At 42.0% G+C, this 72,089-nt stretch overlaps 1 pseudogene; it reads left to right on the top strand.

The window, feature by feature from the left end:
• Positions 1–32,984: 32,984 nt before the first annotated feature.
• LOC147455244 (uncharacterized) lies at positions 32,985–34,103 on the top strand (annotated as a pseudogene).
• Positions 34,104–72,089: the final 37,986 nt, after the last annotated feature.

Genomic DNA, 72,089 nt, shown 5'->3' with positions numbered 1-72,089 from the left:
TTTGAGTGGCTTTGTTAACTTCTTTCTTCAACTGTGTTGTTTGTTCTGTGGGTCCAGTAGTAGAGGAGGCCGCCAGTGGTAAGCAAACCCTGCCTGAAGTTCTTGTGAAAGCCGAAGTCAAGGTCGAGCTTGTCTTGTCTCCCGTGTCCCCTCTTGTGCCTACTCAACCTCAAACAAAACTTCAAGCAATCCAAATGTAGCTCAAACAAGAGAAAGGTCGGTATGAGCACAAAAACAAAATACCAATCCACTTTTGACATGCCTCTAAGTTCAATTAAGTGGAGTGACACAAAATCAGAGAGGAATTGATGATAATATTCTAGACGACCCTAGCATATGGCAGCTGCTACTCTCCTAGACAATTTACTCAACCAAATTGAAAGGGCATGATGTCATGTTTAGTGGGTGTTCATGGAATCTACACAAGCAACAAAGTATTCATGACCATCATTCACTACCCACCATCCACACAAGCTATGCAAACAACCCGGCAAGAAAATCGACGAACAACACCCAAACAGAGACCTGAACACACACGTGGAGGTTAGAGACTAATTGATTCAGGTCCACATACTCCACAAATCAAACCATTAGACATTAACCACACTTATATAATGTCCAGTGCCAACATGGAAACCACAACATGTATATGCCACCTAGCAAATGCAAACACAACATGTATATGCCACCTAGCAAATGCAAACACAACCACTCCACACATCCTCAGTAGCAGACATCTTGGTCACTCAATTGATGAAGCCCAATGTGTTCTTGATAATGGCACCGCCATCAATGCATTGAACGCCACACCATTTTCCATCAAGTTTTCCACTCACTTGTGGAGCTCCCAACGCCGGGAATGAGGCTCACTATAGCAACAAGATGTCAGGTTTCAAAAATTGCAAGTGGCATTTGAGAACAAGAAAACATTCCATGAATGGTAATGGTCTCCAATGATTCAAGTATCTACAACATTATAGGCAATAGATATCTACAGCATTACAGGCAACAGACACTTTCCTCAAGAACGAAGCAGTGAGCAATGGGAATGAGACCTATGTCGCAAACAGCAGAGACACTTCCGTTTCTATGTCTCGGAAGGTGGACACAATAGGGAAGCCCATTATCCAAATTGGGGTAGCAATCGCAGCGTAAGATCAAACAAACTCTCAAATATATTGTCAGTTGTTGACAACACTATTATCTATTTGAAAAATGAATGTGATGAAAAGCAAGTAAGCTGCATTCAATCAGTGTCAGAATATTCGATGGTACAAATGGAAACAGAGCACATAGAGGAGAGACATCACATGATTGAAGTTAGAATTATGGACTCCTTGCCGACAGTGACACTTCCTTTCAATGCAAAAGACACCACATAGAGCTCAAGCTAGCAATCAGGTGAGCAGCCACATGAAGGGAAGAGAAATGGGGAGCCCAAGCTCGCCTGGGAATAAGGGCATAGGGAGTTCTATGCCAGTATAGACTTCCTTTCATCATGCTAAAGTTCCATGGGAGGGCTTACCCATGCACTATTGGGTTCAAGATTGTAAGGGTTCTCATCATGATAAAGTTCCATGGGAGGGCTTACCCATGCAGTATTGGGTTCAAGATCATAAGGGTTCTCATCATGGAGACAGAGGGTGATATCTCAGCATGGAATACACAGAAAAGCAGCAAATTGTCAGGCAACTTGAACCACGCATACAAATGCTCATACATACACAAAGCTAGAAACATTAATAAATAAACATGGTGTCTTTCAACCACATCAGTACAGTGATGCGTCAATCATACTCCAAACTCTGGGAGGTTGCAAGCTCGACATAGCATAGGTGGTGAGCAAGTTACCGAATGACATAATCAGGTCTAGATAAAGTAGCAACACAACAAATCAACAAAGCTAAACAGTTGTAGGTATTCACAACAGCAATAAAAAGAATGCATAAAACCACTTCTATCCCTCACTCTCCCTTTGAACGAAAGCAGCACCATTCACCTCAACTAACCTCCATGAGGTCGAATCACAAGTTCACTTGCAACTAGCAAGACGTTAAAAAACCAATGCTGAAAGACACAATCAGCCAAAATATAGAGTGGCGGTATCTACAGCATCAAGGCAACTCAACAAAATTAGAATATTTTGGCATTCATAGAGAGAAGGAACTAGATGCTTGACCATGCTTCTCACTAGGCACAATGTCACTCCTCTTGTCAGCAAATGACCTCCCAGCACCTCCCTTGTTTTGTGTAGCCCTCTTGCAAACTTTTGGAGCTGGGGTGAGGCTACTGCATGGCATCCATCCACAATTCAATGCAGTATAGCTCCCTGCGCTCCAACCCTCAACAACTTTCTTCAATGCTATGAAAACCAACTAGCAGGCCGTAAATAATAGATCAAAGTAACAAATGCAACCATCAAAAGCTTCAAATAATGTAACAATCATAATATGTGAAACCTTGCTCGAAGTCCATCTCATCGCTCGTACTCATGGCATCAAGGCTCACTCACTCATCAACATTGAAACTCTCTACGAACTTAAGAGTTTGATGCCATACTCAGCAACACTATTGTTCCTTAACAACTGCTCTATAACAAGCACTCCAAATTGAACATGCAATACAAAACGACATCACCACTTTATATACACACAGTGAGCTCCCTCTCAACACAATCGACCTTAGGTAAGGGGAGTAGCCATTCTCCCTAGTGGGTATGAACAACTCTGCTAGGCTAAGCCTTTGAGACCAATCGACATCCACTTAACCATTGGCCTGCTACAGTGCCACCATTGTCGTACATGCCCTGTAGCAACATCCAATCTGTCCTCTTCAAAACCTACAAAACAAAGCCCGTGCACAAACCATGTCCACCTCATTGAAAGAGCGCTAACTTCCTTGTGCTAACAGCACTGAAAACGTGCAGGCATTCACGTCCTCCTCCATGCGTTGCACGCAGAGCATGATGTGGAGCTTCACATGCCAGGTATCAAAACAAGGAAAGGAATTTTGTATGTTTGGAAAAATGATTTTTTCCGAATACTGGCCCTCTCACATATATGAGGCAGTCTCATTGTCTCCGTACCATGCTCTCTCTCTCTCTCTCTCTCTCTCTCTCTCTCTCTCTCTCTCTCTCTCTCTCTCTCTCTCTCTCTCTCTCTCTCTCTCTCTCTCTCTCTCTCTCTCTCTCTCTCTCTCTCTCTCTCGCTCACACACACACACACACACACATGCAATCAAAAATTTGAGGGTCTGCCATCGTCTGCAGGAGGACGGTAACATACACAACATTCTCATGAAGTGGAGAACTCGTAGGATGGCATTGGGTAGGAGCCTTAACATTGACGAGCATCTTGTGGAGCGCCGTGTAGCTATAGCCAAGTACTGTGCGGATGGTACGTGTAGAGAGAGAGACTATCGATCCTGAGTTGGACTGCAAAAATGCAAGTCGTCAAGTACAACATCAGCAGTAGACTTGCACATGACTCTAAGGCTCTATTATCCAAGGAGAATTTCGCACACAGCTTGGAGCAAAACTTTCCACGCGCACATCTTCACATCCTCCTGGCTCTTGTAGCCCGCGCTGTGCAAAACTACTAGTCGTCCACATGGACGCCATCAGTAAAAGTATGCCCAAGGAAGGCCAACACTAAGGCATTTCCTTAGCAAGCCAAAAAGTCAATGACACAAAAAAAGGAAAAGAAAAAAGGCTCCACAGCTATGGAGCTATTGTGGAAAGAGAGAAAGAAGTCAAGGGAAAGAGAGAGGTTCTTTTTTTTTGGCTTGTGGAAGGCCATAGGGTTCATTGTGCAAGGTTGTTGCAACATTGAGGCCGTTGGATTCTTTGGTTGGATGAGCGCCACATAGCAAAGGTCTTTGTAAAATAACTTTGTTGTCCCTTTTGTTTCCTCACATCACCTTCTTTGAGAGACAAGTCTACCTAAGGGGTTCAAAAGTCTGTGAATAGAAAGCTGTTGGGGTATAGGCGTATGTGCCTTGCCCGGCCGCCCAGAGTCTGGGCGCCCACTGACTTGTATACCTTATACATAGCATAAGTGTATAGGGGGCTGCTCACTCTTTGAGTCTCCCCACCCATATCTGTGTTGTGTGTCTCCTTCTCTCTCTCTCACTCTCCGTCTGTGGTGCTCCCCGATCCCCTTCAATTGGTATCAGAGCTATGGTGACCGCGGAGAGCACGACGGCTTTGAGAGCTTCGAGGCGATAGCTCGCTCGCTCTCGACCGTGGAGTTCGATCGCGGAGTTTCACGGAGAGCGATTTTAGCTTGAGGAGCATTGTGTTTGGAGCTTAGGAGCTTGGTGTGGTCAAGCTTGGTCGAGGAGGCGGATGCGGCTTCCTTGGTGAGAGGAGCTTTTGAGCTCAGTGGAGCTCGTTAGAGAAGTGCTCGGCGGAGGAGAGCTTGACATTCGAGTGCTTGGATGCTGTTGTGGCAGAGCTCTTGTGTGGGAGCTTGCATTGAGAGGACATTGCATCACGCAGAGTGGAGCAGGAGCAGGTTCAAGACTGTGTGCAGCTCGTTTTTGCCATTTTCGGGCTCTAAAACGCAGTTTTTTGCGTAGCTCCGTCATACAGAGTCAGATCTACATGATCCAAGAGTTTAGGTTAGGGTTTTGGCACGCTCCGGACGTGATGGTGATGTCTATTTGCTGAAATTATGCTTTGAATTACAGCAGGTACAGCAGCAAGTTTATTTGTGCACTTTCGGGTCCCAAAAACACTGTTTTTGGCATAGCTTTCACACCCGGACTCGGATACATATGATCCAGGAGTCTACCTTGGGGTTTTGACATGCTCCGGACGCGCTCGTCATATCAGAATTTTAAAATTCTGAACGCTGAATTTTCCGCAGCAGCAGTTGTTTATTGTGTGTCGAGGATTCCACGCATGGTTTGCTCTCAGATGTGAGAGTGATATTTGCTGCACGTTTCCTCACAGGTGGGAGGATACGATGTATGCCTTATGTGGTTTGATGCTCAGGGAGACTAATGTGATTGCATTTTGAGCTCGGCAATGTATGCCTCGAGCATGTTTTTTGGTAGTCACAGGTAGAGCAGATATTTGTGTACTAGATTTGCAGGTGTTTGCAATGATGTATGCAAAATGTGGAGATTGGTGCATGCATTTGGAGTGTGATTTGACGCGCTTTGGTTGCTCATGGTTTTGAGCGTGCAGTCAGTTTGGTTACTGGTTTTGTGGCCGTTTTACTGACGAAACTCTGGCGAAATTTTCCCAGGAGTTTTATGCGCATCATTTATGCGATCTAGGTAGAGATTGCGGGTTGCACTCAGCATTTGCGTGCGGTGTTCTCTGCAGGTGGTAGATTTGTGCGTGTGTATGCATCGATACCGCACAGTGTGGGCTTGGTGATTAGCTCACATATTGCAGTGTGATACTAGAGCAGGCGAGGCTTGTATTGACATTGCGGGAGCTCTATTTTGGAGTGTGTCTCACAGGTTTTACATTGTGTTTCTGGCCATATTGGTAGACAGTGTCCAGGTGTTGTTGGTGAGTTGGTTTTGCTTTCTAGTTTGCTACATTGTGCTCATGACAGAGACAGGTGATCGATCAGATTGTGACCTCTCACAGATGTGCATGTTTGATGGGTCAGACTTTGCGGCATGGAGAGAGTGTATGCTTGATGCATTGACACAGCGAGGGCTGCATCGACCATTGCGTGGTGATGCAGGTAGACCTTCAAACATGTCTGACGATCAGTGGCAGGAGCTAGAGGAGATGGCACTATCTACGCTCTCTTTGCACCTTGCGGAATCTGTATATGCTCTTGTTATGTATGAGACTACTTCGAGAGCACTTTAGCGCAGATTACATGATATGTATGATAGATCTGAGTCATCACGGACTCGTGTGAGACATGTACATTCACGAGCACGCCGACAGGTAACATGTTGGTATTGTGGTCATTCTGGACACGTTAGACGGCGCTGTTTTCGTCGTATGCGACATCGTAGGAGACATGGCAATCTCAGAGATGTATGTAGTGATGCCATGGACTCAGTTGCTTTGACAGTTAAGGCACATGTAGTGTCGGAGTATACTAGTGACGGAGATGTCACTTTTACCTCGAGCTATGCACGAGATGCTATACATGTGGATAGTGCACTCTGTTCATAGTGGTTGCTAGACGCAGATGCTATGTTTCATGTCACGCCGCATCGTGCATGGTTTTGTAGCTATTCTAGCGGGATGCTTGGCAGTGTACGTTTGACCGATGGATCGGTGCATGCGATAGCAGGTGCAGGAGATGTGAGGCTGTCATTACCGAGTGGTGCATCTTACTTGTTACGACATGTGCGCTATGTACCAGATTTGACAGTGAGTCTGATCTCGATTCGTCAGCTTAGAGATTGTGGATGTCAGATTTCGCTACGAGAGCGAGATTTTGTGATGCATTTGGGTTCACTAGTGATTGCGAGAGGTGCCAGGAGTGGTACAGGTTACCCATTGCATGTGGATCACGTGAGAGACGGTGTTGTCTCTGTGATCATGCAGCCAGGTAGACAGCGAGAGAGCAGACGAGTCTCTTTTGCTTGTGGGTTGCAGGATGCTTTGCATGGAGTGCAGAGTAGTGAGCTTGTTGTGCACACAGTTGGGGCACGACTTGAGCAGTCACACAGAGAGGTGACAGAGTCAGACATGCATGCTTTGCTAGTGACTGAGCAAAGCAGAGACTGAGTTGTGCTCGATACTTCTATGCAGGATAGACAGGTAGAGCGGTCTTGCTCTAGTGAGTCACGACAGGAGGACGTTGTGCAAGAGTCTATGCATACGGAGTTAGAGCATGAGAGCTCTAGTAAGTCACAACAGATTGAGTGTTCATGTTTGCAGTGGATGATTGCAGAGGAGGCTGAGATGTCAGCGATTATGCAGTCATTCCTTTCTATGCTCGACAGTGAGCATGGGGATATAGTTGTGCAGGATATGTCTTCCAGCAGACACCTAGAGCAGCTGGTTTGCTCTGAGGTTGCACGACAGGTTGATGCGTCTTTTGCGGACAGTCAGGAGATGCATGTGGCTGACACGCCTTGTCAGTCAGAGATGCCTATTGCCAGGGATATATATGTTGATGCATGCTCCGTAGAGCTAGCAGGGCCCGCTAGCATTGCATCGGCATTCGGTGGTCTCATGTATGAGATGCTGATCTTGAGACCGGATATCGCAGCTGCAGTGGGAGCATATGTAGTTGGGATTGTCAGTCGTTTGTTGACTGATGATGGCATAGTGCACGAGGGAGATATGCAGGTATTGCGTACATACTTGCAGTACGTGTGCGGTACGTCTGGTGGTGTATAGACTTACACGGGAGCAGGACAGCCGGATGCACACGATCACAGCCAGCCAGTGGGCATCGGTTGAGAGCGGTTTTCTCTCACCTTTTGTAGTCTTTAGACTAGGTTCCCTTGCTTAAAGGCACAGTCGCCTTTAAGTGGGAGGTTGTTGGGGTATAGGCGTCTGTGCCTTGCCCGGCCGCCCAGAGTCTGGGCGCCCACTGACTTGTATACCTTATACATAGCATAAGTGTATAGGGGGCTGCTCACTCTTTGAGTCTCCCCACCCATATCTGTGTTGTGTGTCTCCTTCTCTCTCTCTCACTCTCCGTCTGTGGTGCTCCCCGATCCCCTTCAAAAGCTATTTTCCAAGGCAGCATTTACTTTGTCTGCGTGCTTGAAAATGACTTTAGAGATCAAAACATTAAACAAAATTTTCATGTGAGTTTGATCTTATGATGCAGTCTTCGAGAAAGTCTTTTTGTCTAAGCAGCAAGCTTCCTCCTTATACAAATACAAAATGGAAATACTAGTAGAAAATTTCAAATTTGCAAAATATTCGAACTATTTTATAGTATATTTTATCAAGTTTTTTCTCCTTTGCCATCCTTTGCAATCGGCTAATCTCGATTTTCAATCGGCTTAAGCCTAAGCTCAGACACACCTTTCTCAAACACTGAGGTATTGATAAACGATTCTCTCATTTGAGGATTTAAAAAAGAAAATCACTTCACTAAATTGTTTAATTATTCTCTATGCTTATTTGAAAACATTAAAATATTCTTTTGTTTTGATTTTTAATGTGTCTTTTTATTTTACTTCCTTTTTGTTTTATTTTGTTTCAAAATAGTGATGTACAATGTGCACCATTTACCTTATTATTGGGGCCCCTTCATAATATATAAGCCATTTGCGAGTAGCGGGTACCGACTAAAAGAAAATTAAAAAATGATCCGATTGAGACTTACCTTAAATGTTATTTAAATTTTATAATATTGAATGGATCTTTTTATTTCACCTGTATATAGACAATACGATTTTATATTAAAATAATACAACTGCAACACTGATTAAGACCTACTTTCAATAAATATTTACTCCCCCCTTACCTTCAACAGGCCAACATGAGTCCTCACCTTGTTTTTTTTGTCTTCTTGTAGCTTAATGAATTGTGTGTGTAGGGGTGCGTTACGTATGTGTGTGTGGTGGTTGAGTGTTTTCACACCACGAAGAGAGAGAGAGAGAGAGAGAGAGAGAGAGAGAGAGAGAGAGAGAGAGAGAGAGCATACTATGGTGGCCTGGTGCTTGCAAACGCCAAGGGAGGGAGTTGGCACGTGCTACTAGGCTAATTACATCGAGAGAAGGAAACAGGGATTCTCACCTGTACACACCTCGGGAGTCCATTTTTTACATCGGAGCCTGAAATTTTATTGCAGAGTCTGCCCGATCGCCAAAAGCATGCCAAAATGTGCGCTCACGCTCGTGATGAGCTGGGTGGCTCTCGTCAAAACAAACTTTTTTAATTTTTATTTTCTTCATGCCCAAAAAAGTCAAATTTTAGTCCAAAAATTAGCCGAAAGTGTTAAAAATCATCCGAAAATCCAAAAACTTGTCAAAGAAATCCAATTTTTAAACAAAATCTCCATAAATCATTGGCAATCACAATTGAACACTTTCGACACGCATAAGTACACCAAAAATAGTAGTTTTTGTCGAAAATGTCAATTACGACAAAATCAACAACCCGGTCCTCGTAAACAGTGAAACGCTCAAAACTCGACCAAGGAGGACACAAATGTGCAAAAAATGGAGCCATAAATACACACAAAACAGCTCGTCAAGATTGCAAGATATCAAATTTTTACAGAATTAAGAGAAAACCAATGTAAATATTAGCAAAAAATTATAAACATTATTCAAAAAGTACTCGAATTTTTTAAAAAAAATCTCCACACTTAGGGTATTAGTGCAGCCAAATCAAATCACAATAATCACATCGATTCAATTGCCAAATAATTTTATCAATAAAAATCACAAGTAGGCAACTAAACCGGTAAACGAGGTCAAAAAATTGACGCATTTGGAGTGTGTAAATCCCTGTTTTGAGCTCAAAAATGCAGCAATTAATCATTACACACATCAAATATGCAATCAAACATTGAATTAATCATGCACATTAAGCACACGCACTAATAATTGACAGTTTTTACCAATTTTTAGGTGTGCACATAAAAGGATTAATCTTGTCGAATTTGCAATTTGATTCCACAAATCTCTAGTTGGGCATGACCACAACACAAATCAATCATCACAATTGAAAAATCATTAAGCACACATTGATTTTTAGGTGCACAAACAAGGGCAAAATAGTGCACACACACCTAAAAAAGGCATACACACAAATTAGAATGCACACACACTTGATCTTAGTGCACACGCACTTGCAATTGACCATTCAAGCATGCAATTAGATCAATTAGACACACAATTAACAAGGTACATTTTCCAATTAGCAATCAAACTTGTCAATTCCATACGCATCCAAATCTGCAAAAGGTCGGCATTACGACGGCATGAAAATGAACATTTCAAAAAAATTCATAGCATAACATACCATTGACATGGTGCTGATTAGCATAGCATATCATAGCATAGAGATGGTGTTAATTAGCATAGCATAACATAGCATCATCATGGCATCTCTACACATGTTTAGATTCTAGGGAGTTGAGAATACCACCTTGTTTACCTTTCCAATGAAGATCGGTTGAGCGGTTGAAAGCTCCAATCCTTAGTAGAAAATTAGTGTGTAAGTTAGCAAAAATTAGTGAAATTAACAAGGGATTAGTTTGAAATTAGAGTGGCACGATATAATGATAAATTAGGCCCTCTTAACCCTTTCATGAAGGAGGGTTGAACCCACCCCATGAGGGTAAGAGGCCACCACTTTACGGTCAAACTATTGAGCCTTGTTGTGTATAACAAGGAAAGATAGCATACTTGTGTTGACAAGAAGGCTAGAAGGAAAGTGAAAGCTTCAAACTTCAAGGAAGTAGTTTCACCCTTCCTTTTCACTTATTGGAGGAAGGAAATTTTTCCTCCAAAAATTCTTTTTTCCTCAAGGAGGTAGCTTCAAAGTGAACAAAAGATTTCACAAAAACGACGAGTCGTCGTTTTTGTGAAAAATCTACGAAGGTGTTCTTACGACAAACGACACGTGAAGCGCTACAATTTCCGCAATGCAAGGTTCACATGCGAGCAAATTGCCAAGCATAAAAAACACAAAGACTTCAAGCTTTACAAGGTACAAGTTGACGGTTTTTTTCTCTCTTCACATTAGTGTGTGTTTACCATGGCTAGTGAGGATATCCCACCTACGCGCACACTTTTGATTTTGAGCACGTAGATCAAAATCAGGGCACCAAGGGTGCTGCTGACACTAATATGCATGACGATGATGATCTAGGAGATCATGGCTGTAGCATTTGATGGTCTAGTAATTTGTGTGTAGCGGAAAATAGCATGAACATAGTGAGAAATTCATTAGAATAGATTCCTAATGAGAATAACAAGAGTGCTTGGGTGGAGAGAGCAACAAAAAGTATAACACCTAGCTAGATAGCATGAACAATACTTCAAAAGAGAGAGAAATTAAGCTATTGACAACAGTTGAAGACCGGATTTACATGGAGCGGGTCCCCCCTCCAAAAGGCTTTGTATTATGCTTTCTCCCATCAAGAGAGACATTTTACAATACAATTCTTTGTGTTCCTTCAATACTAGCTAGTGCCATGAATATGGGAACTTCAAGCACTAAGAAAAACACTTATCAAACACAATATCAATTCCCTCACGGTCTCAGACCCAACACCTCACACACCTTCAAAGATGGTGAGAGCTACCGGGGTATGAGAGTAGATTGAGAGGAAGAAGGAGTATTCTTACGAGAAAGATATACGTCTCCTCCCATAATCACTCATAGTAGCATAGCTGAGCTTAGTAATTAGCATGGTAGAGGAGATGATCATGCATTGAAGCTTGGCTCTTGGTTGGATTTGCATCACAAAGCCAAGAGTTGTTGATGTAGGCCTCCCTTCTCACAAGCTTGGAGTAGGTGGTAAGCTTTCCATTAAAGCTTGAGAAGGAGAGAGAGAGTCTTCTTGCTTCACACATTGATTGTGTGTGTGTGTGTGTAAGTGAATAATTCCTTTAGAAAATCAGCCCCATCTCTCTCTTGGTCGACCCCCCTTGCTAATTGCTCATGCTACAGTCCTATTGGACCTTCCCAGGCCTAGCCAATGGAAATTAAGCAGCATAAGTGATAGCCTTTTGACATGTGTCCCCCTTTCCCTTTTGTGAGAGCTTTTGCTAATTAATTAATCCAACTAAAATCTCATTGGACCCCTTTGTCTCCTAGGCAATAAGAATCAGGCAAGCCATTGGGTTGTTGAATGCTCATTGGACCCCTTGGGAGACTGTCCAATAGTCTTCTAGAGAGCTTATTTCTTATTAGTTCTTTTATTATGTGTTTTTAAATTAATTAAACTAGACTTACTCTAGTCTAATTCTCATTGGTCCACCTCCAAGGCCATCCAATAGGATTTGAGTACACCTTGTGGGCATCTGGGCTAGGGAGTTGGCATGTGTCCCTCTTTCCCCTTGTGTACAAAGGAAGCTTGTGTGTGTGTGTGTGTGTGTGTGTGTGTGTGTGTGTGTGTGTGTGTGTGTGTGTGTGTGTGTGTGTGTGTGTGAGTTTCTCTCTCATCCCCTACGTCTTGGGCTCGCCTCCTCCTTTGTAGGGCTTGAGAAATACTTTTGGGACACAGACAAAGCATCCAATTTTGCCTAGGCTTTTGACCTTTGGACAACCCCTTTGAATTTTGGAACCTTAGCATCTTGGAAGTCTTAATGGTCTGAACCCTAAGGTCTTTGGAGCCCATTATTGCACATAGCTCTTTTGCAGATGCCCCCCCCCTTTGGATCCCTATTTTCCCTCCTTTGGATCCAAACTGTGACCGGTCTATAACCAATATTCTAGCGTTTTCTCCCCTGGCACTTCCCCATATTAAATGATTAGTTTAACATGAGAAAATGATTTAGGAGAATTAGATATTAGTTATTATGACAATGGCCTTGTAGATATGGCATCTTTCAAGACTTTGGAAAATCGCCAAAGCGTACTTGAACGCAACGTCTCTGCACTCAATGAAAATGTTACAAATCTTATTGAGCTACTTGTGAAATTTATGAGTTCACAGACGGCTCAAGGAGCAACAAGTGGTACGGTTCAAGGAAACCAAGCTCGCACAACTCAAGGAGTCCAAGAGAGAAGTGCTTTAGAAGATGCAGAAGGTAGCAATGCATTGCTTAAGAATATCACCATTCCTAAGTTTCACGGGGAAGAGAATACGTTCTTACACAAATGGAGTGATATTCACGGATTGAGACACACCCTGGATATAAAGACGGTTGTGGAAACAAGTCTATCTCTTAAGGCCTATAAGTGGTGGATGACATTTCCAATAGATGCTTGTCCTCCATCTTGGGCTACGTTTCAAGCTTCTTTCTCCAAAGAGATTTGGGATTCCAATGAAGAAGATAAGAATTGGTTAGCATGGGATGCATGCCACATGTCTGGTCTCTCTCTCACACGGCACCTTTCAAAGTATCACGAAATCATATTAAAACGAGAAGGTCTAGATGAATTCTAGAAGATACAGGATTTTAATAGAGTCTTGACAAAGATTATCATCTTCATGTCAAGACCCAACATCCAAAACCTTTGGAAGAAGCCATCAGTCATGCCCAAAGATATGATGATGACCAAGAGAGGAAGGGAAATGCTCCCTACTCTAAGAGTAATTTTGCTAAGATCAATGTGGCTAAGAGCCAATGGCGACGTAGATCTCCCACATGTTTCAAGAGGAATAAGAGACCATGTACCTCTCCATCCCCACAAGAGGGTAAGAAGCCTAAGCAATCACAAGATACTCCACGTGGGTCTCTCAACACTGCTGATTTTGAGCATGCAAAGAAACATGATTTGTGTTTCAAATGTCTTTTGGACCAACATAACAAGAAGGATTTTCCTCTTTTGCAAGGCAAAGAAAAGGCCATGCACACGGTGCAATGCCTCACATTAGATTCATCTCCTAAATATTGTGTTGTGTAGAGGTTCTTCATATGGAAGAAAAGCACAAGTGTTGTGTGCCTGCTTCAATGTGGCAACCCACCTTTGGTACCCATGATTTGATTCACATGCATGGCACTATTAATAGACAACGTGTTCGTATTTTAGTGGATGATGGTGAAACTCATAACTTCCTAAACTATAAGCTAGTCAAGAAATTGAAGCTTACACAGACTCCATGCTCTCACAAGTATGTGGTCAAACAAATGTCTGGCAATGATAAAGAAGTATGGGACACGGTAGTTCAAGGGGTTGAGCTTATTGTTCAAGATCATACAATGACCCTTGACTTTCAAGTTATGAACATGGACCGTGCTAATGTAGTTTTAGGACGGAAGTGGATGCATGGTTTAAGAAACACATTGCACACTAGTTATGAACACAACTCCTTATCCTTTATGGCCAATGGTAAACGCGTGCTTTTGCTTGGTGAGAAAAATATACCATATGCACCTCTTATATGTACAGCCAATCTTTCTATTTTGCAAAAGGCAGATTTAATAGATGAAGTCTTTTTGTGTCACTGTTTGTCTCCAAGTCTTGTCTATTCTCAAGAGCAAAGTGCTGTAAATTCTAGTAATGGTATGCAAAGTGCAATGAATTTTAATGATAAGCAAAGTGTTAACAAATCTAACGAGCAAAGTGCTCTCAATTTTAATTCTATTGAGCAACGTACAATTGTTGTAAAATAAACATTACAGAAATTACAAGATTCTCCATCCCAGCATAACTCTAGTTTACTTTCTCCTTTTGCACGGCAAAATTTGACTCACTTACCCATGGAGTATAGTGTTGTATTTTCAAGTGATTTACCACCAGGTTTACCCCCTACACATGATGTGCAGCATGGCGTAGATGTCTTGCCAAGCACTAAACCGGTGAGTAAACCATCTTATCATTGAGTGCTAAATAATCCAAGGAGGTTGAGAGTCAATTGGTTCACTACCTCGCATGTGGTTTCATTAGACCTAGCATTTTGTCTTGGGCATCACCAATTCTATTGGTAAGAAAGAAAGATGGTACTATGTGCATGTGTGTAGATTATCATGGATTAAACACCAGCAAGTATCCTCTGCCTCGAGTGGATGAGTTGTTTGATCAACTCCATGGGGCAAGATACTATACAAAGATAGATCTTCATTCAGGATGCTACCTGGTGCGCATCCTTTTACAAGATATCTCCAAAACTGCCTTTAGAACACAGTTCGGGCATTGTGAATTTTTGGGTACACCTTTTGGATTAACCAATGCTTCAGCTACATTTATGACACTCATGGATAGAGTCTTACGTCCCTACCTTGGAAAATTTTTTGTGGTTTTCCTTGATGACATTCTCATTTACAGTAAGACTGAAGATGAACACATAGAACACTTATGATTAATGTTTGAATAGCTACAAGCTCACACTCTATATGCTAAGCAAAGCAAGTGCAATTTCTTTAAAATAGAGATACATTACTTCGCTCATGTGATCTCTTATTCTGGCATCAAGATGGACAGTGACAAGATTGTTGTCATTCTTCAATGGGGCCACATGCCAATACGGTTGAGGAGCTTCAAATATTCTTAGGCATGGATGGATTTTATCACGACAGTATATCCGTGATTATGCCAAAATCGTTGTTCTTATGACGGATCAACTTAAAGAAAAAGGTAAAACCTTTTTTTGGAAAGAAGCCCAAAAATGCAGTTTTGAACAGCTCAAGGTAGCTATAGCCATTGCTCCCATCCTAGGAATAGCTGACCCCCACTTAAGCCGTTTGTGGTAGAGACTGATGCTAGTGATAAAGAAATTGGTGTGGTACTCCTCCAGGAGGGAAGACCTATAGCCTTTGAAAGTAAAAAACTTTGATAGAGCTCAACAAAATTACTATGTCTATGAGAGAGAGCTCTATGCTATAATTCATGCTTTAGGAAAGTGGAGACACTATTTATATGGTGTCGAGTTTGAAGTAGTTTTTGACCATGAGAGTATCAAATGGTTTACTGCTCAAATGGAATTGAGGGGCCGTAAATCTAGATGGGCAGAAATCCTTCAAGATTATGATTGTAAGACACAATATCACAAGTGGCGATATAATGTAGTAGCGGATGCATTAAGTTGGATGCCTCAGATTAATTCACTTGTGCTGCTTTCACGGAAATAAAGAGTGGATTTTTGGAGTCATTACGTGGCAAGTGTGCACAAGATCAATCATATGCTAAAGTATGGAGCAGTTCTAAATAGGGATCCCTCACACTCACATGTCTCTGTACAACCAAATCAACATGTCTCTGCACGCACAAATAAAAACTCCAACACAGAGAGCTCCACCCCTACTCAGGAAGAGATTAAGAAATGGAAGTCCATTGATGATGGCTACTTACTCCACAAGTGTAGAGTATGTGTGTCAAAGGACTCAGACACTAGGCACCAAATCTTATTTGAGTGTCACGATAGTCCAAGTGCTAGTTATCCAGGTATTCGTAAGACATATGCCTTAGTTCGACGGCAATTTTATTGGCCAGGCTTACATCATGATGTTCAAGAGTATGTACTAAACTGTCAACAGTGCCAAGATAATAAGGCAGAGCGTCTCAAGGCAGGTGGCCTTTTACATCCTTTAGAGATTCCACAAGGTAAGTGGGAGAGTATCTCTATGGATTTTGTTGTAGGACTACCTACTACAAATCATGGACATGATGCCATATGGGTAATTGTAGACCGTCTCACATGTTAGGTAAAGGCGGTGTGCCTCACCGTGCTTTGTCGTGTCCGTCGGCCAGTGTTTGGGTGCTCCACCCCACATCCCGTGTCGTCTTGCTCTCTGTCCCTCTCTCTCTCCTTCGCACTCTCTGTGAACACACACCGCATTCGTGCACTCACAATTGGTATCAGAGCCATGGTGACCACGGAGAGCACAACGGCTTTGAGAGCTTCGAGATGATGGCTCGCTTGCTCTCGACGGTGGAGAGATTAAGAAAGCTTAGAATCTTTGTGAGAATGGAATGGGAGCTTGTGAGCTCAGTTGAGAGTGATGTGTGCTCTTGTGGAAGCTCATAGAGGAGTGTGGAAGATTGTGTGTAAGTGAAGGTGCTGCCCTAAAAACTGTGTGCGCAGCATCACTCTTTTCAGATTCGTTTTTCTCCTTGTAGAATGCAGATCCGAGAATACTGTTCCTTTAATCCATCCGTTTTGACGTGTTCTACAACTTTGGAGAAGAAATGTTTTGCAAATTCCTTACCGTTTTGCTGATATTCAACTCAGACTGACTGTATACAAAAATTGAAGGTTTTTTGTTTTCACATAGTGTACGAGTTTGATGCACTTTTAAAAGCACGGCAAGTGCTCGAAGTTAGGTGCATCTATTCTAATCTGAAGATGCAATTTGAGCTTGTGCAGAGCTTGTGGTTTGAGGGTTTTTTGGTATATTTGGGCAACGAAGTACGAAGGCGTTTACACACCATCGAAGCGGTCTCTTGAGAGACACAATTTTTGGAGCACACAGGTGGAGCTTCTCTCACTTGTTTTCACAGTATACTTTGGCAGTGATTTTGTGCTTGGATTCATGGTCTTTGCGGATGGTTTGCATATGGTTATGCTGCATGGTTGATGCCCATTATACATGCATTTTCGTGAGCACTTTCAAGTGCCGGTGAGCTCTCTTAAGAGCATTGTTTTTGCATTGATTAAGTTTCCGGATTGCAACTCTTTTGGCGCTTGCTCATGCGCAGTCACTCCGTTGATGTACGTTGAGTACAGATTTCCATTGTATGTGAAAATGTGGAGCCATTTTGGTATTTCTACTCATTGGTATTGAGTAGTGTTATGGTTTATGGTAGAGATTGTACTTGAGTTTTTGCTCAGTTTTCAGCGGAAACTTTGCCGGATTTTTCCCAGATTCTCGCCATAGTTTGTGATTGAGTGTTTACTCTCACTTTGACAGGTTTTGTCAGTTTGGACACAGTTTTGTGTTTTTGTATCCATTCTCGCAAGAGTGAGGAGTTGTGTATCCTTCTTTGCTTGAGACAGTGGTTTGCTCTCGGGTTGGAGAGTCTTGTGATCTCGAGCATTGTTTGCCATAGTTTTGGCATGGAGATGCTTCAGGTTAGAGGCGGTTCTTGTTCACGATTGCGACTGACATGTTGGCACTGCGGCCATGATGGGCATATTAGGCATCATTGCTACAGGTGTATGAGGCAACGGAAGAGGAAAATGCATGGTGCTACTATGAGGACACATGCTAGAGTGTGTGCATATGACAGACATGTCACTTTTGAGTCTAGCTTGACTTCAGACTACTTCGTGTCTTGGGATAGCACATTGTCTACACGTTTTCTACTAGACGAGCATGCAGTTTTTCACATGACGCCACGTCGTAATTTGTTTTGCTCTTTCTCTAGTGGGAGACTTGGTTGTGTGCAGTTTGTTGATGGTTCAGCATATGACATAGAGGGTGCTGGAGATGTATGCATGTCCTTACCTAGCAATGCATTGCTTACTCTATGAGATGTACGTTATGTACCAAGACTCAGTCAGAGTCTCATTTCAGTGCGTCAGTTGCAGAGTAGTGGACATTGTGTACTGCTTAGAGAGAGGTCATTTCAAATGCATAGGAGATCACTGGTGATAGCCAGAGGTGCTAGGAGTGGTCTGGTATACCCTGTGCATATTTCTGACACGCTAGGCGGTGTAGTCTCTGTGTATTTGCAGCCATGTTTGGAGCAAAAAACGAGGTGTGTCTCTTTCGTGGATGTGCTGCATGGAGAGGAGGTTGTGCATTTGTCTTGTGGTGATGTTCATGCAGACAGTGGTATCTCTGGGGATGCACAGCTTTGTCATTCATTAGTTGAGGTGACATCAATTGAGCCAGAGATCGATGCATTGTTCTATGATGCGTCTGATACGTTTGAGGGAGACGTTGTCCTTCAAACAGCTGTGTGTGATTGCAGTGGTAATGATTTTTTGGTTTTGCAGTCATTCTCAGTAGATATTCCTTTGCCAGATGATGCTGACATAGTGATGCATAGTCAGGTGGTTCCTTATGAGGATGCATATGGCATTGAGGTTGCTGACAAGGATAGGTTGGCACACATAGTGCATGTTTCGTCGGGTTCCGGGTCTCTCATGTCTGACCTTTTGGTCTCGAGACCTGATCTTGCTTATGCGGTTGGTGCATTTGCAGTGGGAGTTGTCAGTCGTACGATGACTGACACTGGCATTGTGCATTGTGGAGCCATGCAGGTTGTCACTTGATACTTGCATCAAGAGTGTCATCGTAGCTCTAGTGGTAGTGGTATACATGTTGCATCTACACTAGAGCAGTTACAGAGTGAGCCAGTGGGCATAGGTTTGACAGTCGTCTTCTCTCACCTCTTGTATATACTAGTTGTAGGCTAGTCTTCTCGCCACTTATCGGCACAAGCCTTTAGTGGAATAATGTTAGGTAAAGGCGGTGTGCCTCACCGTGATTTGTCGTGTCCGTCGGCCAGTGGCCGGCTGCCCACATTTATCTCCTTATTCTTTATACATACAAAGAATAAGGAGCTCTCACTCACATTCTCACATGGTGCTCACATAGTGAGATTTGGGAGCTCCACCCCACATCCTGTGTCGCTCTCTCTCTCTCTCCCTTCTCCCTCTCTCCCCTTCATACTCTCAGCGCACGCACACCGCATTCGCGCACTCACATCACAAAGATGGTTCAATTCATTTTCACTAAGGCTACGATTAAGATATCAGAATTAGCTCGTCTATTTATAGAGCATATATATAGACTCTACTGTCTTCCAGCTAGTATCATTAGTGATAGAGATCGAAAGTTTGATAATCACTTTTGAAGAGCTGTGTTTTGAAAGTTGGAAAAACTAAACTTAATGTAAGGACGGCTGATCATCCAAAAACAGATGGTCAAACCAAAAGAGTTAATCAAGTGCTAGAGGATATGCTATGAGCGTACGTTAGCAAGAAGCAAACCATTTGGGAAGACTACTTACCTATATTGGAATTTTCTTATAATAGTTCAAAGCATGTGACTATAGGGTTTAGTCCATTTATTCTTTTATATGGATTTCAACCTAGATCACCCATTACGGTGGGTTGGCTAAGGAGAAGATACAAAAAACCAAGGATTTTTTCCAAGACCAATTTGGCATGCTTCGAGTTGCTAGACAAAATGTTAAGCAAGCTCAAGATCGATATAAGAAGTACGCAGATGAGCATCATCGTCTTGCTACTTTTGAAGAAAGAGACAAGGTTTTCCTCAAGGTCTCGGAGCATTCAAAAAGTCTAAAGACGAAAAAGTTGTTAAACTTTAACCACACTATTGTGGACCATTTACCATTCTCAAACGTATAGAGCAAGTGGCCTATAAGTTAGCTCTTCCAGAGCACTCAGGAGTTCATCCTGTTTTTCATGTTAGATGTTTACAAAAATAGCTAGGACAGAATGATAATGTCATTGACACGGGTGTGTTAGTTGACCTTATTGAACTGAGCATCCCTCATAAGCCCAAAAAGATTTTGGATTCTCATGAGCTTCATACCATACATCATGTCAGACAATACATGTTGGTAAAATGGTTAGATAGACCTGAAGAAGGTTCTACATGGGAGAATTTCTTCGCACTTAAGAAACGTTTTCCTACTTACGTTTTTTAGGACAACGATTCTCCAAGGGGGTAATGTAAGGACATGGGTCCTATGGGCAGGGCCACTGGCATGGCCAGACAGTGTGTATGCTAGGGGGAGGCTATAGGATACCAAGATTGGGTGGAGACTAGCACACACATTACCATCCCCTTTCAGAGTGCTAATGCGGTTCTCAAAAGCAAAACTCACTATTTTTTCTTCACCTCCTCTATTGGCACTCATTGATAGAATGCTTTGGTTGAGAGAAGTGATGACATTCCGTAGTCCTTCCTCTTAATTCTCTTAATATTCAATTAGCACAAGCAATGAGATATGGGGAGCTTACCTCTTGGATATCGATGATGCTACAACCTGGCAATAGCACTCCGATGAAGGTCTTGTGTGCTTCTATAGTCTCCTCTTCTTCAATCCTCCAATTTGAGAACTCCTATAGCCATTTGTCCATGATTAAGGGCATGCATCACTACTCTTTGTTGACTGAAGGTCTTTGCAAATCCCTCCTCAGTGGGGACACCAAATGAGAGACGGATGTGCAAAATAGACCTGGTGGCCTCTACATCAAGACTATGCACTATAGCCTCATAATGGGAGGTCACAATAGGGGCACCACCTAGCTTGTAATGTGGCTAGGACGCATGGTAAAGGGTCGGCACATAACGCAAGGAAGATGTGTGTGTGTGTGTGTGTGTGTGTGTGTGTGTGTGTGTGTGTGTGTGTGTGTGTGTGTGTGTGTGTGTGTGTGTGTGTGAGAGAGAGAGAGAGAGAGAGAGAGAGAGAGATCATTAGAGCCTCATTAATATAGGCTTCATAATCACCATACAAAATTCATGAGGGGAATTTCACATAATCAACATCTCACAAACTCATGTGTGCATGGTAACTCAAACCTATTGGCCATTACAAAACCAAAACAAATAACCATAGCCAATATTATGCCATAGTATAACTATGTGTGAGTAGAGGTGCATCCACAAGGATGTACATACGTAATGTACCCAACATCTTTCAAGAAAAGTATTTCATTTACTTTGCAAATATTTAAGGTTTGTATTTTATTAAAACAAAGAGCATTCTAATGGAACGATCCGATTGGAAAGCGGACTCTAGAACTACTAATTTTGACCTTTATTCACTTGAAACAAGAGGTTGATGGGAAACTTAAGCCTCAAGACTATATCTAAAGATAAGAGTTGACCTTTTAGAAAAGGAGGAGTAGTTTTAGGAAAGAAAGATAAGGGAGTCAAATTTAGAGTTCTTGTTTTGGAAGCCAAGCTTCTTCTAAAATTGGAGAACCGAAATCGCATATCGGAATGCTTCATGACAACAACAACAAAAACTAAAGTTAAAAAAATTTTATAGACCCGTAAATGTGCGTGAACTTATCTTTCCTATTCTTAGCTTATGCTTTTGGCTCTTGAGAGCCTATATAAAGGACCCTCTTCCCTCACGTTCAAGACACACAAACATACACTCTCAAAAGCGAAAGCTCTCTTGCGTTGACGTGAGAGTTACCTTCTCTCCCTCAACGTCTCTCCCTCAAGCTCTTACCTTCAAGCCATCTCTTTCTCCAAATCTTTATCTACCATTGTCGTGTTGCCCTTCGGATTCTTGCATTCTCTTTCTCTCTTTCCCTCTTCTCTACTTCAATACGATGGACTCGAAATGAGAGACTCGAAGATCAAAGCACGGTCATGTCGCTCCACCTCCAAGAAAGGTGCAAAGTAAGGCTTCAACTATAGCTCAAGCGGAGGTACCGATTGTGGAAGAAGTGTAAGCCGATCGATCTTAATTACGGGAAGTAACCAATCATGTCGCTAATCTGGTAAGACAAATTTATAATTTTTCATTGATTATTCATGTTGACCTGGGAAGTCAAGCATAGGGAACCCCTTAAACGGTCCAAGAAACTTGATTCTATCACAAGAAACAAGCATATCTTTTCATAGATTAGTGAAAGAACTGTTTCATAATTATCACTATTTGTTAAATTGTTATTGCTTGATAAATTGTTATTTGTTTTGATAAGTTGATATTGGTTGATATGCAGATCTGGTTGATCATGTTTGAAGATTCAATTAAAGAGAAGAATTACTGAAAGAATATCTTTTGTGCCTCGTGGTTAGCGAGATGATTTTGCAGTAGCAAATATTAAGCTGAGGTTATTGAATCTCTTTTGTTCCTCACGATTTAGCGAGATGTCTCGCGGGTAGCGGGGTGCCTGGCAGTTAGCGGGATGCCTCGCGGTTAGCAAGATGGAAAGGTTACGCAATTCGCGGTTAGCAAATAAATCCTTTGCAAAAGCTCTATTGGTTAGACAGAGAAAGTCCACAGGTAGCGGCAACTCATGAGAAATTGGAAATGTTATTTTTGTTGAATTATAGGGTTGTCTTCATTAGGCCTTGCTTGAATTTTTTTGGTATTGTTTGAAGCGTTGTATAAAAGAATCTATGTCTGTAATTAATTAAGGAACATTGTTTGTATATGTAAAGCAGTGTGGTAGTAATAAGAAAACAAGATAAAAAGTGTGAGTGTGGGGTGGAAAGTGGGGACTGGCTCAGGTTGCCAGTCAAGAATGGGTGGTCTCGATTAGTTGAGAAACTCTCCACTCCCTCTTATTAAGAGAAGCAAAATTAGAGACTCATTGTGCCAAGGGTCAAGAAGTCCTAAATATGTGCCCCTGAAAGCTATGGTCTCTATTAGTCGGGTACTTTAGTTAGTTTAGACTAAGTCTCATATCATATTTATGTTTATGGATGTCATCCGTGCCTCTTAAACGTGGGGAAAAAGATGTTATTTATGGATTCTAAATATGTCAGTGGGATTTCATATTTATGTTAGGAAGTAGTTTTCATTAGAATCCTTGACTTATCAACCTGGCTTGTGGTGTATGACCCTTATAACCACGAAAACGATGGATAGAGGACTTCCTCTCTTCTGTTGCTCATATCTCTACTTTGTGGAAACGAAGTAGGGTGTCATCAATGGAAAGGTAGAATAAAGGAAGGATATCTATCAAGTCGCCCCAATTGTCTCGAGGTTGGGGACTTCAGAACATATGAGAGCATGAGTGTTAGAGCTTGATTGTGTATCTGTTTACAAAAGAGAAGGCCTCCTTCTATGGGCCAAGAGAATGATTAGGAAAGAGATTATGAGAAGAAGGATTTATTACAAAGTAACTTCAATTAGAGGCATTTCCCCAATGAGAGAGCTCCATGTGCCCTGATTATTGACCAACTTCCTCCTGATCACCTTCATCATGGCGAGCTTTGTCTCCATGCCACCTTCCATAGATTCAATCCAAGAGCTTCCTTATAATATTTGAGAGAATCTTGATAAAATAGGAGAAAATCCAACAAAAATGGAGAGAAACCTATAAGAAATTGTGTATGTGGAGCTGGATAATCATGACTTCTTTTCCATGTGGACAGATAGACTTCACCATTTTGGCCATATCTCCCAAACCGTAGCTCCAAAAATTATAACCAAAATAGGGGCAAAAATATCAGCTCAACATCCACAACTTTTTTGTTGAAAACTTTTTCCAATTCAGAATGAAAAAAATAGAGAAAAATCCCACAAGAAATATGTGTTCGTAATTTCCTCCAAAAGTCTTCCAGGTGGTCCCCTCTTACCTCCATGTGAAAGCCTTGTGTCCACAAGTGAATTATGATTGAATTTGGTAATATTTTGTTGACTCCAACTCCATAATACATAAGATTCTCTTCCCTTTCACTATTGACTCGTATTCTTCACCTATAGTGACCGTCAGGTAGAATCAGCATCCATTGAATTTTTTTTGCTTTCATAGCGTTTCTTCCTACCTCTCCTTATTTTTGAGATCCAAATGTGTTAAAACCATAGCTATATACATAATATAGACAGGTGTCTTCCAATTGATGGTGCGCTTAGTTGAGAACATCCACTTACACCCTACTTTTATGTTTCCCTTCATAGCACCAGCAAGAATGACCAAAACGCTTTGAACCACGGTCCCATTGTCATAGATAATAGGGTTGTGTAGGATTCCATAGACATCGGTTTTCTTCTTATTGATACCCTTGACTAAGATGGTACTCTTGGATACACGTGGTTTCACTACCTGACACTGCATTCCATAGGATAACAAATTATCTTGATCTCATGTGTCCAATTATGCATTATATAGTACTTTTCCTTAGGAGCTATTTAACTCAAATGGGCATCGTAGAGACATATTGAAGTATAGAATTGTCATTTTTTCAACTTGGAATGCATGTGTAGCCCCAAGATTAGCCTCTTGTAAGCACTTAATATGTTGTTATCATTCTTGAGCCTCAATTTGGGCTTGTATCCTTTTCTAACTCTACTTGGACATTGGATATCTCATTTTGATGGATGGCACATACTTCTTCTTGGCTTAGGGGGTCCTAGTATCTCTTGAATTTACTATCATTCAGGAATCTAGTGGTTTCAAATCCATTTAGAGCCTCCACACAGATGGTATCTTTGTTGGAGTAAAGGCGATGTACCTCACCACGGGCTGGGTGCCCAGTGCCCGGTTGCCCACTGATACTGACCACTCACACTAACCCTCATCTTATTCCTATGTACATATAGAGAATAAGGGGCTAGAGGGTATTGCCTCTGAGAGCTCCACCACATATTGTCTCCCTTGCACCCCACCCTCTCATGCTTGCACTCACCTCTCTCGCACGCACACTTTGTGCACCGCTTGCTCACTCTACAACTGGTATCAAAGCATAGGCACGGAGAGGGAGAGCACACATATGCAGTAGCAGAAGCTTTGCAGGAGCTTGTTGACCATGGCGGCTAAGTCATAAATCGGAGCACAAATCGAAGAGCTTGCGACTCAGTTTGCAGAGGCTTAAAAGAGGAGTGTATTTTTATCTCCTTGTGTCCACAAATCAGCCCATACACACCACATCGTAGATAGGTTTGCAGAAACGAATTCGCGCAGGTGTATTTTTGGGCTTGAAAATCACTTTTTTGGGCATAGATCCTTCATACGGACTCAGATCTGCACAACCCATGACTCTTTTCTAGGGTTTTGGCACGTTTCAAACACAATGGTGATGCTTGTTTGACCTAATTATGATCAAAAATTTCTGAAGCATCTGTGTGTATCTCGGATTTTTCACAGGTACGTGTTTCGAAGTTTAAATCAGAGCTTCAGATCAGGGTGATGGGAAGGTTTGAAGAGCTGAATATTCAGCCCATTTAGAGTGAATGAATGCATATGTGAAAGTGTGGGGCTGATTTGGTGAGACTCGAACCGTGTCACCAAGGTAGAGTGCAGGTGGTTTACTCTTCAGGTGATTTCCTGGTAGCCAGGTGCTCTATGCTTTGAGCACGTTGTGGATCTATTTTTCTCACACGTTTTGCCCCATCATGCAGATTATGTGGGCACAATTATTGTGCACATGAATGATTCTGCGGTCAAAGATTCAGAGAGGATTTGCTATGTACAACATGTGTGGATACAGTTTGAGCTAGTTAGAGCTCACAGGTGACAGATTCACGTGCATACAGGTGTTGGGAACTTTGTCCAAAGAGCTATTCATGCAGGAATGAGCTCAATTGCCATATATTTGTTAGGTGATGTATGCATGATGTGGATTGTATTTTATGGATGAGTTTTGATGTGATTTTGATCTCTTGTGAGGAAACTCTAGTGATGAGCGCGTGGCGGTGTGTGCAAGTGATAGAGTATGCGAAGATGTGCAGGCCTTGAGGCTTGAGCGGAGGCACTGTGCTGCTGAAGGGAAGCGCTAGCAGAACAAAGAGGGGGAGAGAGAGAGAGAGCTCATGTTTTTGGGGAAAACTCAATAAGTGAGTTTTGGGTTTTCCCACTTTTATTATAAGTGACCTTTAAAAAATGTGTCCAAGCTCAATATGAACCTGGACAAAGTATAAAAATTTACAAAAAGGGATTATTTAGGCCTTTAACCCAACAACCTCCCACTTAAAGGCATAAATGACATCTTTAAGTTAACCAAATTCCACCAACTTTATGCAATGCTCATATTGAGCCTTAGCAAGACTCTTGGTGAGAACATCTGCAGGGTTATCCTGTGTATGGATCTTAGTCAAGCTGACTACCATCCTCCAATACCTATTGTATGAAGTGGTACCGCACATCTATGTGTTTGGTACGTGCATGAAACATGGCATTTTTGGCTAAATAGACAGCACTCTGGCTATCACAACCCAGCACGGGTGTATGAGCAGGCTTGCCAAGTTTTTGCAAGTCTGCCCAACCAAATGACCTCTTTTGAAGCCTCTGTGGCTGAAATATATTCAGCCTCAGTAGTACTCAATGCCACAATTTTTTGTAACCTAGAACACCAAGAGACTGCACCACCAGCAATGGCAAATACATATCCACTGGTAGATTTCCTAGTATCCATGTCAACTACCATGTCTGCATCACAATATCCCTGCAACTTTAAGTCACTTTTTCCATAACAGATATACTTTGATTGTGTACCTTCCAAATATCTCAGAATGCATTTGACAGCTTCCCAATGCGGTTTTCCAGGATTCAACATGTATCGACTAACAACTCCCACTGCATAAGCAATGCCGGGACGAGTGGCAACCATAGCATACATAAGAGAACCACAAGCTGATGCATAAGGGATTCCCTTCATTGCTTTCAATGTCACCTCATCCTTTGGGCAATCTGCTTTGCTAAGCTTAGTGTATGGAGGTAAAGGTACTCCAAGAGTCTTAGCATCAGCCATATTAAACATGTCAAGTACTTTTGCAATGTACCTTTCTTGAGATAAAAACAGGAATTTCAGCTTTCTATCTCCTTTAATACGCATGCCCAAAATATGCTCTGCATCACCCAAATCCTTTATAGCAAATGTTGAATTTAGCTTATGTTTCAGAGCATCAAGACTAGTCTTATGTTTCCCGGCAAGCAGCATGTCATCAACATAGAGAACAAGTATGATGGGACTACCATCTTCATCCCTTTTCGTATACAAACAATGATCTACATGGCTGCATTTAAAGCCTTGAGACAACATAAAAATGTCAAACTTCTTATACCACTGTCGTGATGATTGTCTCAAACCATACAGAGCCCTTTTCAGTTTGCACACAAGATCCTCACGTGTAGGAACTACAAAACCTTCAGGTTGTTTCATGTATATGTCCTCTTCAATGTCACCATGCAAAAACGTTGTCTTTACATCCATTTGATTCAATTCCAAATCAAGCACCGCAACAAGAGCAAAAAGGACACGTAAAGTTGTAAGCTTTACAACGGAAGAAAAGACTTCTTGAAAATCAGTTACTTCTTTCTGTGCATATCCTTTTGCAACCAATCTTGCCTTGTACTTGGGTTTTTTATCCACAATCTTAATCTTGTATACCCATTTGTTAGGAAGAGCCTTTCTCCCTTTAGGCAATGGCATAAGATTCCAAGTATCATTTTCATACAAGGATTTCATTTCCTCTTGCATTGCAAGCTCCCACTTACTGCTTGACTCACATGTCTTTGCCTCTTTATACGTAAGAAGCCCTCCCTCATCTGTCAACATAATGTAATGCAAAGAGGGATCATATCTACTCACAGTCCGTCTTGGATGAGTAGACCGCCTCACCCAATGATCCACATTATCCGGTAATGGGTCTACATCAGATGGCATAATAAAATCATCAACAATGGGTTGTTGTACATCATTTTCAGCATTGTTTCGTGGCTGCAAATGCCCTTCAGGAGCCTCAATTTGCTGTCCAACATCATCTAGCTCAAACACCACTAGATCATCTACATTTTCAGCCATATGTGGTGCATCCTGAGGGCCAAAAATAGGCCTAATAGGTGGCTGGTCATGCTGAAATTTGACCCTTTTATGGTCAAGCTTTGAGGAACAATTGTTTTGAAGATGAAAGTGATGATGTTGGTTGATGAGAATCCCTCAGTTTGCAGAGATTAAGCATGGTTTTACATGCTGAATTTTATGTATACAGAGAAGAGGTAAAAGGAATTGTAATCTAGAGGTAATAGAGAGAGGCATAGAATAATATATGTACATGTAGAGTTGATATGAAATCTATAGAGGTGAGAGGGGAAGTTAATGGTGAAGAGGGTGAGAGAAACCATGGAAGGTGCAAGTTTGATAGAGAGAATTGTGTGTGTGTGTGTGTGTGTGTGTGTGTGTGTGTGTGTGTGTGTGTGTGTGGAAGTGGAAGTGTGAAAGAAGTCAAAGAAGACTTGGGTGACTTGTGAGAAAAAGTAAGTAGATTGGGGTCCACCCAAAAAAAGCATATCTCACCGATAGAAGCTCCAAAAATTATGAAACATTTTCAGGTGATTATTTAGCTTGTTATCTAGATATTTTATTTTGATTACTTTCTTAAATTCAGAGTGGAGGTGGATGCCAAAATTCCCACCAAAATTCTTGTGTTTCCTCCTACAAAAGTCTTCAGTGGTCCCCCCTTTTTGTTGAATTTGCATAATCCTCCAAGAGTGAGCCCCTTCTTGCATGAGAGAATGACCTAATAAATTCTTGAGGGTTTAAAAATAGACTTGAATTAGGATTATTCACAAATATGATATAGAAATATGATGGGAAAAAAGAGGTTAGTATATAAACAATTCATGAAATTTGGAATAGTGTCAGCAGTATATAAATATAAAATGAAAAAAATAAAATATAGGGAGTCAAATTAGGAGGCCCTCATTTGTTTTATTGATTTAGGACTATTTACAAGGAGTAAGGCAAAATGCATGTAGACAAATGGTAATTTAGTAAAAGGGTATGACTGGGTGAAATGTATTTTGTGATTTTTTCTCGAAGTGGGTTCACACCAAGATTTACCAAGGCTTACATGAAAATATTTAATTATATAATAAAGAGTATACAAAATGATAAGAAACATTGTGGTGATGGTGAGTCAATGTACATAGCATACTCTCGGGGGGGGGTCACTTAATAATTAGGTAACTATCACGTGAGTGCAATAGAAGGGATTATTAACTTTTACTTTTTTTTTCTCATTTTCACGTATACAAGGCTTCTGTTATATGGAATTGGAAACAAATTTACAAATTGAATAGAAAAAGGGTATATTTTTTTGTCAAAAATTCACAAGTAAGGAGTTTTAAAAATAGTCCTTGAACGCACATGATATACATAGTTTATACATAGTGAACCCTCCAAGAGCATACTTAGGCAAATAACACACACCTATGTAAAAATATTTAAAAATAATAAAAAACCATATATTTATGTCCTATATACAATGAAATACTTACACACAAATGGACCATGACATATTTTTCTTTTCCTTTTTTATTTATTTATTTGGCTCAACTAGCCCAATGACTAGCTAGATGAGGGTTTTAAGGAGATATGGAAACAAGCCTATGTACAATTAAAGTGTGAGGATAGCTGCAGTGTTTGAGTGATTTTGATAGGGTGAGGTAGCTCAGTATGGCAATTTTGGACAGCCAAATCCATTATCATTAGCCCTCCCCCAAGATGATGGTACATTCGTGTACCATCAAAGGCATCTTGTGGTTCTTGGTCCTTTGTGATCGTTGGTATCTTGACAAGATTTTCATCGTGTGTCTCCTTGTCACATTGGCTTGATATACTCTCATGCATCATGTAACAAAAACTAGATGAGATAGTCACTCTTTGACAGCTCTTTGTTGGTAGAAAGCGACTCAAATAGGGCTTTAGCCAATACCCGTTTACCTTCCTAGAGTTCTCTTTACCATTCAAGTCCATGAGCTTGTAATAACTTGAATTGAAAGACATTTTGACAATGTATGGTCCCTGCCATCTAGTCTCAAACTTGGCATCAAAACGATTATCAAGTCGATTGTCATTCCTTAGCACAAGATCTCCTTCCTTGATGCCTTTGTCTTTCACTTTCTTGTTGAGCTTTTCTTTTGCTTGTATAACTTTCCTCTCATAGCACTCATAAGCCACTTCTATCTTCCACTCAAGTTTGACCAAGGTAAGAAATTGATATTTCCATGTTTCTTGGTCATCTTGTGCCCCTTTTTGGTGAAGCCGCATTGTTGGAATGTTGAGCTTGATAGGCTGCAAAGCCTCCTGACCATACACCAAGTGAAATGGTGTGAACTTTGTGGGTTCCCTATATGTGGCTTGATATTCCCACAAGGCACCATCCAAGAAGTCATACCAAAACTTTGTCTTGTTTTTCACCATCTTTCTAATGATGCATGCAATGATACCTTTAGCCTTTTTCACCAAACCATTTGACTGTGGGTAGTAGAATGTGAATCTCCTCACAAAATTCCTTGAGTAAACCCTTCCTGAACCTTGGACCATTATCAAAAAAAATCTCCAAAGGTGTGCCAAATTAGAAACAAATATTAGTGTATACAAGTCTGCTCATTGCTTTCCCATTTACCCTTGCCACACTTTGAGTCTCTACCCACCTAGTCATGTAATCTATAGCCACTAGAATATAGACTTTACCATTTCTACGCAGAGGAACCATAGCATCAATGCCCCACTTTTCAAAGGGTCCCTTTGCAAGCACGACTTGCCTTGGACCATGCACCAATATTCTATTTCCATTTACTTGACAATTTTGACGACTTCTACACCAATGTTGAACATAAACATGCATGCTTGGTCAAACATACCCCGCAAGCAAAATCTTCTTCACAATTAGCTCTTAGGCAAAATGACCACCACATGCTTTCTCATGTAAATCTTCTAGAATGGATGTAATTTCCTTGACGTTGGTACTCTTTGGCACACTTGATCCTTTTGTCTTTGATAGAGGGATCCCTCTAGGAATAGATAGGAACTTGCCTTGCTCATGAGTCTCCTCTTATGCGCTTTTGTGAAGCCTTGCCGAAAAATCTCCCTCTAGAATGTAGCCAATAATGGGAGCCAATGACTCCATTCCCTAGTACCTTGGTTGCTTGATAGATGTTTCCACCTTGATGACTTTAACTTCTTTCTCAACACATGTAACTACTTGTTGCTGAAGTAAATTAGCATCTTCATTTTGTTTCCTAGGAATACTTCTTCAAACCAATTAAACAACCTACAGATGGCATGAACTTTTGTCCTTAGGCTTTCATTCTTGCATGCCCAAATGCCTAAAATATGCTTCACAATGAGAAGTTCATCCCCCTTTACCAAAAGAGGTTGTTTACCTTCGCTAATGAACATCTATAACCCATGAAGTAGTATGTCGTATTTTGCTTCATTGTTTCTAGTTGAACTTGGTAGATTGAACTTCTCGTTCATGACCACCTCTACACTTGGGTTGACCAACACTAGCCCTCCCCCTACTTTACATGTGACTCGTCAAAAAGCTCCATCAAAGAACAAGGTAAAAGAATTAGGAATATTAGGTGGTGGCAATGGTAGGGTCTTTATTTTAGGTACCTTAATCTCCTTTTCATGCACCCTATAAGTGAGAATCCCTACCAACAATTGTTCACGCACACTAGCTTCTACCTTGAAAGAGTATTAGAACTCTTATAATTCCATTATCCACTTTGAAATCCTAGTACTAAGGTTCATTTGAGATGGCACCCAAGGAAACAATTTTTTTATATGAGAATTACAAATGGTTTTGGTAACATGTAGGATCTAAATTTTCTCACCACAAACATGAGAAAAAGAATCATAAGTTTTTCTTCCATGTAGCCTTTCTCCAATGCATTCATGCTACTAGCAAATAGATGGTCGTGTCAAGGGTGCTGCATGATCGTAGGGGCCTCGCCAATTGTAAGTGCAGCTCCTACAAGAGCTTGGAGAGGCTTTGACCGAGCTTAGGAAAAGAACCAAGAAGCACTGCGAGCAGCAGATGGTGCACCATTTTATTTGAAGGTTTGGTTGAAGGGTTGAGGGTTGAAGTCTACCAAACCCTGTAATCGATTATGTGTTGTTGGCCGAATTGGAAGCGAAAAAAGAGGCAAGCAGCCGAGAATGTGTCTCTCAAAGATTGTGTATTGAGATTGTTTTGAAGCAGGAATAGCCATCATTGCCAGATTGTTTTTTGTGTCGTTTATGTCCACTTATTCCTTCTCATCTTGTCTCGTCTCCAATGTGAGTGGTGTCGGTGTGCGTTGGCAGTGTGCCCCCTGAACCGTGTGTGTGAGAGAGAGAGGGGATTTGGGTTGTGGAAGCGTGTGACGTGGGTAGGAATCTGGGAAGGTGGTATCAATTTCTTGTGTACCAGATGTGTGAGCCGAATTGTGTGCAAAAGGTGTCTGGCCTGTGCTAGTGTGTTTTCTGGATTGTGATTTTGTGTGGTTAGGGGTGCGGGTTAATCCTAGGGCTATAGAGACGCAAGCTTGTAATGTGTTGGGTTTATTCCCCATTTCCATCAGTGGTGCCCCCACGGAGGATCTACTGATTGCTCCTCGGTGAAGTTTTAAAGCCTGAAGATGATGCATGATATTGACTTGGTGCTTGCTGGAGAAGAAGGGGCTGTGGATTGGTTTTCTGATCTGGAGCTATACCTATTATAGTTGAGAATTTTTGGAGATGAAGCCAAATTGAAGGCACTACCATTGGTTCTACAACGACGAACCAAAGCCTGGTTTGAAGGATTGAAGGTTGCAGATCATCAGTCGCTGAGCGAGATTCATAAGCGGTTTGTTGAAACTTTTCAGAAGCGGGTTTCTCCATCGGACTTGGTTGAACAATTGAGCAAGCTGAAGCAAGATGGAAGTGAATATTTTGCTTTGTTTTTGGAGAAATTTGAGTCAATTTGGGAGGGACTAGTTATTGTTACATGTATGCGAAATGGAGATCATTTCAAGCGAGAGCAGTTTCTGGCCTACTTGCACCCGCAAATCAAGGAGAAGGTCGAGTGTGGTAATGCAGAGGACTATGCACAAATGGTTTGCTTGGCGAAGGTAAAGAGCAGGAAAGCAAAGAAGAATCTGGAGATGGGTTTATTGAAGCCGACAGACTATGGGTGTAGCTCGACAACGAAGCTTCATCATGTGCCAAATAAAAGTTCAAGCGTCAAAGAGGTAGCTGCTTTGCCATTGGTAAGCCATTTTGGTCATTTGTTTCAATTTGTGCCTCCAATTTGGTATGCTGCTGTACAAGAGTCTGTTAGCCCGGTTAGTAAGGATGTCGTCCTAGCCAAAGTGTGTATGCATGAAGAAGCAAATGAAAATGTGAAAAGCTCATAGGACAATTGAAGATGTTGGCAAAGCGATGGTCAAAGCTGTGCAGGAAGAGGCTAGCCAGGGGGTTGGGCAACCTTGCCCTACCGATTGTGTTGAAGAGCGGCAGTGCATTCTAGAAGGTGTGGACAATGTCAACATACTAGAGAACACGGTAATAGATCATGGATTTCTTTCTTGCTTAGCAGATGATATGGTCATAAAAGAAGTCCTTGAAGAGCAGGCAAAGGTGATTGAGCAATCTGGTTTGCTCTCGCATGGAGTGGTTGAAGATAAAGCATCAAAGGCTATGGTGGATGAAGATTGGCACGGTGAGTCAGGTATGGAGTGTATGCCATTTGAAGTACCTACAACAGAGGGTGTGCTTGAGAAGCAGGTAGGCTTGGTTCTCTAAGAAGAAGCACCATTGGAAGACAGGTTGCCAAAGGTTTGTGCCATGTTGTTGATGGGCATGTTGCTGAAGCTGGTTACTTTGCATGCAACTGTGTACCGATTGCAAAGTTTTTTGGGAGAAGATTATGCTATGGAGAGCTCTCTAGAAGGTGAGAGAATCATCATGTATGGTGCAAATGCTTTGGAGGTTGGTGAACCCATTTTGTGTACCAGGAAAGCATGTGGATCCACGTTGTTCAAGGTTTATGGTGCGGACAGCTACATGCATGGTTCGCTTACAAATTTACAGGTGCAAAGCGGAGATGGTTGATATATGTTTTACAGATGGGTGGTAATGCTCAAAACCATCAGTTTGACCCAGGAGGGGCCTACATTGTGCTTGGGAAATCTGAAGGCTTTCTATTTGATCTGGGGGGCTTATGCAGCTGATAATATCTCCCCCTCTATCTATCTATACAGTTGTACATATTACATATAGCTTCTTATTATGCGATCATGTTCTCACTTCTTATGCAGTTTTCTGATACCTAAATAACGCTATGGTTGAGCATGAATGCTCAACGAGGTGGTAGGCAATGATGGTGCACCCAATTTGTGTCGATACAGGGAGAAGCCAGCAGCAAGTGCACGACATTAGGCTGGATGATGATATCGGACTTTGGCACTACTTTTATGCATATTGGAGCAAGTACGGTGGAGATATGTATGTCAAATGTGGCAATTTACAGGTTGTTGATGGTTTTTTGGAGCTCTACTAGCCGAAAGCTTAACGGCGTGTGTGCTAATTTGGTGGACAAGTTCACCAGGATCAAAACTTGTGATGGTCGTGACGGTTGTCCCTTTAATCAAGGGAGATCTCGGCACCCGAAGTCGTCTATGTGTAGCCGCTTATGCTGTTTTGCAGCCATGATGGCCTTGGCACAAGAACAGGAGTTCTTGTATTAAGGTATGCGGAGCTATGCGCAAATGATCGGCCGCGGGTTGCCTCTCGTGGGAAGGGGGTTCAAGTAGAGGATAATATTTAAAAAAAGAATTTTTTAATGGAACTAAAGGCATGCAATGACGAGCAAAGCAGGGAAACACCTGTGCCACTGGTTGTGCTCCCATGGAAAGGACTGCCAAGCCTTGCATGAGAAAGGCCAGGTCCAGGTGGGTGGCGGTTTCTAAAGTGGACTGCAGTTGGCATGGCAGTGGTGGCGCCATCCAAAGGGTGGAGATAGCGGGCTGCCATCTACCAGGCATGCTGGAGGCAAAGCACCATCTGGTGCGAGGGCTGCAATGCATGAGAGCAGGGCTTGATGGTACAGAACACAGGGCCGGAGCGACTTCAAGAGAAGGCAGAAGCGCCATATTGTAAGGGTATTCAAGGGCTGTCAATAGCGTAACAGGGAGGAGTTGTAGTGGGCCGAGGGTGATCCGGACAGAGGAAGGCCGCCACGGGCCAAGAGCCAGAAAGGGGATCTTAACAATATCCACGGAGGGACTCCATACCCGATGGATGACGAGCCTGTGGAGGAGGTTGGGAAGCAGGAAAGGGATCAGTCGAGAGCTGCAGGTTGAGCAGGGCTATGAACACTAGATAGTCGACCGAGGGCAACTAGAAGAGGAGCACTGTAGGGAGATTGGCTTCAGCAGGCCGTGCGGCCACCTACACACAGAGGAAGGCATAGTCCGTGAACAGAGGAGGAGAGGCCGAAGGTCAAGGGTGCTTCATGATCGTAGGGGCCAATTGTAAGTGCGGCTCTTGCAAGAGCTTGGAGAGGCTTTGGCCGAGCTTAGGAAAAGAACCGAGAAGGGCTGCGAGGAGCAGATGGTGAAGGTTTGTTCGAAGGGTTGAGGGTCGAAGTCTACCAAATCGAGTAATCGATTATGTGTTGTCGGCCAAATTGGAAGCGGCAAAAGAGGCAAGCAGTACAGTAGCAAATGCTAAAAGGAGGGTGTATGTCAAAGAGAAGCCAACAAGGGATTCACCTCATGTTTTGAAAGTCTTTCGGTTCATGAATCAATAAAGAGGATCAGTGGATGCTCAGCAAGTCCAAGAATGTGTCTCTCAAAGATTGTGTATTGAGATTGTTTTGAAGCAGGAATAGCCATCATTGCCAAATTGTTTTTTTGCCGTTTATGTCCACTTATTCCTTCTCGGCTTGTCTTGTCTCCAATATGAGTGGTGTCAATTTGCGTTGGCAATGTGTCCCCCGGACCGTGAGTGTGTGAGAGAGAGGGGATTTGGGTTGTGGAAGCATGTGACGTGAGTAGGAATCTGGGAAGGTGGTATCTATTTCTTGTGTACCAGATGTGTGAGCCGAATTGTGTGCAAAAGGTGTCTGGCCTGTGGTAGTGTGTTGTCTGGATTGTGATTCTGTGTGGTTAAGGGTGCGGGTTAATCCCTGGGCTATAGAGAGGCAAGCTTGGAGTGTGTTGGGTTTATTCTCCCTTCCCCCTTTCCAACGGTTTCAAAGTGACCGTTTCTTTTTTCTTTTTTAAAAATATTTACACTATAATTTTTGTAAATTGCAATCTATTCTACAACAAAATAAAAATATGCACGTCAAATGATCTATGATAGACAAGAATTTCTCCTAGTCTTTGAGCACCAAACATGAACACCATATGCTGCTAAAAATGGATCTTTTTACTATTTGAAACGTTTATTCTAATGTGTGAAGTGAAATGGAAGGGAAAAACCTCGATTGATGGGACATTATCCATGCTCTATGCATGACCTAATGCTTAGAACAAAACAAAAATATAGACGTTCAGACTAAGGTCATATCTAATGAGAGGCAAAATAAAAGGATTTACTGAAGCATTTATCTCGACTAACCTAAGAGGGCCCAAAAGTTTACAAATTACTTGTTGAAATTGTAATTTAGTGCTAACAATGATATGCACCTTTTGCCTTCCAATGGAAACCACTACAAGAGGTTGTGCTCTTGTGACGCTGTTAGCGACGGAAATACACTGGGTTTTTATAACCCCCGGCGTTGCTAAAACCGTCGCTACGAGCGTCGCTATATGCGTCGTTATAAGCGTCGCTATGAGCGTCTCTATATAGCGACGGTTATAGCGACGTTTACATAGAAGACTATAGCGACGCTACAGAGCCATAAATAGCGACGGTTATAGCGACGCCCGAGAGAATTTTTTTTTGGTGACAAGGCATTGAATGCCCTGCCACCCATCAACCATATTGTACTTGATTCACTTTTTTTAAAAAGTGCAAGGGTAGATAATAGACCCAAAATAGTCACCCACAAGACGCATTGTTTGCAAAATTGACAATTGTACACATCATAGGCAAAATGAATTGATTGGCAAATGTAATAATGACAATTGTACAACATCATAGGCATAAAGAATTGATTGGCAAAAGGAACTGCGCTGACAAATGTAATAATATACATGGTTCAAAAAGACGTATAAAATCCGTCTCATGATATATAATCTATGAGAAACCCTAAACTAATGCTATCTAGCTACGGCTAAACTGACGTCGTCTAGTCAGACGTCTCATCGCGTCCAAGCGGCGTATCTGTCGGATTCTGCAAAAAAAGACAATAAGACAGCTTTCAGTAAGTATAAACATATAACGACATTTATAAAACAATACAAAAAATAGAAAAGACTAAACCCTAATACTAACCATGCCGCCGCGAGAACTGAGAATGTCCATCAGGGCGTTTAAGCCCTTCCTACCTGCGTACTCGCGCTCGTACGATGTGGGATCACGTCTTGTCATCGACCACTGTCAAAACATACAAAGATTTCATTATGTTAGAATTAAAAAACTTATAAACCCTAAACTATCAAACATAAAGAGCAATGCGAAAACACTTACAAAAGCGGCCTCAAATGATGCCCATCCACCGCTCCCCAAGTGGTGCAATCTCCCTGCCTCTACTCGCGCTCTGGCTGCATCCTTTTGTTGCTTCCACTTGTCGGGATTCTCGCGCGCTGCTTTCTTCGCATTCTTCCAATCTTCTTTGGCCAGCCAATCTGGCATGTTCCACCCATTCTTGATTGCTTTTTGCACTTCGGAACGCTTGTGTTTGCAGTATTCACGCATTTGAATCTTCATCAGGTCTTCATTGAAGCACTGATCCCGTGTTGGAACGAGAAACTCATCATGAAGTATGCTGATGACTTTGTTTTTTAAATCACTTGGTACTTCACTCCATTTGTTTAGTATGTAGTGTCTAAACAGCTGAGAGCAAAGACCACGCATGCGCGAGATCACCTTCTTGCCGTCATCATCCATGATGATGCCGCCGCTGAAGTCGACGGAGTAAGACAAGCCCTCTGGTCGGTGACGCGTGAACCTGGGTGTCCCGGCAGGGGTCTCTAGCGGCGTGTCGATGGGGGTACGGACGTCAGGTGTCTCCACCGGCGTTTGGGCCCCGAAGCGAGGAGTCTCGAGTGGGGTGGCTCCTGGCGGAGTAGGTAGAGGTGTGTAGCTGCTAGGAACAGTCAGCCGTGAAAAACCTGGCGTAGATGGCGATGTTGTGGCTGGTGTGGGGGCAGGCAAAGAAGGGGAGGGTAAAGAGCCTCGTCGAACACGAGGCGGTGTGGAGGCATCGGTGGCGGAATCCCCACAACAACCGCCACCGCCACCACTAGAGCGCCGGTGTCTAGACGAGTGTGAAGCTCGTCTCGTCGACGCCGAAGCTTCAGAGCGCGCCGAATGCTCCGAAAGAGAAGGAGATGCGGATGGAGTAGGAACGCGCGATGATGCGCCAGAGCGATGACGCTCCACGTACCACTGTCTCTGCTGCGGTGACAAAGAAGAAAGAAACTCCTCATCATCCATACGTGCATTAAACACACGAATATTTAAACTTAATATTGAATGAATAGAGTAGACAATGACGCAAAGACCATTAAATACAATGACGTAATGACGCATATAAATACAATGACGCAATGAATTGAGTGATAGAAGAGGCAAGTCGAAAACTCAAAATTTTCAATCAAAAGATGTGAGCGCAAGTAGAAAAGAGCGTTATACACCATGGAAGGTACTTAGAGAGCCAGAGCTTTTACAACACGGAGCAAAATTGTTCAAATACAATATTTGTGGCTTTAAGAGATCTCTCTCTCATCCTCGCATAACTCAGCATAACTTCCTATATCTATATAGAGCTCTCCGTTTAAACACATATCCTCTGTTTCATTTTGTAGCTCCTCTGCATGCACCCCATATAGAGTAGTAGCATCTTGTCTGGCACCACCGCAGCGGCTTCTGATTGAGCATCTTCTCTGATCTCCTCCATTGATGCCGTTGTGATTGGCACATGGTAGCCTTCATACGTCCTTGCACTACGAGGGGCTACCTCTATGACGTACCACCAGTTTGATGTAGACTTTGTAGGATGAAATATTACCTGCCATAGCCACATAACTTACATGAGAGCTTTCAAGCACATAACTTGTAAAAGAGGGATGTTAACTATTTACATACTTACTTGTTCACAATGCTCGGGTAGTACGAAAGTGTCTCTTAGGTCAGTCCATTTCTTAGTAGAATCCACCTCAAGAAAACCAGACTCTCCTCTACGCACAGTAGCGTTGCGACCCTCCATGATTATCTTGAACCATTGCACGTCGAACAAGTCGACAAAAAATCCTCTGTAATCGATCCTCAAAATCTCTTGCAGCGTGCCGAAGTAAGTGAGTTCCGCCACCACAGGATCTGCATCAGAGGAACGTCGTCGACTAGACTGTTCAAATTTTGACATGATTCCACAATCTTGAGTAAAACGCTTTTTGTCGATTCGTTCCACCCTAAAATGTCGACCTTTACACCATGCTGCTGTGTATGACTTATACTACAACGAACAAAGATTATGAGTGGCCGTTCAAACGTTTATAAATAAAGTCACTTGCTAGTCGTACATTGCAAACTTACCTTGGTCACGCAACCCCGAGAGTACTCCCACTCTTCTTCAGTCACTTCGTCATCGCATTGTTGTGCGCTTTTCAATTGGTTGTGCAACCATCTTAAGCTCATGAAGGTTGGTAGGCTCTCCAAAACCGTCGGATAGTGCATCGGTGGTCGTCTTCCCCGTCTTCACTCGATTCGTGCCCTTTGTCGCTCTTGTTTTGCATCCTCATATTGTGAAATCCACTTTTGCATCACTGGATTGTGAAGCATGCAAAATCGGTTGATTTTAGCCTCTATTCCGTCATCTTCTTCTCAACACCAAGATTGCACATGACAATCCCAGATATGCGCTCATCATCTATGGTTCGCCATAGCGTGTCCCGGGCTTTATCAAATCCGTCTAGCCACTCTCTAATGTACACAAGGGACTCTAATACCAACCAACCTTCTGCCATGCTACCCTCCGGACGTGCCTTTTGACGCACATATCCCTTAAGCGTTTTCATGAAACGTTCTAACAAGAACATCCATCTGGAATGAACTGTGCCAGCTATTTCCACCTCATCAACTATGTGAACAAGAAGATGCACCTGAATGGTTAGCATGGTAGTAGGAAAATGTTTCTCAAACATGCACACAAGCTCCGCAGCATTTAGTTTGGCGAATGGTATGGAGTCTACGTTGATCTCCTTTTGTGAGATCCATTGCACCAGCTTTGCAAGTTTGTAGATTGTGTTACGGATGTCGAGAGACAAACATCCCTCAATGGCAACCGGTAAAATAAACTGTAAAGTATGTGCAGCAATGATATTAAAGTCCACATTTTATGCAATGATATTAAAGTCCACTATGAACGTACCTGACACATTTTATGCCAATCGTGTGACTTCAAACCGGTAAGCTTTCCTTCTTTAGTAAAACACGTTCGGAGCGAGTGCATTACGCCAGTGGGGGTCCGCAAAGATCGAATGGTCTCTTTTACTTTGCGTTCTTGGGCTCCTATGAAAATCCATGGTGCTTTAGGGAGTTTTATCGATCCATCAAACGTTGTTTGCGGCCAATATTGCTCCATACGATCCACATTTCTAAGGTCAACTCTGGCTCCCAAAGTATCTTTCTTGCCGGTCAGATGGTCCCATAGTAGATTACCCACATTCTTGAATATGTGCATTGGATCGAGCAAGTGATTGATCATGAGTCGGGGCCAGTATGGTAACTCGTACCATAGAGATAGTCTCTTCATCCCTGGAGGCAATCCGTCATCGCACATCTCCTTCTGCTCTAACCATGCTTGTGCAGACATCCTTGGTGGCTCTCTTCCCAAAAAGCCGTCGCGTAACACATGATTCTCCGGAAGATACGCTTGATGACCTTCGTAGATTTGCTTCTTCAGTGAGGGCGCCCTACGTGCATTCAGTCTAGGTCCACATGTGACACATGCTCTGTATCCGCTTGTTTGAAGCCTGCATGTATACACATGATAATAGATCAACTATGGGAAAAAACAAGATTTACAGTGTCTGAGTGAGGAGTGTCAATAGATCACCTGAGCATTCTGTTAGCCCGGGATAGTCATGCATGGTCCACATTAGAATGCCTCTGATCAAAGCATTCCGTCGTCCTGTGTGTCGGCTCATATCCACCACCTCTATGCCAATCCACAATTGTTGTAGCTCTTCCAATAGTGGACGAAGATACACATCCATATTCTCCACTTTATATCGCCCTGGCACAATCAAGCTTAGCCATAGGTGCCCCTTCTTCGTAGTCAACCACAGGGGAATGTTGTAGTTGACGATGACAACGGGCCATACACTGTAAGATGTTGATCTTTGACCAAATGGATTTACGCCATCCATAGCCAGGCCTAAGCGCAAACTTTGAGCTTCCCTGGCAAAATCCAACCATGTTCCATCTATATGTTTCCAGGATGCGCAATCTGCAGGAATTCGTAGCACACCATCCGAAGATTTATTCTCCTCATGCCATGATGCTAGGGCGGCCATGGACTTACATTCGAAGAAATGCTTGATGCGAGGAAGCAGAGGAAAATGTCGCAAAACCTTTTGTGGAATTTTTGTCCCGTGGAGATCTACTCGATATCTTTCGGAATCACATTTCGGACACTTCTCCATGTCTATGTATTCCCCTCTAAAAAGAATGCAGTCATTAGGACAAGCGTGGATAGAATTATAATCCATCCCCAAGTTTCACAAAATCTTTCTTGCTTCATCTCGGGAATCTGGCATCACATTGTCAGCTGGTAGTATGTGCTCTTTAAGCAATCTACACAACATAAAAATACGATACAGTCGTGTAAAAATCTATCAGATCATTATACATTTAGAGTTTTATTAAAGTAAACTAATTGTAATAGATCACCTGAAAAGCGCTGTGACGCTAGTGTCACTCCATCCAAACTTTGCCTGCATGTTGAGAAGAACCAGGAGTGCTTTCAATCTAGACATACGTGCTCCATTATACAATGGTGTATCGGCTTCACTTTTCATATCATCATAGATAAGCCTTTCTGAATCCATGATCGTCTCGATCATTTCATCAATCTCGGGCTCAAACATTGCCTCGTTGGGAATGTGCTCTGCATGATCATCCCCCAAGCTGTCAGAGGCTACATCTTGTGGCCTCACATATGCTGCTTGACCAAAGCGCCCGCGAACACGTCTATTGGGTTGCAAGATTGCTGCTTGTTGGCCAGCGTCAGAGTCCGACGAGTTATAATTGGCAACAACTCGATCTATAATAGATGGATCGAACTCGCCAAATTCGCGAACGTGCTGCAAAGAAACACGTCTTGTTCGTCGCACAGCATGCTTGCATTGATTACAAGGACATAAGACCCTCGTTGAGAGATAGGTGTTTCGGTTGGACGGTCCCACATCCTCGTCACTACTCATAATGAGGATAAAAATCTTATAACCTGGACAACAAATTTAATATTCTATTGGCATTCTTAGTCTTATCTCTCTCTCTCTCTCTCTCTCTCTCTCTCTCTCTCTCTCTCTCTCTCTCTCTCTCTCTCTCTCTCTCTCTTTACCTCACATTCTCTAGTCATGTCCAATCCCCGCACACCTCGGTCTAGAGGTGCACGGAGATCAGAACCACCGGGTTATAATCTCGTCTTTATTGGTCAATACCTATATTTGTGGGTACAAGAAATGTACAGACCCACGTCTACATGATACTGCATGTAGTGGACCAAACCCCTTTGCCTCTTCTCTAGCTGTAGCACTTCACAACATCTTGACATCTTTTCACAGTAGATCTTTTCACTGTTCGTCTAACTCTAAACCCTAAACCGTAAGTAATTCTTGCGTGGACTCGATCTAACATAAATAAGCGTAAATCTAAATAAACGTAAATCTAACTAAAAATAAACCTAAATCTAATTTAACGTAAGTCTACATATAACCTAATCTTTAACGTCTTTTGGGATAGTTTCCTACGACGTTAAAACTCTCTTCTTCTTGTGTGTGTGTGTGTGTGTGTGTGTGTGTGGGTAAACCTAAATAAACCTAAGTCTAATCTAATATAACATAAATCTAAATCTAACGTAAATTATGTTATATTAAAAACAAAGAACTAAACTAACAGGGATTATAAGAACCTTAAAACTGATTTAACACATAATTTTTCACATAACTCGGCAAGAGTTGGCATTCTCATCACTAAAGATGTGAGAGTTAACTTCCGGCGGTGACGCTGCCTCATCTCCATCCACATCTGGCGACAGCAATTGGCCCTTTAGACCGTTCTTGCTCTTGTTACTAACTTTGAAGTTGCTGTTGAATGACTAGAGGTTGTCTAGATGGTCATTGTGTCGGGGATGTAGTGACTCTTGCCGCCCTGAAGATCCACCTGCTTCCCTATCTTCTGAAGACATTTCACCAGTACTTTTGGATCGACGGAGCCCACCATGAGTGAAGGCAGCAATACCCTATATTCCATTGAGGGCTTTCTTCACCCGCTTCATGCAGGCATCGCAATCTATGGAGACCTAAATCTAATCTAATATAACGTAAATCTAAATCTAGCGTAAATAAACGTAAATCTAATTAAAAATAAACCTAAATCTAATCTAATTTAACTTAAATAAACCTAAATCTAATTTAACGTAAGTCTACATCTAACCTAATCTTTAACGTCTTTTAGGATAGTTTCCTACGACGTTATAACTCTCTTCTTCTTGTGTGTGTGCGCGTGTGTGGATGTGTGTGCCAATAAAAAGAGATAAATGGTATAACCTTTCTATCACCCATGCCAAGTATGATAGATTGATTATGCCATTTCCCTCTTGAATAATAGGTCTTGAGTTCAACTCCTCGTCGGCTAGATCTTTAGGTCTTTTAATTTTAATTAGTTTCCTACGACGTTAAATTAGTTTCTCTCTCTTTCTCTCTCAATGTGTGTGCGTTTTTTTGGATCGTATGCATGTTTTCTCTCTCTTTTCCTCTCTCAATGTGTGCGTTTTTTGTTTATGCATGTTCTCTCTCTCTTTTCCTCTCTCAATGCGTGCGTTTTTTGTTTATGCATGCTCTCTCTCTCTTTTCCTCTCTCAATGTGTGTGTGCATTCTTTGTTTATGTATGTGTGTGTGCGTTTTTGTTTATGTTTGTACTCTCTCTCTCTCTCTCTCTCTCTCTCTCTCTCTCTCTCTCTCTCTCTCTCTCTCTCTCTATCTCTATCTCTCTCTCTCTCAAAAACACTATGTGTGTGTGTGTATGTGTGTGTGTGAGAGAGAGAGAGAGAGGGAGAGAGAAAGAGGGGAAGGGACATGAGAATGAGGAGAGGGAAGAAGCATACCTGGCACTCCTTCCTCTCCTCGTGTGTGTGTGTGTGTGTGTGTGTGTGTGTGTGTGTGTGTGTGTGTGTGTGTGTGTGTGTGTGTGTGTGGAGAAGAAAAATAGAGAGAGAGAGAGAGAGAGAGAGAGAGAGAGAGGGAGAGCGTTACTTGCTCCTTGCTTGAGGGCGCCGAAAAACTCAGATCTGAGATCTGCGTTTTTGGGCGCGCTCTGTTATTTTTTTAGCCCAGCCGGCGTCGCTATGAGCATCGCTATGAGCGTCGCAAATTTACAAAGAAATTTGCGACGCTCATAGCGACGCCAAGATTTTTTTTTTTCAGCGTCGCTGTGTGAGCGTCGCTAATATGAATAGCCTCTTGTAGTGAACAAATGGGTCATACAAGTTTTTGTGATTCATGCAACCTACTTGATTATGCTAAAAGCTAAGCATTCATGCAATATGCAACAACAACAGACACCAAGCCCTCATTAGTGGGGGCACCAAAATTGGGGCAGTCTGGGGTGGGGTGGGCAACAAAATAGGCGACTTCTAAACACCCCTCAAGGCTCCTATTCTGCTCAATTGGGGATGGGGCAACCACAAGCAATAAAAAGAAACAACAAACCCACAGCCAAACAAGTGAAGAGACACCGCCTAGTTATGGGATGGGAACTAGGACACAAGAGAGATTTTGTCACAACCAAGAAGAGGTGCAACAAAAACACACACAAGCAATCTCACACCAAGTTTAACACCAAATGGATCAAGAAAGAGCTAGATCAAATGGAAAAGAGGGAGAAATGGAACGTTCATAATACCTTGTTTGTAACTTGCAAATGGAGATGGTTCGCTACAATGCTACCATAAAGCTTGTACAAAAACTAACCCAATGCGTAGTGAATGCTAAACATTGCCAACGCGCATTCATGTTGTCGTAGGGTGTGGGAGATCTTTCACCACAATACTCTCTTGCAATGCACACAAATTTGGCAGAGAAAACACACTAAGCCGCACTTTCTCAAACAAGCTCAAATGATAGAACTTAATTCAAAGACACAAGTCACCTTGCATTTTCCAAAGAACTTTACACGTGGAAGGACGAAGATCCTGAAGCCCAACACACCTTTGAAGCACCAAACCTCAAATTGTTGATAAAGAAGAGCATGTACAATACTGGTTTGAGATATGACACTCACACTCTCTCCCTTTGAAATGTGTAGCATCAAAGCTTCTTTCACACCAAGTGTGAAGCTGTGGTGACTACACCTAAATCTCCCCTCGCATATAGAGCCTATTTATAGGTTGAAAACCTCTCATTAAGGTGATAGATAACTTTATTTACACGCTAATCAAATTAAGATCAGATTTTTTTTTAATATCAAAACATTACGGGCCTTCTTTGTCTGCTTGAGTCATGGATGAGGGCTCAAGAGAAAGGCATTATTGATGGTAGATAGGGTGAAAATAGAGAGTTAAGGAAGGAGAGAGAGAGAGAGAGAGAGAGAGAGAGAGAGAGAGAGAGAGAGAGAGTTTACTATTTACATGTCTTGAGATGAGGTGTCTTTTAAAGATAGGTCAATTCATATTTTGTGTTAGTAGGTTAATGGTTAGTGTTAGCAATCATTAAAATGTTAACAAAATATTTATAATGGTAGAATGAGTTGGATGTTAGAAGGAAGATGGTTGAATGAATCGAGGAAATCTTTGTGATGGTGGAGCTTTAAGAATTTTTGAACTTACTTGTGTAGGTGCTCAAAAATGACTACCAATCCTATTCTTTTTCTTCTCTTCTTACGTCGCCAGTGCCGCAAAGGTTGAACACCATGATGAAAGTGATGATGTTGATTGATGAGAATCCCTTAATTTATAGAGATTAAGCATGGATTTACATGCTAAATTTTATGTATGTAGAGAAGAGGTCAAAAGAATTGTAATCTAGAGGAAATAGAGAGGCAGAGAGAGAGAGGGTGTATGTACATGTAGAGTTGATATGAAAGCTATGGAGGTGAGAGGGGAAGTTAATGGTGAAGAGAGTGAGAGAAACCATGGAAGGTGCAGGTTTGAGGGAGGGATAGAGAGAAATTTGTGTGTGTGTGTGTGTGTGTGTGTGTGTGTTTGTATTGAATATCCAACAATAGATTGAATCATACAATGGAATAGACTAGACAATATATAAACCACTCTAAGATATGGCTATAAGAAAAAAATCCACATTGATTTTTGAGTACACACAATGTATTTCAATAATCATACAAACAAGTGATACATGTGTGATCATTATAAAGACAACAATTGTAGATTTTGTTGAGCCAAATCAAATCTACTGCTACACCTGTAGTTTTCTACGTAATCCCAAGGAAGAAACATGTTACCTGCCACCATCCAAGAACACAAGCACGTCAGTACTGGCATTACTGAGGAACACAGGTGTCAATGACCCCTTCCCCTTGTTATTGGTGTCTAAAATCACAAAGAAACTAACAACCGAGCAACGATGAGATTTATGGGAAAAGAGAAATTGCACCCCATTTTTTGATGTTTTTCAAGACTCAGTATGCATATCGATTTCTACTCAAAAGTCTTCTTATTTCTATGTTATGAGGTGCTCTTATCAGCCAAGGTCCCCACATCAAGGGAATATCAAGAATTTACCTACACTTATGTCTTATTCCATCTTCTCGTTTACCAATCTCTAAAAAGTAGAAATTTGGGCAACATTTCCTTCGTAACACGGACAATTTCTCAAATATCCAATCTATGCCATCTCTGTTGAGACCCTCACATGAGGTTTAAGGCTTCTAGCAGCCAATCCAAAGCTAAAATATTCAAAGGTAAAACAATGTAATTGTGTTACTTTCAAGTCACAAACCATCAAGCTAACACTCAGGTCAAAATGCTGAGGCTAACACTTATGCATAGCAATTACAATCTGTCAACATGTTTTTCAAATTTTTCGTGAGGTTCAACACTCATATAGTGTTTACAAGATCCAAGAAAAGATTATGTCCAGATTTGGTTTTTTGTAAGTGTGCACCTGTCCAATTTTCAAAATTTTGCGAGCATCCTATTTGTATTTTGATGTTTTTTTGAAAAATCCCAATGTCTGCCATCTCTTACAAGACCCTCACAGAAGGTTAACGGCGTAAAAAAAGAAGAGAAAACAAGTAGCTTCAATCAATTTACATTATGTCAAAATGTATAATTTCCTTACAGGTTTTATTCTTTCAAAGTAAATACCATGCATTTGTTACAATTACCGGTTCAACAATCATCTGAGTAACTAATTAAAAAAAATTATTGTCAAGATCACCCAGCAAAACCAATATGTCTAAATTACTATATTCAAGCCTATGAAACCTGCGGACGCCATCATGTATATGTATATGTACAAGGCTATAGTATGCCAAAAAGAACCAGACCAAATCAAGAACTAAGCAAACTTCAAAGCAAATGAAGTACTGAGGAATATGTTATTCTCCAAGTATCAGACGTGTGGGATGATGGTGGGAGGAATTGAAGATCCCTTTTTACCACCCCAATAATTCCGTATTTCATCATGCTTATTGTGTATGTGTGGTATACCGACACACGATTCTCACGAGAAGAGCCAGATTAGTTTGTGATTATGCTTGCAGTATTGTTTGTGTGTGTGTGTGTGTGTGTGTGTGTGTGTGTGTGTGTGTGTGTGTGTGTGTGTGTGTGTGTGTGTGTGTGTGTAGCTGTTTAAATCTTACTTAATAAGACATAATTGAACTTTTACATTCAAAAGACAACTAGCCAAGGAACAATGCACTGATTTGTACAAAAATAACTCAGTATCAGAATTATCTAAGTATAATGATTGTGAGAAAGAGGTCCTCTTTTAGTGGGGTTGGTAGTAAAAAAAACTTCCCCGTTCTTCAGTGGATGTTTCATAACAGTAATGTTACTTGCCAAAGAAAAGAAACCCTCCAAGATAAGATAGAGTCCTTACCTACATCCATCCAAACAAGACAACAATTCAGTTAGCCTTGGATGTGTTTTACAGGTATTAATGGACCATACCAGTTGTTATCCATGTCCATCTTATCGGTTTTAGTTACTTTAGACAAGCTAGGTTATTTAGAACTGGTATTTTTTGCAATCATTTCTTATTCTATGAGTGTTTATAATGTACTTTCTTACATGGTGAAGTCCATTAAGAGTCAAAACTATTTCGAGATCCATAGCTCAATAACCATATACTTACCTTCAGAATTAAAACAAATGGTATCAAAGGTACTCCTTTAGCTAAGGAGATGTGAAATCCGACTTACTTTTTGTCTACCAATGGTACCAAATGAGGGTGATACCTACCTCACTTTTTTTTAAACAAACCACCAATAATAAGCTCGACTCTTTTTTGAGCTTCTGTTGAAGCAAAAAACTGCCATATACTTACCTTCACCAACTGTTTGAACAGAGAACCATTTCATAAACCATAAGCAAACCCAAAACGTTGGGTTATATCCAACTTTATTCTCAAATATAGATGATGATCCTTTCCTCAGAATGTGAGCAAGCACCATGATAAAGAGTACTTAGTGCCTCACTTTTGCTATAAAATCTAGGAGTCACCTCATTTTTTTTTAAAAACCAGTTATGCCAATACTAGGGAATGTGAGAACCCACAGTAAAGCAAATTTAAACAGTGCCTTAGTTATTAGAAGCCCATTTTTCTAAGAAAAAAACCAGTCATGCCGAAATTAGATACAACATGCAGATGGGGATGCCCTGCAGTGGTTTAAAAGGAAACCAATCTATAATATCATATCGCAGCTTTTCAGCCCTGCTGCACATAGTGCCTTTCCAAAAGAATAGCAAAAAAAGCCTATCTACCAATGTATGCCAAATCATTCCAGTCAATTCCTCTTTTACTGGCCTAAGAGGTGCCAACTATACATAGTATGAAGAGCCGATAGGCCCCGACAATTTACCAAATTAATCAGCATCGCTGTTTTACCAAAAAAAACACATAGTAGAGAGATGTATGTGTTGCATGCAGTCTCTTTCCAAAAAACCAGTAGGCAGAAACCCCTCGATTGTAATCCAACAGTGGATATCAACTACTTTTAGCAACCAACTCCTATGCAAATATCTTGATGTAGCTGATGTTTAAGAACAGCCAATAAGCCAAACCACCCATCATGCTTCCATCCACATACCCCTATACACACATACATCCTGCCTCATATAAACACCTATTCATTTAAGCATAGGTGAAGTACTTCGGCTGCTTTTTATAGAGCCATTTTCAAAAAAGCCTATGGCAAGACCCGGCTATTATGCAAAAAAAACAGTGTGGAAAAAACCTGTATATGGTATTCTCCTGCACATGGATTAACAAAACATCCTTTCCTATGATCATATGCAGTTAATGAGTTCGACAGTTCCTAGTTACTTTCCACACAAAGCAGCAGAACAACCATTAATCACCAATATATGCCATGGTATTACCTCTATTCCTTTTCATTGCCTGGCTCAAGAGGAGCCAGTCAATCCCATTATGTAAAGACATTCGGTCTCTGACAGTAAATCATAGAGGAAGCAAACGAGATTTTAGGTAGACCACAGTACCTGAGGAGTTTGAGTTGCAAGCTCCATAGCTTTAGGAAGTTCAAGCAGTAACGACACAGAGCGGGATAACCACAACCAGAAACTAAATCTCAAGCTAGGTGAGGGCTAAGGAGTGCCCTCACCTTAGTATTTATAGGTTGGTTTGCAGGCCTCCTGAACGCCCGAAGTGAAAGAGCAGAGCCGCCCCTTGCTGTGAGAGCCCCTCAGGCGTCAGAAGATATTATTGCCTGGGGAGAGAGCGCCAGTACATGGTCCGAGGGTGGAAGGAGCCGCCTTCCCTTTGTGATGATAGTTGAGGATTTCCTCTCGCTCTTTTACAAAAGAGTCCTTATATATTTTGTCCCATATCAAAAAGAGTCGGTGGCATAGTGAAATACTGAGGGCCCTATTTTGCCAATAGGGGGGGGGGGGGGGGGGGGGGAGGGGGAAGGGGGTTTTTTATGGAAAAAAACCTATAGGAGGAGGACAAAATTAACTCCATAGTATCACCACAGTGTGTGTGTGTGTGTGTGTGTGTGTGCACAGAATAGGTTGAGAATGCAGTAGAGGAGCACCATACCCAGCTTATTCCGCAATTGCAAACTCCCAATTTGCATGTGTAAACTCATATGCAAAAAGCCGTGAGTGAGCCAGAGGGATATGATCAAAGTTTGAAGGCCCTATGTTTATGTAAGTGTGTAAGTATTCAATATCAAGGCTAAAGATAGTTGTGTGTGTGGGGGTGTGTGTGTGTGTGTGAATTGCTTTAAAGAGAGCCTATATATAGCTACATCATTAGGTGCCAACCAAGAGGAGGTGGAGAAATAAATTGCTCATTTTTAAGCCATCGAATCTGGGCATAGTTATTTGTATACAAAAAAGTTTTTGAACCGGATAAGCCAAGAAACCCTCCTATACACATTAGATCAAGATGGAGCAAATTAAATATCTTCCAAGGGATAATGTGTGTGTGTGTGTGATAGTGTGAAAAAAGGTGAGAGAAGACTAGGGTGGCTTGTGAGAAAAAGTGAGTAGATTGGGGTCCACCAAAAAAAAAAAATTATCTCACCAGTATTAGCTCCAAAAATTATGAAACATTTTGAGGTCAATATCTAGCTTGTGAGCTAAATGTTTCATTTTGATCACTTTCTCAAATTTGGAGTGGAGATGAAGCCACAATTCCCACCAAAATGCTTGTTTTTCCTCCTACCTTTAGTGACCCCCTCTTTTCTTGAATTTGCATAATCCTCCAAGAGTGAGCCCCTTCTTGCATGAGAGCATGACCTAATAGATTCTTGAGGGTTTGAAAATATACATGGATTAGGGTTATTCACAGATATGATACACGTATATGATGGAAAAAAAGAGATTTGTATATAAACAATTCATGGAATCTGGAATAGTGTTAGTTGTATATAAATATAAAATGAAAAAATAAATATATGAAAATAAAGGAATAAAATGAGGGGGTTCTGAGTTGTTTTATTGATTTAGTAAGAAAAATGCAGGTAGAAAAATGGTAATTTAGTAAAAAGGAATGATTGGGTGAAAGGTATTTTATGATTTTTTCTCGGAGTGGATTCACACCAAGATTTATAGAGGCTTACCTGCAAATATTGATTTATATAATAAATAGTATGAAAAATGATAAAAAAATTTGTAATGGTGAGTCAATGTACATAGCATACGTAGGCAAATAATGCACACCTAGGTTAAAATATTTAAATAAATACCAAAATAATTATGATAAAAACCCCTATGTTTAGGCCCTATATACAATGAAATATTTACACACAAATGGACCATGATATATTTTCATTTCTTTTTTATTTTTTTGGCTCAACTAGCCAATGACTAGCTAGCAGAGGGTTTTAAGGAGATATGGAAAAAGTCCCCTAACTCATACACGTTGTCAGGTATTTTTTGGATGAGCATAAAGTCATTAAATCATCCTAAAATACTTGTTGACTAGCCTAATGTATGTACATATGTGTACATAGTACTTCGAGTAAGTAACCATGTAGAAATTCATGTACAAAGGTTTGATTTTTCAAGGCTTGGGTGCTGAGGTTTTGGGTTGTTCGAGTCCCCAAGACGTAGTTTTCAATAATTATTTTTAATCGTGCTTTAAAACTCGTGAATCGGACTTTTACATCATGAGTTATGTGCATCCAAAGTGGGCGATCTCAACTTAGAAAGTGATTGCAATTGTATGTGACAAAGGAAACTGGGCCAACTTGATAATTGGAATTGGAAATTCTAAGATTTAAGATTTATAGTAGCCGAGATGATGGGCTCCAAGTCGTGTGTTACGGTGTGTCATTCGGTGACCGGACCAGCAAGTTATGCTTTGGGGAAGGTTGTCCGAGAAGTTCTCTTGCTTGGGGGAGAAGCTGGAAATTAATTGGGCATGAGGGAGTTGGGAGGATTGGGGAAGAAGTTGCCATGTGGCATGGGAATTATCTTACATGGGAAGGGAAAAGGGGAGAGTGGAGGGTATATAGGGCACATTGAGAGCCCATTATGGGTGAATCAAGGTGAGAGCTTAGAGGAGCTCTCAAGGTTTAGCTATGGAGGGGCTCGTGGGCTTCATGGTGGAGAAGGGGTGCATTATTTGGGTTCCCACTCAAATGGACAGGCGCCTGGCTTCAATTTTTGGTCCCTAGACACTTGCCCCCACCCCATTCCCTTGGTCAAACGGTCACCGAAACCTCATTTTCTACCCAGAAAAGGCCAAAAATGAACCAATTAAAAGAGGCCTGCAAAGAGAGCCTTGTTGACTAAGAGAGAGAAAATTTTGGGAATAAAAGATAAGAAAGACCCCCATTTTAATAGCTGCAACACCTGTACAACTTCAAGAGAGCTCATTTTTTGGCAAGAAAGAGTATACCCCTAGTTTCGAGTGGCCATAACTCTTTCATCTTTCATTTGTTTTTTGCCTATGGATACTCTACAAACATATCCATGAGATGAGGTTTGTGATGATGTCCTCAGTTTCATCTAATTTCAAGTGCTTCATGCTTGAAGGTTTTTCATAAATCTCTATAAGTGTTTATCACAGGTGTTCGGCGATGTAATAGTTCTTTCTTCCGATGGTGTGATTCGTGAAAGTGTATAGAGGCACTTGTTTTCCTTGTTGTTTGCCCACTAACATCATTTTCGTGCCCCCCGCAGAGGAGCAAGTGCTCATATGCTTCAATTCTTGTGAAGTATGTCTATTCTACAGGCGGAGAATGTAAAGGGGATGTGGATCCTTATGGACAACCGCCTATGTATGTTGTCAAGAAAAGGGTCCTGTAACCTAAGAACTAGGATGGTTATGGACTATGGCCAAGGGTTGGGCTAGACAGTGTGGATAGGGGATCCGTCTAGGGCAAGGGGCTAGGAGCCCACCTATATAATGGGAGGTTGGGAGGAGGATCTTTAGTCTAGTTTCCCATAGTTCTTACACTGGTATTAGGGATTAGGTTAGCTAGGAAGTCTCTCTTCCACACTCTCTGTAGGCATGGTCACTTTTTACTCCTAAAAATAGGGCCTTGAGGTGAGAACCGTGGCTTTTGTAGGGTTTTTACCAAATTTAGTAATGGGACTGCCTAAATCGGGCACGATTTCCCGTTTTGGAAGGGGAGGTGTAGTGCATGAAAAATGGTGCGCTTGGGATTGACAGGAGCGCCCTGGGGAAGAAGGGGGGATTCCAAGAGCTTGTGGCCATTAGTTGCCTGAGCAAGCCGCACACAAGCTTCTCTCTCCTCGTGTTTCTTCTACGTGCTGCCTACGTTATTTGCCTTCAAGAATTTGCGTTATTTTCACATGGCAAGGCCAATTGACAATCCACTTTGAGCCTTGGCCATTCTTGGTGGCCCTTCCCACAAGCAAGGTAATTCCCACAAGCCTCGACCTCCGTACTCGGTGCAAGAAGTAAGCCGTATCAACTTCCCTCGAGCCTGACGGCTTACGAGTCCGCTTAAATCTTGCAAAAAATTATAGTTTTCTGCAGTCGCAACAGTTTCAATTGGCGTTCATGCAACATAATCATTCGCTGATTATGGCAGCTTTCAATAATTAAGCTTCTTCACAACGGTGACGCTTCAACCATCTACACTACACGATTTCAGTTGTCTTGTGAGCCACGGGCGAGTTTGCGAAGTTCGTCGTTTACGCCGCTTGTGCAAATTCTTCTTTTTTCGACGGTCAGGTGCTACGACGCACAAGTGGAGTTACCTATACTTGGCAAGTGCTACCAACATCAGGTTTTTTTTTTGAGTACTTCTTTCACTGCACTGTGTCGCCATGGATTCGAATATCAACATGACATTCGATTTTGAGCAAAGTACTCCTGATCCTACCAATGATGGCTCGTGGCCGGATCCTCTCAAGGAGAGTACCCGCGACGCTGCGGCAAGAGAAGATACTTATGAATTGCTCAATATTCAAGAATTTCGTGCACTTCAGAGACGCATGACAGTCATGGATGAAAATTTTAAAGCTTTAAATGAAAATGTTACTAAACTTTCCACATTAGTCATTCAATTAATGCAACAGCAGACTAAGAGTCCTACTGACACCCACATGCATGAGCACATTGGAACACAAGGGCAAGGCCCAATTAATGAAACACTACATACTCTCACTGCCAAAGAGGTAGATGACTTGTTAAAGAACTTTAAACCACCACTTTTCAAGGGCAAAGACCCGGACCTCAATAAGGATGTAGTGAACATCTTTCTCAGTAAATGGGATGGAATTCATGCCTTACGGCGTACTCCGGATGCAGTCAGAGCTCTGCAAACGAGCTTAACTCTAGAAGGCAAGGCCTACAAATGGTGGATGTCTCTCAAGGAGAAGAACATCATACCACAGAGTTGGGCAGCCTTTGAATCAATGTCTAGCAAGGAATTTTTGCCTACAAACGAGGCCGATCGGAATTGGACCGCTTGGGACACATGTTCCATGCGCCAATATCCATCACTCCTTGAATATATCTCTCACTATCGGGACGTCATCCTCAAGTTGGAAGGCTTGGATACCTTTCAACAAGTACGAGGGTTCATAAGAGGTCTGACTCCAGAACTTAAGAAGTATGTCAAGACCCAAGACCCTAAAACACTTGAGGAAGCCAAAGTGAAAGCACATATTCATAATGACCCTAATAATAAGAAAACACATAATATTAATGTGCCTCCTAGTATACATGGTAATACACGCACTCAATACGGGCACAATAAAAGAAAATTTCTAGTTGCTAATTCAGATGCATCTAAAAAACCCAAGGGGTCCAGGGGTCCTCTCTCTCCTGAGGATTTTGATAAAGCCAAGAAGGAGAAGCTATGTTTTCAGGGGAAATCTGCTGCTCAGGGGAAGGAGAAAGCAGTGCACATGGTGCAACTACTGCCTCTTGAGTCTTCCTCAAAATTCTCCACAGTGGAAGTAACACACAGTGAGGTGGTGCATGAATGTTGTCTCATAGCTTCCATGTGGCAACAAACCTTTGGACCACATGAGTTAGTATGTATGCACGGATATCTGCAAGGACACAAGGTGCGCATTTTGGTAGATGACGGTGCTACTCACAATTTCATCAATTATGGATTGGTGAAAAAGCTCAAACTTCCTCAAACTCCGAGTACCCACCGCTACAAGGTAGCAATGACGAATGCACATGATACTGAGATATGGGATACTCAATGCCAAGCTGTTCTATTGGAAGTACAAGGGTACTCTACTTGTTTGGATTTTCAAGTTATGAACATGGAAAGGGTTGATGTGGTTCTTGGTAGGGAGTGGTTGCATAGCCTATGACCATCACTGAAGCGTAGCTATGAGCACAATAGTTTGATGTTTGATTCCCATGGCACACATGTATTTTTGTTAGGAGAAAAGGATATACCTTCATCACCACTGATTTGTACTGCTGAGCTTATGCAGCTCATTTTTTATAATGAAAATATAGAACAGGTTTTCTTGTGTTACTCACTATCTCATTTTCTTTCTAACATTGAGTCTGTTGAACATTCCTCAACGTTGCATGCTTCTCTCTCCTCTATTCCACCAATTGCTAATTCTACACAAGCAAACGTTGCTAATCAATTACAAAAATTATTAACGGAATTTCAAGATGTCTTTCCTAATGATTTGCCATCAGGTGTACCGCTGACCCACTCAGTACAACATGGCATTGACGTGACTGCAGGCTGTAAACCTGTTAGTAAACCACCTTACCGTATGAGTTACTCAGAGGCTGCTGAGGTGGAACATCAGCTTGCTAACTACCTTAGCAGAGGGTTTATACAACCCAGTTCTTCACCATGGGCTTCATCTATCCTTTTAGTGAAGAAAAAGGACGGTAGTATGCGCATGTGCGTAGACTACCGGGGCTTAAATGCGGTTACAGTTAAGAACAAATACCCATTGCCAAGGGTAGATGAGTTGTTTGATAAGCTAACTCACCAAGTCCGTATTCGGCTTGCCAATATACCTAAGACTGCATTCCGAACACGGTTTGCACATTACAAGTTTTTGGTGATGCCCTTTGGGTTAACCAATGCACCCGCAACATTCATGACACTTATGGATACTGTCTTGAAGCCATATTTGGGCAAATTTTTCATTGTGTTCCTCGATGACATTCTAGTTTATAGTGCTTCTGAAGAAGAACACTTACAACATCGCAGGCAGGTGTTTGAGTTGTTACGCACAAACAAGTTATATGCCAAGGAATCTAAATGTGATTTTCTCAAGGAGGAAATTCATTATTTAGGGCATGTTATTTCAGCTAATGGCCTATACATGGATCAATCCAAAGTGGATACCATCCGAAATGGCCACCTCCTAAAAATCTGGAAGAATTACAAATCTTTTTAGGCTTTGCAGTTTTTTACCGAAGGTTCGTTTAAAACTATGCTCACATTGATGTTCCTATGACGGAACAACTCAAAGGCAAAGGTAAAGCTTTTCAGTGGGGTTTCGCTCAACAGCACAGTTTCAAAACACTCAAAGGTTCATTAGCTACAACTCCTATATTGGCTATTGTAGATCCTTTGAAACCATTCATTTTGGAAATGGATGTCAGTGATCGTGCTATTGGAGCAGTCCTGTCACAAGACAGACGGCCGATTGCATTTGAAAGTAAGAAGCTAGATGCAGCTCAGCAGAATTATTCTGCTTACGAACGCAAACTCTATGCAATAGTGTTTGCCTTAAAGACATGGCGGCACTATCTGTATGGTGCTCAATTCGAGATTGTGTTTGACCATGAAAGCATCAAATGGTTTACACAACAAACAGATTTAAAGGGTCAAAAATCCAGGTGGGCCGAGATCCTTCAGGAATATGACACCAAATTAAGGTATCGCAAAGGCTGATACAATGTAGTGGCAGACGCTCTAAGTCGAATGCCAGAGATCAATTCGCTCTTGTTCAGAGAACTTCGTAGTGAATTTTTAGATTCTCTCAAGGACAAATATGAGCAAGATGAAACATATTCCAAAGTGTGGAGCCATGTTCAAAAGAGGGATCCTTCTCACTCCAATGGAGGTATTGTACAGTTAACCTCCACACCTAGTTCTCCTTTATCAAGTGATGAACTACAGTTATTGAAGCATTTTACCATCGAAAATGGGTACCTACTCCACAAGGGGAGAGTTTGTGTACCGACGGACATAGACATTCGGCGCCAAATTCTTTATGAATGTCATGATAGTCCAAGTGCAGGGCACCCGGGGATTAGAAAAACTTATTCTCTCATACGACGACAGTTTTACTCGCCAGGTCTACATGGTTTTGTTCGAGCTTAAATCTTGCATTGCCAAAAATGTCAAGTGAACAAGGCAGAGCACCTGAAAGCAGGAGGACTCTTACATCCTTTGGAAATTCCCAATGGAAAATGGGAAAGATATCTATGGATTTCGTTGTAGGTTTACCAACCACTATACGAGGTCATGACTTAGTATGGGTGCTCGTAGACAGGTTGACTAAACTATGTAAGTTTATTCTGACCAAATCAACGGTTAAGACACTGGAACTAGCAAAGTTATTTGTGGACAATCTATACAAATTGTATGGGTTGCCAAGTAACATTGTTAGTGATCGTGATCACAAGTTTTACAGCCACTTTTGGAGAGCTATATTTAAACGACTGGGTACAAAACTCAACCTCAGTACATATGATCATCCAGAAACGGATGGTCAAATGGAACGGGTTAACCAGGTGCTAGAGGATATTCTAAGAGCATATGTCAGCAAAAAACAGTCAGACTGGGAAGAATACTTACCTATTCTCGAGTTTGCCTACAACAATTCTAAGCATCTCACAATAGGTTTTAGTCCTTTCATGCTCATGTACGGGTTTCAACCTAGGTCACTAGTTACGGTGGGGTTGGCAACCAAAAAACTCCAATAGGTTAAGGATCTTCTCCAAGACCACATGGATATTGTTAACCCTCACGGCACACGGACACCCTATGATCTATAAACGTTGTATTATTTAGAGTCAGGTACCGGGCTTCTCGGACCAATAGGAACAGGGTAAGGGTGATCGCCGATGACAGGCGCACTCTAACTGGAATATTCAAGGAATTAGTTGGCTAAGTATGGGCGCCCAAGTGTGAACGGGGTGAGCTCATATAAAAGCCACTAAACCTAATTTTTACTCATTCTCTCATTGTGCAATAGAAGCCGCTCTTGCTCCATCTCCACCTTCTCCTTCACCATCTCCTTGTGTGTGTGTGTACGTGTGAGAGAGAGTGTGAGAGTGTGTGTGTGTGATCGAGCGTTGCGGTGGCACGACGGCGGTGAGGCGGTTGAGCGCGTCATAGCGGCGTCTCCCTCTTCTTCGCGGCACGGGAATCCTTCATTCGCAACTACGCAGGAAGGTGAGTGACACACCATTCTTCCTTGTGAGATTGTCTGTTGTATGACTGTGTGCTAGGAGCCTTTGTGGCTCGCACACGGCGTGTAGCAAGTCCCTTGCCATGACATTTTTGGCGCCGCTGCCAGGGAGCTGCTGCACGTGAAGCTCCAATGGCGACCTGTAAATTGTATTGAAGCTATTTTTTATGTAGGAAAGGCGCGGCTTAAGTTTGATTATTGTTGTTATGCAAAAACAGTAGAGAAAGACACAATGTTGTTGACTGCATTCAAGTTTTCTGTGTTCTGTTAAGCTCTGTTTTGCTAGTTCTATTAAGCTCAGATTTCAGCTTACACAGTTAGCATTTCTTGCGTTTCTGCGTTTTCTGCATTTTCTGGTTTGCAGTGCACAGTTCTGTCAAGTTTCAATTTTCTGCATTTTCTGTGTTTTCTGGTTTGTGCACAGTTAGGCGCACAGTTAGTTAATTAAGTAGGTTAGTAATTAGGTGAACCACTGATTAGCAGGTCAGTAGGTAGGTGAGACAGTAAATAGTTAGGTGAGGTCAACGCGCACCAAAACGCGTACCAAATAATATCCAAAAAAAATCAAAAAATCAAAAAAAAATATTTAAAAAAATTAAAAAAATCGAAAAATAAAAACGTGAGTGAGGGGAAGGTTATAAAAACGGACGGGTTGGTTTGTATAAAAGAGAGATCGGGATCATTTGACCCAGACCCAGACCCAGACCCAATCCCAAGCTCAGGCCCTGGCTCTGTCTCTGTCTTATGATATAGGGTAGTCTCACTCCTATATATATAGGCTAGAGTCACAAGGAGGGAGTGAGGAATGTGGGATAAGTCCTACACTCTCCTCTCCTTTATTGCACACTAGGACTTGCTATTTGGAGCCTAGTTCCCCAGCTAGGAAAAGACTGTTTCGGGCTTTTCTGGAGCAAAATAGAACCAAACGGTGGGCTGTAAAGCATAGCACGTCCCTCCTAGCGATACGCTCTTTTCGAGCTATCACACGGCCCATTCCATGACACGCTCTAAAAAATCTAGCAAAAAAACAAACAAAAAACACGCAAAAAACTAGTCACAAGGCCTCCTAGAGCAGCTTTTTGACACCTTAGGGTATCAAAAGCACATGCACTTAGGCTTTGGGCGGGTGCTAGAACACGAGCATATTGAGGGTGCCTCTGTTCATACGGACACCCATTACCCATCCACGATAGGCTCTAGACCCTCAGCGGGGACACAAGGTAGCACCACCCAAGACCCTAAAATAGCCGCTAGTGATTCCTCCTCCGACTCAGAAATCATGGAAGCATACCCTACCCAAAACACTGAGAGAGAAGGCCATGCACCTCCCGAAGCTCTACCGCCTAGTACTAGTATATTTAGCCGTTTCATGGAAACATTAGGTAGAGCTACTCGCTCGGAACCTGATGCAAATGAAGCACATGAAGGGGGTGGGAAAGTCGACTCTCCTTTCACATCGCACGTGGACCCCACACCCCCAAAGAGTGTCCATGTGGATATCCTGCCAACTTCTTACCAAGAAGGCCCTATTGAGCTGCCTCCTTCAGAAGTTCCCTCTAGAGTACCGTTGGTGACAAGTAAAACCACGGGGAGCAACATTGCTTCTACCTCACAAGAAACCGTTAACACGTCGACTCTAGAAGGATTGTTCATTAATGATCATTGGACATACGACCTCCACACTGAGGTGTTGACGGATCTACACTCTGGCCACGCCTACCATGTAGGATGGATAGAGATTGTACAATCCACCTCTAGTGCCACGAGCATCGAAGATCAATAGAAAATGATCTGTAATGTTATCCATGGCATTATTCAATCAGAAAGGCAAAACCGAGGGGTAAATATACTCTCAACTGGCCCCATGAGATTTCTGGATACGAGCAAGGCTCAACAGCCTACTCTATCACAAATGGAGACTCCTCTAATGAGCCCCATGGACCCATCTTACGTCATTTCACCTGGGGTCTCTATGCAATCTGAGCCTCCGAGCGACAACTTTAGCTTCCCTAACTTGGCTCAACCCTCTATTAAGGAAAACACAGTGCTCACTCCAAGGATAAGCCTGACAGAGAATGTACCGATGACATCTACGGTTAGCGCAGTGCCACTACCTAGTGTCGTAGTACCTAATATGGGGCCTCGACCGTATGTGCCTCTAGCCCCTTATGCACACATGGCCCCCACACCTCCAATTGTACCACTTGTTTCTGCCCCTCGAGTGCCGCTCCCTAGCCCTTATCTGAGTGGACCTATGCCCGGTTATGTTCCATATCCTGCATCATCCACACATATTCCAAGACCGGTACCCATCCCTCTCCCACATATGATTCTAAGAGTACCTCCACCGGCCCTGCCTCCTCACATAGGTGACTTGGCAGCGTTTGCTCAAACCATAGGTCAATCTATCGCGGAAAATATGTGTCATGCATCTGATAGAGAGCCTAGAAGTAAGGCAGTACAAATTGCCAAACTCACGCAAAAATTCAATGGGGACGAAGATGCTAGAAAACACATTGAAGTGTTTGAACAAGTATGTGATTCCTTACGGGAATGCAACGAACTACATAAGTGCAATGCCTTAAGCTTGACATTAAGTGGGAAGGCTGGAGATTGGTATAGAACCCTAAGGGTGGACGAGAAAACAATCTACCCTACCCTTCGAAGGTTGTTTCTAAAGGATTATATACGAGAAGGTGTGCTTTGGGGTGTAGCATCTCAGCTACAGAAGGCCGAACGTAAGGAAGGAGAGTCAGTAAGGGACTTCATTAGTCGTCTAAAGCACTTAAACTCTCGCTGCCCTGTAAATGAGCGCTTCAACAATAACCAACTGCTTGATCGATTCATTCGAGGGTTGAGGAATGAAGGAATCTATAATGGACTAGTGATTAGAGGTATCACAACCTGGGAAGATGTCACTGCCAATGCAATCCAATTAGAGGACAACTTGATGATAGCAGGCATGAGGGTGTCTACTGACACGAGATCCACTAGCTCACAAGCCATTGAGTATGAGCCCATGACTGCAAAGCCCATTTCCAATGAGCCAAAGGTATTTGAGACATTCTTGACAGACCTCACCAAGGCAATCCAAGAGTCTCTTAAGGATAATCGACCCCCTCAAAATAGTCACATGTATCCAAGAAGGGAGCAACAATGGTGTTCCATTTTCTTAGGTCCACATAGCACTAGTGAGTGCCCTACGTTTAGAGTAAAATTTAATGGAACTTGAAACGCATGTGGTAGGTATGGTCACCAAGCTAAGGATTGTTTAATGATCAAACGTATGATGGCAAATAGACCACCTGTAGCCTGGACGGATGCACCTCGAGCTCCTGTATTGATGCCTGCTCCACCTGTTGAGCAACTACCGCAACACATGGTCCCTAGATCTCAAAATGTTGTACAAGACCGCAGCCCCCGCATCCAAGAGTCGCCCCTATGAACCAAGTGGGTTGCGAGCCATCTAATGCTTATGCAGATGGCTGTGAGGAGGAAATAGACACTAGTATTGCCTACGGACTTGATATATTGGAAGAGTGTCCTATATACTACATGGAAGATTTTTGGGGGCATGTCAAGCCGGTTTATCAAGCTGCTGCTCTCGCATCCAGAGGTCAAAATATGAACACCCAGGCTAGGAGGCCACCTCTTCAATGCTACGAGTGTGGTGGACCACATCGGGCAGCGGAGTGCCCTATTAGGCTGCAAAAGAATGCTGTACAGATGCAAATGAATCAAGGGAGCACGTCTGCAATGCCAATACTCACATGTAATCGTTGTGGCATAGATCACTTGATTGCCCAATTCCCCTATAACCCAAATGCGCCTAAAATCACACCCATAAATTTGGTCGAAATTGCTAGTGTGACATCGCCAATACCACCCGTCGCACCCGCTTATGCGATTACACGGTCCATGCTTCAAGGGCGAGGCCATATCCTCGAGGATAGAGATACCACATCAGTTATCCAAGCAAAGAAAAAGAAGACACGAAGGAAGAGGTCGCAGAATACGGGAAATTCAAAGTCAAGTTCCAAAACAAACATAGGAACAGGAGATGACCCCGTGTATATGAATGACCTCGAGGATGATTCAGATTCAATCGAGACAATGGAGACTAGAACCAATACCACAAAGGGAAAGACCGACAAAGAAAACCGTAACATGGAACCAAATGAAAACCGAATAAGAGAAAACCATAAAGAGCCTCTGAAAACACCACAAGTGTTTCCAAATCCAATCCAAGACCCCCAAGATAAACCGCAGGGGCAAAAAGGGAAGAATCGTAAAAAGAAGATTGGGACGTACCCAAACCTAGTAGACGAGATTGATCAGGTGAAACATCTAAGAGGTTTAGTGGAGGAGACTCAAAGGAAACTAGAACCAGAACCCATGCATGTCAAAATTCATGACACAGTGTTTCCCACGCAAGTTCATCCACCCCACATGAACAATAGACCGTTAGCCATACCTAGTATCATCCAAGAAGGGAGTGAGGACGGGACATCAGAAAGTGAGCATACACCTTTCTTGTTGGAAAGGATGTTTAACGAAGGAATACCTGATCCCATTGAGGAATATGAGATTCCATCCTCACCAGTTCCTAGTCAAGGACCTACACCCTACAAAATGCCAATGAATGCTGCCAAACTAGTGGACTTCATGTCTTCTAAGGTCCGAACCACGATCATAGCAAAGCTGTATGGAGATCCTGAGTTATTCCTTGCACTTCAAGCATTCCTTAACGGAGAGCTACGAACGGGATTACCGCATTTTGCGCAACCAAATAGGCCTGACTCGATTATGATTGATGAGGAAAATCATGTGCAATCACTTGACTTAGATGGACACGAGTCTGTGATCGAGGTACCCATTAACGAATTAGGGCAGTATTTTGAAGGCGACGAGTCTAATGTGACCCTACCCATCACTACCAAGGGATTAACTATAAAGGGAATTCTCGATGGTGGTGCGGGAGTTAGCATCGTTACAAAAGATTGTTGGGAATCCATGGGAAAACCCCGCCTCAGTGTTACTAACATTGTGGTAAAGATGGCAAATGGTACCATAGCCAAACCTATGGGGATGCTCAAGGATCTTAAGATCAAAGTTCTAGGACACAAGGTACGACATACGTTCATTGTAATGGATTTCTCTAAACACCTTATGTCATATGAAATGATTTTAGGATGACCATTCATGAGGGAAGCACAAATGGTTCATGATTGGTCTAAAAATCATGTCTATTTGCAATTCCAAGACTCTGTCCTTAGAGTGAATTTGGTGACTGGTAAGGTACACCCCTTAGGGAGTAAAACCATTATTGATCATCGCTCTGACACCACAGTTCACTCGGCCCCACTACAATATTGTTACACTTGTAAGAAGGATACAGACATTGGCCAAGATTCTCCTTACATGGATGTGTTACCGGGTATGACGGAATCAGACAACGTAGACTGGGTACACCTAGCTGCAACCATAGATACCTGGGGAAATAGAGGAACCACTTGGGTCACACCAGAGGGGGAAGAGGTACCACAAATTGCACCTCTGAACATGATAAGTGCCATACATGCATCTTCTAAGGGCAAGGCAATTGTAGACCAATCTGATAGTGACACTGATAGCTCAATAGAAGACTTTGACCAACACGACTCAGACACTGACTCCCAAAGTGAAACAGATTCTGAATCTCATGAATTAGAGAGTGGAGCAAGTTCAGAGTCAAAACATTCGGAAGGACCGAGCACATCAACCGATGATAGCTCCTCCGAGAGTGAAGAGGACACCAACGAGGACTCCTTTAGTGAGCCAGATCTAAATGCAAATCAAAAGCAGGTCTCAGATAAGAAAAAGAAAAACTTTAAGAGGCGTCGATATCGAGCCAATGTACGTGCTAGGATAAAAAAGAAGAGATCCTCAGCAGAATGGCTCAGTTATATAGGAGCATGTGATGCTCATCGAAAATTGGTAGACGATTGGGGTGAATATCTCCAAAATGTTATGTGGTGTAGACCACGACCCCATGACATAGCCCAATTAGAGATCATAGACAAGCCAAAGTTGAGCCGCACTGCAAGGAGGCGTCAAAACCAAGAGTTAGCTCGACAACACAAGAAAGCAGAAATGGAAGCACAGACCAAAGCACAACCAGAATCCACAGACTTGCATCCTGCACCAGAACATTTCAAATCTTACACCACAGGGGAAGCAAAGGTTGTGTACACAAAATCCCAAAGAATACCTATCGATGGGAATAATGGAATCTATGATGGTCCGGAAATAGTTAAAGAAATAGAATTAGCCAACCCCGGTGAAGATTCAAAACCTGTTTTTATTGCCCAAGACCTCACAGAAGTTGAAGAGGTGGTCCTCAAAGAGCTTCTCAAGGAATTCAAGGACATATTCGCTTGGACATACCATGATATGAAAGGTGTTCCACCTTCTGTGGTCCAACATACGATCCCTATGATTAGCACTGCGAAGCCCGTACAACAAAGACCCTACCCGATGAATCCTAAGTATGCAAAGATCATTCAAGAAGAACTAGAAAAGCTTATCAAATGTGGGTTCATATATCCTATTGAACACTTTGAATGGGTGTCTCCAATAGTTATCGTGCCAAAAAAGAATGGGAAACTCAGGGTGTGCGTGGACCTCAAAAAAGTTAATGCAGCTACTAGAAGAGACCATTACCCCCTACCATATTCCGAACATGTACTCGAAAGAGTTGCAGGCAAGGAAGCTTATAGCTTTCTAGATGGGTACTCAGGCTACAACCAAATCATGATAGCGCTAGAGGACCAAGCTAAAACTGCCTTCATCACAGAATTTGGCGTGTTTGCATTTCGTGTGATGGCTTTTGGCTTAACAAATGCCCCTGCTACATTCCAACGATTAATAAACACTACTTTTAAAGAATATTTGAGAGAGTTTTGTGAAGCTTTCTTAGACGACCTTTGTGTTTACTCTTCTTGGAAAGAACATCTATCATATTTGCGGAAGGTGTTTGAAAAGTGTAGGTTATATCATATCTCATTGAACCCGTTCAAATGCCAATTTTGGGTCAAGCATGGAGTTATTTTAGGGCATATAGTATCTAAGAATGGTATCTCAACCGATGAGAGCAAAATTAAAGTGATTCTAGAGTTACCACCACCAACCAATTACAAGGGAGTTCAAAGGTTCATGGGACACATGGGTTATTATCGACGGTTTATTTTATTTTTCGCCGAGATAGCACGTCCTTTGTACAAGCTTCTCATTGAATTTAAATGGACTGAAGAGTGTGACCAGGCCTATGAACAATTGAAGAAAACACTAGCAAGTGCTCCGATTTTAAGGACACCTAACTGGCATGTCATTTTCCATGTGCATATTGATGCATCAAACTTTCCTATTGGGTGTGTTCTCACTCAACCAGGAGAACATAAATTGGACTATCCCATTAGCTTTGCAAGCCGTCAATTGAACGATGCTGAAAGGAACTACACCACTACAGAGCGAGAAGGTTTAGCAATGGTTTATGCAGTAAAGAAATTTCGCTACTACCTTCTGGAAAACAAGTTTGTATTTTATGTGGATCATCAAGCGTTGTTGTATCTGGTAAACAAGCCATGCTCCACAGGAAGAATCACACGATGGTTGTTAATTCTTCTGGAGTTTGATTTCACGATTGTAACTAGACCCGGTAAGAGGCACGTCATGGCTGATCATTTGTCTTGCATACCCAATGGTGAAGCCCCTACAGGAGTTGATGATGAATTACCCGATACTTCCCTATTCATAGTTGAGACTATGCCTGAATGGAGTGAGAACATTGTTAACTTTTTAGTTAATGGTTTTCCACCCAAGGAACTTCGTAAGGATATCGCTCGAAGGCTAGTAAAAGAATGTGAACCCTATTGTTTGATTGCCGGAACTCTGTATAGACTAGGCAAGGACGATATTCTTAGGCGTTGTGCCCGCGAGGATGAATATTTGTATATCTTGCAAGAAGCACATATGGGCATAGCAGGAGGACATTTTTCAGGAGACCTGACTGCTAGAAAGGTGCTGCAATCAGGCTATTGGTGGCCAACTTTATTTAAGGATGTATCACTTTTTACAAAAGGGTGTGATGAGTGCCAACGTTACAAGACCACACAACGCAAAGACAGAATGCCCTTACATCCTATTAAAGTAACCCAACCATTTGAAAAATGGGGCTTAGACTTTGTAGGTCCAATTAGTCCCGCAGCTCGCAACACTCAATCTCGATATATTCTAGTTGCTACGGACTATGTAACAAAGTGGGCTGAAGCTAAGGCTTCACAAAAATCTGACGCGAGGACAACAGCTAAGTTTCTTTTTGAGAACATTATCACAAGATTTGGTTGCCCTTTTGAAATTGTTAGTGATAATGGTACCCATTTTATAAATGATGTAATAAGAGAGCTTACCACGACCTTTATGATATCCCACCATAAGTCTACACCTTATTACCCGCAAGCTAATGGACAAGCCGAGAGCACCAACAAGACTCTAATCTCTATTTTAACCAAGACGGTAGAAGCTCATCCCACTGATTGGGATTTGAAGTTGACATTTGCTCTATGGGCTTATCATACTGCTTATAAAGTGGCTATTAATTGTACGCCATTCAAAATGGTATACGGCCAAGAAGCGGTTATGCCTTGGGAGTTTGTCATTCCTAGTCTTAGGGTAGCTTCGCAAGAAGGATGGAATGGTAACCCCTTAACCAAGCATTTGTATATCTTAGAAAAACTAGACGAACAGAGACAGTTGACTGTGCAAAATGCTCTTGTGGAAAAGGATAGGAGAAAGAAGTGGTTTGATCGCCATGTGAAGGACAAGGACATCAAAATTGGTGATAAAGTCCTTATGTATGGAGTACGTAGAGAGAAGAAAAAGTTGAAATATGCTGGTAAAGGACCATATAGAGTATGTGAAATTACCCCACAAGGTACCCTTCGTGTGGAAACTCTTGATGGAGTTGAAACCATTGGATTCCTCAATGGGAGTAAATTCAAAAGATATTATGATCCTTTAAGCCAAGAAGAACTACGGGCCATTCATCAAAAGAAGGCTGCCAAAGCACAAACCGAGTTAAAGAAGATACAAGCTCAAGCTGAGGCTAAGGAGCGACAACAACGTATAAGATAAAAACGAGAGGCTAACCTTGGAGTCACAAATGCATTCCACATGGAAATCGAAGAGGATTGGTTGGACTCTGACACACCTCTACGATACCCTATTGAGTTAAATAGTACCTATGGAAAAGTGCTATATAACCCCTTATTGGACACGGGTGCTAAATATAATCTACTATCCTATGGGGTGTGGTGTCAGTTAGGGAAGCCACATCTATCTGAGAGTATTATCCAAGTCAAGGGTGTCAACAAGAAAAAAACTACGGTTTTTGGAATCTGGCACACTTCTGTCAGTTATGACAATGGAATTGTAGCTCAAGACTTTTTGGTCATGCCTACTGGAACTATGGAGGGTAATATAAACCTAGGACGCACGTGGATGATAGCCACAATGCACTATTGATTGGGGGACTGGGGGTGTCACAACGCAAAAACCAACTCTTATCCCTACCACTCAAGCCATAGTCCCTGAGATATTGCCTAAGGAAATAAAACACAAGACATTGCATGTCCAGGAGGTTGAACCATACGTCCCCATAGCCCAACTCTATAGATCTTCAACTGATGTAGTGGAAAGAAAGCTTGAGACACGCAAGAACCATCCTAATATAACAAAGAAAGCATACAAGTGGATCCCTAAAGCTTCTTTAGTAACCATGGTTGATACTAAAAAACGGGAGCCTCGTAAGAAACGTCCCACTCGCTCCAAGAAATGTAAGAAAACGTGGCGCTAGATTCCTAAACGACTATTAAAAGCCCAAGGATACTATAAAGGAAATGATCAAATCTGGGTGCCCAAACGTAAATTGTACTCTTACCTGTCACCTGGCCCATGTAAACCCAATCCTGTGGCTCCAAAACAAATTGAAAATCATGGAAAGGAAAAAATCACGGAATGCGACACACCTGCTCCAGAGCTAGTTTGGGTACCAAAGAAAGAACGATTTGTTCCACCTAGCTCAGGAACAAGAAAAGCAAATAAAGCTTCTTGCTCTTCATGTAGTTCCTATACGGAAATAGAAGCTTCGACACAACCTCCACCTACCATTGTACATATCCATACAAGCAAGAAAGAGTTTTCACCTCCTGTTGTAGATTCACCACCTCCAACAATGTTGCAAATAAAATCATGGGAGAGTACCTTACCACCCTTGCAACTAGATGAAACACATAGGGTGATCGAAAACTATTGGTTAAAGCCTTTACCCATAACAACTTGGAACAATTGGTTTCAAAAGGTGACGACATCATTCCAAAAGGTATGATCTACCCAAGGAAGGGGGGAGTGTTTGCTGACATCCGTCATTCACTTGCTTCCCTCTCAACCTTCCTCCCTGACCTCTCAATCTCCAATCTTAGGGAATGTATATATAAAGCCTTATACTCACAAAAACAAGATAAAAAAGTAAAAGAGCAAGAGCCATAACACAAAATAATAAAAACAATTATGCACAAGAACACGACCCTTGTAATATTTGCACTCTAACCATCATCTATTTGCGTGTACAGATATGGCTAGTACGCTAGAGTCATCCACTCCTACCTTGGGTGAGAGGTACCCTCGTTACTTTTCACAAATGTTTTACATGGTCTTTCCAGTGCTTGCATGTGAATGGGATTTGATAGGTACGCTAGCATGTGAGAGGAATTTTGAGGAGTTAGAATGGCTGATACGTCTCTTGACCACGTCTGATCCATACTTAGTAGAGATCGTTTCTCCCATTGCACAAGCCTACCCTTTTGACCAAGATGACTATAGGCGTCTAGTGACCTTCTTATTAAACATGGGCACCTATGATGAAGAAGAAAATTTAAATAACTACACGGATGGCACATATGGTCTCATGGATGATGACTTTGTTTATCTTGACGACGAGGATAGGGGTTTAGCCTTAGGGTTTCCCCCCAACCTCTACAATATCCTATTCCCTTGACTTTTTAGGGGGAGTGCAAATAATTAGGTTAGGGTTCCTTATGTTTTTTGTTGTGTTCAATAAGTGTTGGTACCTTTTCCCACTAATGTGCCTCCTGGAGGTATTCCTTTTGTTTCCTAGTGTGTACAGGAGCGTGTTGCTATTGATAGGATTTAGACCTTCATGGAACCTTTCTCTTGTTCACACTTCAAATCAAGCGCGACCATCAACACAAACAGGTGTTTTATGTCCATTAGCATTGCCCTTATCTTTTTGCATCCATGTTTGTTTGCTTTGATTGTGATTGGTAGCATAATATTCAGCGCATTTGCTCGGTATCAAACACTTAATTCAATGTAATGTTTTGTCATAATCACTTGTCTAGGTTTAAAAATCAAGCAGTCCGACTAAGCTAGTTTGACCAAGCTAGGTATTAGAAATCTTCTCTTAATACCATGGGGAATGCCTTCCTAATAAGCAATGGTTACTTAGGTTCTTAATCCGATTTAGGCAGCATTGTGTGAAATGTACTAGGGCTTTCTAGTGGGCTTAACCCTATTGACCTTTAGCTTAAGTATTATAAAGGGAGTTTACTAATGTGATGAGCCTGGGGAGGGTAACAGTGTTATATGACCCCCCAAAGTTACAAAATTAAAATGCTGAAAATGAACAAACAAAAAAGTCAAAGTGCCATAATGTAAAATTTTAAGCTGAAAGAGAAATCCCTGCTTAAATTGGTACTTCACTCACATGTATCGCCTATGGTACTAGAGCCCTAGAGGTTCCCAGTGTGGGCGCTTTTCCTTGAAAAGCAAAAAACCCAAGGCATACAAAATAAGCACACACATCAAAATTGAATCAATGAGAAAAGACTTTGGGGGGTCAAAGAAAAGGTAATCAGTCAGGCGATGATTTCATGAGAAATTCCTTTTATCGTAGCTTAACTTCAAGGTCTTCTAGGTATAGCCTCTAGGCAGCCCTGGAACATCAAATACTTGGCTCTCGCGATTAAACAACTTAATTGACCAGAAAAAATTGAGAAGTTACCCATGGTATTAATAGTCGAGCTCTAGTGCCTTTTGATCGTTAAATTAGCAACCCCGGACTTGTTTAATTTTTTACCTTTACATCTGTTTATGCATTTGATTATATTGCAATTTAATGTTTATTGCTGACAAATTGTCTAAAATTCTATTACCAATCAATTTGTCTGTCTACGGTTACATGGGGACGACAACGTCATTGACCAATGGGTTTTGGTTGATTACATTGAACCTCTTACCTTACCACATGAACATGAACATGTTATGGATTATCATGAGTTGCGTACACGACATCACGTACGACAACAAGCCTTAATCAAGTGGAAAGACCGACTTCAAGAAGGTGCCACTTGGGAAAACATTAGTGTTCTTAAGAAGAAGTTTCCCACTTTTGTTTTCAAGGATGAAAACTCTTCTTAAGGGGGGAGTAATGTCAGGACAAGGGTCCTGTAACCTAAAAACTAGGATGGTCATGGACTACGGCCAAGGGTCGGGCTAGACAGTGTGGATAGGGGATCCATCTAGGGAAAGGGGCTAGGAGCCCGCCTATATAATGGGAGGTTGGGAGGAGGATCTTCAGTCTAGTTTCCCCTAGTTCTTACATATGTGCAAATTGTGGACAGCACTTGAGGCGGTCGTGTAATTGGATTGCAGCCTTTGGAGGGTCATGAGGCTTTGTGAAGCGAAGCACTAGGGACCAGGTTACCCAGTGTCAGGTGGATTAGGTATTGGAGAGATCCATCATCATCCCTTGAACTTTTGACATCACATGTAAGTGTTTTTGTGACAATCAAACATGGAGAACGAGTTTCCACAGTTTCATGAATTGCCTAAAGAGAATGCACAGACTTTTATTGAAAAATTAAAATTCAATTGCTTAGTGCAACATATATTAGATCAAGCTATATTGTTGCGGCGGCTGCAGCAATATAGTTTATAGGATGACGCAAAAGTTTGGTTACAAAACCATGAAGAGCTGGTCTAGGCACAAACTCCAAGGGTGATTTTGGACTACAATTGTGTGAAGCCACCACCCTTTTTGGCACAGTACAGATCCATTGAAGACCTGATTAAGTTTGGCATGAAATTTTGGGGTACACTCAATCAAAGTGTTGATGATTTTGTCATGTAGTTCACCCATTTATGGGATAAATGGGACCA

This window comes from Adiantum capillus-veneris, chromosome 6 (genome assembly GCF_014529385.1).
Source record: "Adiantum capillus-veneris isolate H3 chromosome 6, ASM1452938v2, whole genome shotgun sequence".
In the NCBI taxonomy this organism is placed as follows: domain Eukaryota; kingdom Viridiplantae; phylum Streptophyta; class Polypodiopsida; order Polypodiales; family Pteridaceae; genus Adiantum; species Adiantum capillus-veneris.
This window is presented reverse-complemented; position numbering and strand designations above follow the sequence as displayed.